Here is a 72,089-nt window from a genome sequence, read left to right as displayed (position 1 = left end):
CTCTCTGGACTGCTTATGGCTCATTGGTCCCTTGCCCCATGCCCCGCAGATTCCCTGAAGGTGCTGGGTTTGATTAGAGCAGCAGTTTTTAATAACCTGGTTGGTGTTTATCTCCTTCACAACCCCTAACTCAATTTCAACATTGCAGAAAGGCTATGCATTGGGGGGGGAAAGGAAAAATATGGTTTTAAGATCTAAAATCTTTAGTTTAACAGAGTTTGTTTTTTTTTTTTTCAGTACTGGGGATGGAACCCAGGTGCATTGTATCTCCACGCTACACCCCCAGCCCTATTTTTTAGTCTTTTTAGGTTATTTATTTATTTATTTATTTTGGTGGTACTGGGGTTCCTGGAGGCCCTTTTACCTCTGGGCAACACTCCCAGGCCTATTTTATACTTTTTATGTGGAAACAGGGTCTCTTAAGCCAGCACGACTGGCTTCAAACCTGTGCTATCCTCCTATCTTCACCCCCCAAGCATAGGGATTACAAGCGTGTGCCACCACGCCCAGCATCTTTTTAGTTTTTGAAACAGGGTCTCACTAAGTTGGAAAGGGCCTTGAGATCCTCTGGTCTCTACTACCTGAATTATAAGCATGTGCCGCCACGCCTGGCCTCAAAGCTTGGTTATTCTTAAAAAACCAGACCCATACTTCTAAATAATAATGAACTGGCTCAGGCAATTCCTGAGGTGATTAAACCTGAGCTTCACCTTTTGTCAAAGTTCTACTTGTCTCCAGGAAGATCCTCAGAAGTGGAACCCAGTGGCATTCTATCTACAGCTATACCCCCAGCCTGATTTTTTATTATTTATTTTGAAACAGGGTCTCACTAAGTTGCAGAGGGCCTCACTAAGTAGCTGAGGCTGACCTTGAACATCATCCTTCTGTCAGCTTCCCAGATGCTGGGATTACAAGCATGTACTACCACACCCAGTGAATTCCCACCTTTTGTGAACCAGAAAGCTTCAAGGAAGAGGCTGCCATCCCCTGTGACCTGGCCACCCCCTCTCTAGTAAGCCCTATAAAAAACTATAGCTCTGAAGAGCTCTTTGCCATTTTGGAACCGTTCTGAGCTAGTTTGGGGCCATTTGGGGGCAGATTTTGCAGCTCTTGATCTCTCTCTCCCTGAGCTACTCTCATGATTTCAAGATGGCCAGTACTGCTAGGCGTGGTGGCGGATGCTTGTAATCCCAGCATTCGGGAGGCTGAGCCCGGATGATTGCAGCTTGCAGACAGCCTCAGGTACTTAGTGAGGACCTCTGTAACTTAGTGAGACTCTGTCTCAAAATAAAGAATTAAAAATAGGGCAAGGGGTATAGTATGGAGGTCGAATGCCACTGGGTTCCATCCCCAGACCCCCCCACACACACACACAAAAAGATGGCCAGTATTTCCCCTAAACATGTATCTTTATTTTTTTTTAATTTTTTATTGGTGCATTGTATTTATACATCATGATGAAGCAAAAAACTTGTGTAGACATAAATGCACACATCACCCTCAAGGTCTCTGGTCTAATTTCCAAGTCTTTGATCCTGAACATGTATATTTACTTTACTTAAATTAAACCTTCTGCCTTTATCTCTGACTGGTACATGTTGAAATTCTTTTTGCCATGGAAGCCAAGAACCCACAGAAGTTATCTTGTTTTCCCATGACAGTCCAAGGGACTGAATCCAGGGGCATTCTATTTCTGAGCTGTTCTTCCAGTTCTATTTTATTTTTTTTTTGGAAACAGGGTTTCCCTATATCGATGCAAGTCTAAGTTGATGTGGTTGGTTTTGAACCTGCAATCCTCTTATCTTAGCCTCCCAAGTACTGAGATTATAGGCATAAGCCACTATGCCCAGTTTATTTATTATTATTATTATTATTATTATTATTATTATTATTATTATTATTATTATTTTGGTGGTACTGGGGTTCCTGGAAGCCCTCTACCTCCGGGCTACACTCCCAGAACTATTTTTATATTTTTTTTAAAATTTGGAAACAGGGTCTCTTAAGCCAGCGCAGAACCTGCGCGGTCCTCCTGTCTCTGCCTCCCAAGCGCAGGGATTACAAGCGTGCACCACCACGCCTGGCTATTTTTTATTTTTGAAAACAGGGTTTCACTAAGTTGCTGAGGCAGGCCTCAAACCTGTAATCCTCCTATCTCAGCCTCCCTAGTATGAAGAGTAAAAGCATACACATCATGTCTGGCTCTCTTATCTTTTATCTTATATAGGTATATGTGTATACCTGAGCATGTACTCTTAATCCATATTAGGTGGTGCTAATGAATGTGCATGTGAATATGTACTGCTACATATTAAAACAATGAGTTATAATTTTTTTTTTGGTGGTACTGGGGTTCCTGGAAATCCTTCTACCTCCGGGCTACACTCCCAGACACCTATTTTTTTTATATTTTTATTTGGAAACAGGGTCTCTTAAGACCTCGAAGCTGGCTTCGAACCTGCGCGACCCTCCTGTCTCCGCCTCCCAAGCGCAGGGATTACAAGTTAGCACCAACACGCCTGGCATGAGTTATGATCTTAGGATTGATTTCTAAAATAATTCTGAGAACCTTTGACATTTTCAAGAAATGCTCTTTTTTTCTTTCTCCTGGCAACAAATGGAGTTAATAATTAAATGTGACCTTTGCTCTTTTTTTTTTTTATTTTGTACTAGGGATTGAACCCACTTCACTGTTTCTATTAAAGAATACAGGAATAAAACTGCCCTTTGATATCACTAATAAAGTAAGAAAAGAGCCTGGTGAAGTGGCCGCATACCTGTACTTCTAGCAATTTGGAGGCTGAGACAGGAAGATTGCAACTTCAAGGCCAGCCTGAGCAACTTAGCAAGACCCTCTCTCAAAATTTAAAAAAGGACTGGGGGCCAGGCGTGGTGGCACACACTTGTAATCCCAGCATTTGGGAGGCTGAGACAGGAGGATTGCGGTTTGCAGACAGCCTCAGCTACTTAGTGAGGTCCTTTGCAACTCACTGAGACCGTTTCAAAATAAAGAATAAAGTATAGGGCTGGGGGTGTAGCTCCAAGGTAGAATGCCCCTGGTTCCATCTCCAGTGCTGTATAAAGAAAGAAAGAAAGAAAGAAAGAAAGAAAGAAAGAAAGAAAGAAAGAAAGAAAGAAAGAAAGAAAGAAAGGCTGGAGATATAGCTCAGTGGTAAAGCACCTTTGGGTTCAATGCCCAGTAACCACACACACACACACAAACACACACACACACACAATTTTATTAAGAAAATAAACATTTATGCTTAGGAGAAGAAAAAGGAAAGATTAAAATGTTTTATGTATATATCTGTAGTGTTGAGGATTGAACCCAGGGGCATTCTTCCTCTGTGCTACACCCCTGACCCTAATTTTATTCTTTATTTGGAAATAGGGTCTCACTAAGTTGTGGAAGGCCTCATTATGTAGCTAAGGATGGCCACAAGTACTTGGATTACAAGCATGTGCCACCAATACCCAGAATATTTTATTTTTTATTTAGAAACGGGGTTTCATTGAGTTGATGAGAGCTTTGTTAAATTGCTGAGGCTGGCTTCCTGTCTCAGACTCCCAAGTACTGGGATTACAGGTGTGTGCCACCATGACCAACTTTCTTAATTTTTTTTTTTGTGTGTATGTGTTATTGACGATTGATTTTATCATCTTGAAGCAGGGTCTCACTAAGTTGTGGAGGGCCTCACTAAGTTTCTGGGGCTGGCTGCAAACCTGAGATCCTCCTATTTCAGGTTCCCAAGTACTGAGATAACAACAATGTGCCACCATGCCTGGCTTCATTCTCAATTTTGACAGGCTCAAAAGTCTATGTGTTTGAAAAGCTGAAATAGGAGTATTGCAGTTTGCGGAGGCCCTTTGCAACTCAGTGAGACCCTGTTTCAAAAAAAATATGGCTGGAGGTGTACTTTGGAAGTACAATGTCCCTGGGTTCCATCCCCAGTATGGAAAAAAACAAACAAGAAAACTATGCGTAGCCAGGTGTGGTAGTACATGCTTGTAATCCCAGCATTTGGGAGGCTGAGACAAGATTGCAGGTTCATGGCCAGCTTCAGCTACTTAGGTGCTTTGCAACTCAGATCCTGTTTCAAAATAAAGAATAAAAAATCAGGCTGGGATGTAGCTTCAGGGTAGAATGCCTCTGTGTTCCATCCCCAGTACCAAAAAAGTCATTATATAAAAGCAATATATACAGCAAACCATTCAAAATATTTACTATAGGGAGAAAATAGTTAAAGCTTTTCCTGGTGATGAAAAATTTAAACTACCCTAAAATATCACTTAGCCCTCACTAATCACACTCTCGTTCATGTTTGCAGAGCCTATGAAAAGTTTGTATGCCCAAGTGTCTCATGGTTCATAAGCAATCTAAACAATCACTGTCAATTTCACAGGACAGATCTTTCATGAGAACAAGTAGCTGCTCCAGATTTCAGTTTCAGTAGAGGAATGGATCCATTGTAATACAATCCTACTTTCCTACAAAAGATCTCAGCAATCAGAAACCAAGAGTATTAAAGATTGCCAAACAATCTTAATGCTTAAAGAGCATCCCCAGAAGTGACAAACTGAAAATCTAGGCCTCAGATCTACCTGATTGTTAAATAGGATTCATTTATTTTTGGTACTGAGGATTGAACCCAAGGAGCATTAAGTTGAGGCTGGCCATGAACCTGCAATCCTCCAGTCTCAGTCTCAGTCTCTGAAGTATTGGGATTACCACTATGCCCCCCCACACACACTTTTTGCAGTATTGGGGATGGAACCCAGGGGCATTCTACCTCCGAGCTACACCCTCAGTACTATTTTTATTCTTTATTTTGAAACAGGGTCTCACTGAGTTGCAAAGGGCCTAAGTAGCTGTGGCTGTCATGAACCGTGATCCTCCTGTCTCAGCTTCTCAAATGCTGGGATTAAAAGCATGCATCACCAGGCGACCCCCCCCCCCCCCCCGCCCCCAACCCAGAAGGGCCCGAGGTCTGGGCCGCATTGCCCTGAACGCGGGCGGGTGGGCGGGTGTGGGCGGGGCACTCTTAGGCAACCCCCCCACCCAGAAGGCCCCAGAGGTCCAGGCTACATGGCCCCGACCCGGGGTGGGTAGGCAGGCACAGGCGGAGCACCCTTAGGTGACCCCCCACAACCGGAAGGGCCAGGAGGTCCGGGCCACAAGGCTCCTGGTAGGCGGCACGGGTGGGGCACCCTTAGGCTACCCTCCCACCTGGAAAGAAAAAAAAATTTTCATCACTACTGAGTGCCTGATCCCACATCCTCCCCAAACCACAAAAAAAAAAAAAAAAAAGCCGGGCGTGGTGGCGCATGCTTGTAATCCCCTCGCTTGGGAGGCGGAGACAGGAGGATCCCGCAGGTTCGAAGCCAGCCGCTTGCGCTGGCTTAGAAGACCCTGTTTCTAAATTAAAAAAAAATATATAAAAATAGGTCTGGGAGTGTAGCCCAGAGGTAGAAGGGCTTCCAGGAACCCCAGTACCACCAAAAAAAAAAAAAAAAAAAAAAGGGAAACGAAAAAAGAAAAATATTCGAGAGGGGTTTTCGAGAGGGGTTAAGATGGCCGTGGTAGCAGCTAGAATATTGGAGATGCAGACAAAACATATCCATCTGAACTGGAACTTTTGGAAAAATTCCCTGTGAAGGAGGACTGCTGCTTCTCTACATCATTAAGAATCCTGGACATCACTTCTAAGGAGAGAGTCTAGCGGAGACCTAGGAAGAAGATGGTGGCGGCAGCAGTGGCTGAGATGGCGGTGGTGACTTGGATTTGGGAGAGGCAGACATCTGATCCAACCCACCCTGATCCTCTGAAGAAATTACCCCAAAGGTCGAATGCTACTGTTGCGCATGCTTAGGAACACTGGGCATTATGTGGTGTGGGAAAAGAGCTTGGGAAAGATTTGAAATGGTGGAGGCAGTCGCATTGGCAGTGGCAAGTACTCAGGGGAGGCAGAGATATGATGTAATACATCTGAAACTTTTGAAGAAATTACCTCAGAGGCAGAATACTACCACCACGCACCCTTGGGAACATGGGACAACCTGCTGGGTGAAGAGGGGGCTCAGATCGGAGCCTGCTGTGAGGCAAGGCTGCTACTGAGGCCTCCGAGGCCGGGATCAGAGCCTGCCGAGGTATTAGGACGGTCCCGGGGTCAGCGAGGCCGGGATCGGAGCCTGCCGTGAGGCAAGGCTGGTGCTGGGGCCTCCAAGGCCAGGATTGGAGCCTGCCGAGGGTTTAGGCTGGTGCCGGGGCCAGTGAGGCTGGGATCGGAGCCTGTCGTGAGACAAGGCTGGTGCTGGGGCCTCCAAGGCCAGGATCAGAGCCAACTGATGTGTTAGGCCAGTGCTGGAGCCAGTGAGGCCAGGATCGGAGCCTGCTGTGAGACAGGGCTGGTGCCGGGGCCAGCGAGGCTGGAATCGGAGCCTGCTTTGAGGTATGGCTGGTGCTGGGGCTTCTGAGGCTGGGATTGGAGCCTGCCGAGGGGTGAGGTCAGTGCTGGGGCCAACAAAGCTGGGCTTGGAGCCTGCCACGAGGCAAGGCCTCTACTGAGGCTTCCGAGGCAGGGATCGGCGCCAGCCAAAGGGTTAGGCCAGTGCCGGGGCCAGCAAGGTCGGGATCAGAGCTTGCCATGAGGCAAGACCTACGAGGCTGGGATCTGACTCTGCCGAGGGGTAAGGCTGGTGCTGGGGCCAGCAAGGCCGGGATCAGAAACTGCTGTGAGGCAAGGATGGAGCTGGGACTTGCGAGACCAGGATAGGAGTCTGCCAAGGGGTTAGGCCGGTGCTAGGGTCAGTGATGCCAGGATCGGAGCCTGTCGTGAGGCTAGGCTGGTGCTGGGCGTCTGAGACCGGGAGAGGAGCCAGTCGAGGGGTTAGTTTGGTGCGGGGGCCAGCGAGGCCAGGATCGGAGCCTGCCATGGGACAAGGCCGGTGCTGGGGCCTCTGAGGCTGGGATTGGAGCCTGCCAAGGGGTTAGGCTGGTGCCGGGGCCAGCGAGGCCGGGATCGGAGCCTGCCTTGAGGTATGGCTGGTGCTGGGGCCTCCGAGGCCGGGATTGGAGCCTGTCGTGAGGCTAGGCTGGTGTTGGGGCCTCTGAGGCTGGGAGAGGAACCAGCCGAGGGGTTAGTTCAGTGCGGGGGCCAGCGAGGCCAGGATCGGGGCCTCCCATGAGGCAAGGCCAGTGCTGGAGCCAGCGAGGTTGGGATCAGAGTCCTCCGGGTGGCCAGGCCACTACTGGGGCCGTCAAGAGTGGGATCACGCCGGGCGTGGTGGCGCACGCTTGTAATCCCCACGCTTGGGAGGCAGAGACAGGAAGATCGCGCAGGTTCGAAGCCAGCCGCACGCACTGGCTTAGGAGACCCTGTTTCCAAATAAAAATGTAAAAATAGGTCTGGGAGTGTAGTCTGGAGATAGAAGGGCTTCCAGGAACCCCAGTACCACCGAAAAAAAAAAAAAAAAAAGAGTGGAATCGGAACTTGCAATGCAGCATGCACAGAGAAATAGCACAGAAAATAAAATCCAGATGCTCCCCCTATTTAGCAAGCACTAGGAGGAAAGGGGTAACAGGAGGAGGTCAAGTAGTAGAAAGGGCCCTATTGAGAAGCAATTAAGGTGACCAATCAGAGGGGAGGGGATGATAGAATCTCTTTAAAACTCCTGAGGTGCATAAACAATTATATCAAAGATAATCACCAATTAAGCACGGGATCGAGGGAGGGGGAGGGAATGGGATGGGGATTGGATGAGGGCTTATTGGATGATATGTGCTTGTATATCCTCTCAAGTCTTATATTCCAAAGTGATGTATGATTCCAAAAATAAAAAATAAAATATAAAAAAGAAAAAGAGAAACATTACATTTGGTGAAAGATTAGGAGTTCAAAATTTTCTCTCTTCCTAGCTGTTTTATTTTGTACATTCAAAAATAGAACATATTGACTTATCTTGATGATAGTCACCAGGCTGCCTCATCTCCTTCAGCAGTAGATAATGCATAATAGCTATTTCAATTCTGAAAAAATAAGCTGTGAAATGTTGCTCTATGTGTGTGGTGTCCTGGAGAATTGCAACAGAAACTTCTTAACCAAAAGGATGGAAATGATATTTCTGATCTGAAGAAACATGAGTAATTTGGAGAAGGACTTAAACTTTGAAACCTAAGAAAGTAAATTTAATTTACTACTTAAAAAAAATGTATCACACTCGGCTTTTTTTTTTTTTTTTTTTTTGGTGGTGGTGGTGGTGGTGGGGATTGACCTCGGGTGTTCTATCTCTGAGGTACACTACACTCCCACTCCTATTTTTTATTTGGAAACAGGGTCTTACTAAGTTGTGGAGGGCTCACTAAATTGCTGAGGCTGGTCTCAAGCCTTCAATCCTGTCTCAGCTTTCTAAGTACTGGTATTACAAGTGCCACCACATCCCGCTAGAAATTTGCTGTTTAACAGATTTAAAAATATAAAGCCAGGTGTGGTGGCACACGCTTGTAATCCCAGCATTCAGGAGGCTGAGACCGGAGGATCGCAGTTTGCAGATAGCCTCAGCTACTTAGTGAGGCCCTCTGCAACTCAGTGAGACCCGGTTTCAAAATAACGAATAAAGCTGCCGGGCATGGTGGCACATGCTTGTAATCCCCGCACTTGGGAGGCGGAGACAGGACGATTGTGCAGGTTCGAAGCCAGCCGTGCTGGTTTATGAGACTCTGTTTCCAAAGAAAAACATAAAATAGGTCTGGGAGTGCAGCCCGGAGGTAGAAGGGCTTCCAGGAACTCCAGTACGTCCCAACCCCACCCCCAAAATAAAAAAATAAAATAAAATAAAAATAACGAATAAAAAATAGGGCAGGAGGTGTACCTCAGAGGTCAAATGCCCTGGGTTCCACTCCCAGACACACACACACACACACACACACACACACACACACACACACACACACACATATATATATATATATATATATATATATATATATATATATATATATATTTGCAGCTGGTATTTTATTTCTTTTTTCAGAACTGGGGATTGAATCAGGGGCATTCTGCCACATCCCCAGCCCTATTTTTTATTTTATTTTATATATATTTTTTGGTGGTACTGAGGGTGGAACCTAGGGGCCTTTTACCTCTTGGCTACACTCCCAGGCCTATTTTTTATACTTTATTTGGAAACAGGGACTCACTAAGTTGCTGAGAGCCTCACTCAAGTAGCTGAGGCTGGCTTTGAACCTGTGCGATCCTCCTGTCTCAGCCTCCCAAGTGCTGGGATTACAAGCGTGTGCCACCACGCCTGGCTGCTAATTTTTATTTTGAAACAGGGTCTCAGTAAATTGTGGAGGGCTGCGAACCTGTGATCCTCCTGTCACAGCCTCCAAAGTACTGGGGTTACAAGAGTGTGCCACCATCCCTGGCACATGTTTTCAATAAGCTAACTTTCCCAATTTGAAAATTAAGATTTTTTTGGTACTGGGAATTAAAGGCATTCCATCTTTGAACCACATCCTCACTCCGTATTTTATAATGTTGAAACAATATCTTGCTAAATTGCTGAAAATCTAGCTATTGTGCTGAGGCTATCCTTGAACCTGTGATCCTCCTATCTTAGCCTTCCAAGTACAGGTGTGCACCACCATGTCTGGGCATTTTCAATTATTAATCACCTTAAATATGTGCTCACCAGCCAACACAAATACCAACGCAGGAAACAACTACTTTGGACAATCTCATCGGTGCCAGCAAATTAAATAAATTTTAGTTTGTTATTAAAGCCAGCAATTTCGCCGGGCGTGGTGGCGCACGCTTGTAATCCCCGCGCTTGGGAGGCAGAGACAGGAGGATCGCGCAGCTTCGAAGCTAGCTGCGCGCGCTGGCTTAGGAGACCATGTTTCCAAATAAAAATGTAAAAATAGGTCTGGGAGTGTAGCCCGGAGATAGAAGGGCTTCCAGGAACCCCAGTACCACCAAAAAAAAAAAAAAAAAAAAAAAAAAAAAAGCCAGCAATTTCAAGAGCTTTTTTAAAATTTTTATTATTTTGTAGTATTGGGGATGGAACCCAGGGGCATTCTACCTCCAAGTGACACCCCCAGCCCTATTTTTTATTCTTTATTTTTTGAAACAGGGTCTCATTGAGTTGCAAAGGGCCTAAGTAGCTGAGGCTGTCTACAAACCACGATCTTCCTGCCTCAGCCTCCCAAATGCTGGGATTACAAGCATGAACCCCCATGCCCCATGCCCGGCTAAAGAGCCTTTAAAAAAATTTTTTTTAAAGAATTTTGTGGTACTAGGGATTGAACCTAGATGTGTTCAACCTCTGAGCTATATCCCAAATCCTTTTTTTTTTTTTTTTTTTTGCGAGTCTGCGGATGGAACCCAGGGGATTTCGACTTCCGAACTACACCCCCTGCCCTATTTTTTTTTTTTAATTCTTTGTTTTGAGACAGGGTCTCACTAAGTTGCAGAGGGCCTAAGTAGCTGAGGCTGTCCATGAACCATGATCCTCCTGTCTCAGCCTCCCAAATGCTGGGGTTACAAGTGTGCGCCACCATGCCCGGCTCAAGTCCTATTTTTTTTTTTTTTTTTTTGGTGATACTGGGGTGGAACCCAGAGGCTTTCTACCTCCGGGCTATACTCCCAGACCCATTTTATACTTTATTTGGAAACAGGGTCTTACTAAGTTGCTGAGAGCCTCACTAAGTAGCTGAGGCTGGCTTCGAACCTGCGTGATCCTCCTGTCTCAGCCTCCCAAGCACGGGGATTACAAGCGTGCGCCACCACGCCCGGCAAGTCCTATTTAAAAAAAAAAAAAAAAACATTAAAATAAATGTTTGACTCTCACCAAGTTGTTGAGGTTGGCCTTGAATCAGTGACCTTGCTGTATCAGCCTTGCAAGCACTGGAAATTATAGCCATATACTGTCACACAAGTTTTGAGCATTTTAAATAAAATGGCTTTTAGAAAAATCTGTTTTCCTCAAAATGAAATTTCCATATAGAGACTTCTTTTTGGGTGGTATTAGGGATTGAACCCAGAGTATTCTACCTCTGAGTTATATCCTCTGCCCTAGTTCTTATTTTGAAAGTCTCACTAGGTTGATGAGAGTCTTAATTACTGAGGCTGTCCTTGGGTCCATGGTTCCTGTCTCAGTCTCCCAAGTACTGGGATTACAAGCACATCATACTACCATGCCCACCTTTTTAAGATAGGTTTTAAAGGAGATAACCATTGAGTGGTGTAAGAACTTGTCTGCAGTAGTTTCCCACATTTAAAACTTGTTCTGGTGTGTGTGTGTGTGTGTGTGTGTGTGTGTGTGTGTGTGTGTGTGTGTGTGTATGTGTGTACTAGGAATTGAATGGTAGGGGCATTCTATCAGAGCCACACCCCCATCTGTTTTCCTTTCTTGTTACTGGATATTGAACCTAGGGGCACTACCTCTGAGCTACACTCCTGGCCCTATTTTATTTTTTGTGGTACTGGGGCCAGGATGCTCTACTTCTGAGCTACACCCTTAGCCCTACTTTTCATTTTTTTCTTTTGATGTACTGGGCTTAAACCCAGGGGCATTCTACTTCCAAGTTACCCAGCCCTATTTTTCCTTATTTCAAAACAGGGTCTCACTAAGCCATGGAAGGCCTAAGTATCTGAGGCTGGCTGCAAACCTGGGATTACAAGTGTGCACCACCACTCCTGGCTTCTCAGCTATTATATAATACATTTTGAAAACAAGGTCTTATTACTACATACTCAAAATATTCTTTCTCAGCCTTCTAAACACTGGGATCACATATGACACCATACATAGAACTTACACTGGTCTTTGAGAAACCAACATGTCGGTGACCTTCTGATTATATTGAATATATTTTTTGAATGACAACCTCCTAGTCACCTCCCCATATTGATATGCTCCCCAGATAGGTGCATCTTGTTGAATGGGTGGTGATAAGAGGATAAAACCAGAGATTAAATCAATGAGTAGCATGTCCTCAGAATGCTAATATTTTCTGAATTCCACTATAGTGTTTCCTATTTATAACAAAGTTTGAGATGAGCCTGGGCGTGGTGGCGCATGCTTGTAATCCCCGCGCTTGGGAGATAGAGACAGGAGGATCACACAGGTTCGAAGCCAGCCGTGTTGGCTTAAGAGACCCTGTTTCAAAAATATAAAATAGGCCGGGCGTGGTGGCGCACGCTTGTAATCCCCGTGCTTGGGAGGCAGAGACAGGAGGATCATGCAGGTTCGAAGCCAGCCGCGCTCGCTGGCTTAGGAGACTCTGTTTCCAAATAAAAATGTAAAAATAGGTCTGGGAGTGAAGCCCGGAGGTAGAAGGGCTTCCAGGAACCCCAGTACCACCAAAAAAAAAAAAAAAAAAGTTTGAAATGTACTTTTACGTTTTACTATTAAACAATCCAAACCAATTCTAATAGAACCATCCATGTTTTCACGGCTATACATTTTGGAATGATTAAAAAGTAACAAAAATCCTGGCGTGTGGTGGACTGCAGTGCTTGGGAGGCTGAGACAGAAGGATCGCAGAGGTTCAAAGCCAGCCTCAGCTACAGTGAGGCTCTCAGCAACTTAGTGAGATCCTGTTTCTAAAGTATAAAATAGGTCTGAGTATGCCCTGGAAGTATTAAAGCCCCTGGGTTCCACCCCTAGTACCACACACACCAAAGTAACACAAGTTGTACTGCTTTTGCTAAAAAGGTAGAGGACTTTTCACGGAACTACATTTCCTAATTTTCAGCAGGATCCAATTCAAGTCATAAATATACATGTACACCAACTAAGTTGCTTTTGAGATTGAACCCAGGGACATTCTATCTCTGAGCTACACTCCTATTCCTTTTAAAATTTTGAAACAGGATTGAAGTTGCTGAGGCTGGTCTTAAGTAAAACTTGGCATGACTTTGTTGACATCCCATCAAATCTTGGTAAGAAGTTACAACTTAATGCCTTTGTTCTATTAAGACTCCTGTCAGCACTATGAAAATATCCAATGCGTAGTCATGGAATAAGAGGCTCTGCTTATCAATATTGGTAATGAAGAATTTTAATGAAAATGCTAACATGTTTTCTGCTAGGTTGAGTAATGCTACACAGAACTTGTCCAAAGTAATTCTGGAAGTCTATTTGATTTCATGGGTTAACCATACCAGAGGTTACTCCCGAATTCCATTTCTATTAGCACCCACTTCAAGACTGAAACTACTCCGCTTAGGTCCTTGACACTAACTTTACAGCTCACTCACCAGAAGTGCTCAGAGAGCAGTTAGCCTTGGCAACTTATTTCAAATCTGAATCAGATGAACTATTAGATCCTACAGACTGAGTCCAAAGCCTCTGAAATTATACTCAATTCCCCTCCAACTCTTGGTACATCTCAAGTAATTTTTAATGTAGTGTATTTCTTAAAGTCATACATATCAAGACTTAAGTGAAGTTTTTATTTTAAAAAGCTTTTATTCATTTTGATCAGGGAAAAGGACAATCTCAATGTCAACTTGTCACCTAATCATAAAACTTGAATTTACAGGATTCACTACTCTACTGAACCTATTGACAACACAACTTGAAATGATTTCCCTTCAATTCCCTAAGGTTGCAATTTTGAAAGAATAAACAAGTCTCTTGCAATAGGAAAGGTTGGTACTTTGCCATAGCAAAACAGGGGCTAGGCTGTAGGACTTGGTATCCCATTAAATACAAATATCCTTGGAAAAAAAGTTGCAGGCATTAAATAAAGAAAATATATTTAAAAATCCCAAGGGGGCAGATATCAGCATAAAAAGCTTACACTGTGTGTGAGATCAACTACTCTGCATGTGAACACATATGCCAACCTTAGCAGCTAACAGAATTATGGAAAGTAACCAAAATCCAACTACACTGAATCTAAAATCCAAAGCTTACTTAAACCTAAGTCTTTTCAAATGTGCCAGGAAGATACACTGTAATGAATCACACTTTGACCAACATTAACCTAACTGTTCCTTCCTGTCTGAATATGGAAATGCTTTACTACTCTGCTCATGCACTTAACTGCCCTAAAAGTGAAATTCAATAGCATAACTTCCTAAGAACTCACATGTTAACTCTTAACATAGCTTCCTAAGAATGCCAATAGAAATACTTTGCTCAGTCTGACAGTGGCCATGACATGTTTACAGAATACAACTATCCTGCTTCTACTTCATGTCACCATTGACCAAATCTTTCCTTATAGCTACTTTCAATGGCAATGAAACCATAGATCCTACCAGTTTTTACAATGTTTTTCCTTGTGCGTATCTAAAAATTTTTTTAAAAAAATTAAAGTCACTGGCATTATGACTAGCCAATCTTTCCAATAGACCATTGATAAAAAAACATTTAAAGTCAAATTAATTGTGAAACTCCACATGGCTTGCTAGAGGCAGGAACAAAGAACTATTAAATAAGCCTCAGGGCTTATAATGCTAAGCAAGCACTCTACCACCGAGTTAACATACCCAGCTCGAGCACTTTTGTTAGAAAGACAATCTATAAACATGGTCTACTAGAAAGCTTCCACTGATCATACTACTATGACTTAGTTTTTGAGACAACTCCAGATATCCAGAGGGAAAAGAAAATCATTCAAAGGTGTGACAGAAGCCTGAGTTAACAGAGAAATGAATCCTTAAGAGCATAGAGCACAGAGCACACCAGAAAATGGGGATCAGGGTAATACTGTGGCTGGCTATTTATAAAGGACCACAGTTTTTCCCTATAGACAAATATTCCCTACAAAAAACCTTAATTATTGCTTATTTAAAATTACATTTTTTTTTACATAGCTATGTAGTACCTGACGCAGAAAAACAATCACATAAGGAAGCATTTATTTGAGGTTTAACATGAAATCATACAAATAAAATTTGTATAAACACAAATCCACATTGAGTCATAACACAGACAGCAAAGGACAAAGTAAAAACAGAAAACTAAATGGCAGCTATATACAGTTGGACAGTTGTGTCTTGTACAGTAGAAAGTCTTTTACAAAATAATCATCTTAGATCAACAGAAGACCAATCTTCAATGTCATCCTGCAAGATGGTTTTCTTTAGCATCTCCTAAAAACAAAAACAAAACAACAATTAGATCTATGCAACTCTGACAACCTTTCAAAGGTCCATTTTCATGAATTGTTTTAAGTCCTCACTTTATTCTTCAATAATTAAAGATCACATGCATATTTACTGGCAAAATGCAATTTGGGTAATTGATAAACTCACCTTGGAGTTCCCAAAATGATATTAAATTCAAAGCTACTCAGAAAAGAATCTGGGAATATAATCTTCCCATATTCACAAGTTAGATTTAAGGCCTACTAGAAGCATCTCTAGTAAGCCAAATAAAATGCTATCACAAATGTGAACCTCCAATGGGTTTATTACAAGAAAAATTGCTTTGTGCATGTGATCTTTAACTTATATCCCAGATTTAAAAGTTCTTGTTTTGGTTTGTAGATTTCACTATTAGCTATAAAAAGAAAAAGCAAGCATTAAATCTTAAAGAATGAACACTTAAAATGAGGCTCCACAATTGAAATACAACACTAAACAGAAGACCAAAATGATTAAGCTGTAAAAAGGCATTTATGTACTTTAACTCCTGTAAAAAACCATTTAAGTTAAGTTTAGACACTTAATCTCCAAAAGATTAAAAAAGAAGCCAAAGTCTGAAGTTTTCCACTTTAATCTTTACGCTGGTACATGAAGTTGGAAGAGACCATACCACAGGACAGCGTTTTCTGGTGTATGCCTTGCGCTCTGCCCGCAACGTGCGACCCCCAGAGATAGACGTGGTCAGGGTGACACACGGCCTGCAATGAAGTTCCCGCTGGCGGGTACAAACAAGGTATAATGTCAGAGTTAGAAGACAACATTCTTGTTTTCCTTAAGTTGTACCCATTTCAGTACTTTACCTGTTAATAGTTCTAAAAATGTTTAATTATTCCTCTAGACCTCCTGGTACACAAAGCAAACAGAAAAACTCTTAAGTTTTTCTGTAGTACTAAAAAAGGTGAGGTAAGACTTTAAAGTTAAAGATCTATAGACACTTTAGGCAAAACAGGCTTATAAAGCAATAAAAAATTAACAATTTAGTAAAAACAGGCTACATATTTTGTTTTTACTTTATTATTTGTCTATTGATCTTTAAATTATATTAGACATTTCTACTGTTTCTTGCATTCTTATACACACCTGTTTTCTCCAATGTCCTCCTTTAGTATGGCTGGTAATTATTTTGGTGATTGCCACCCCCTCGAGATGCTTTGCCGTAAGTGCTTTGTTGACCTATTTTGAAAGAATACAAATTTACTAAAATTTCTATGAAATTTGATTCACAAAAAAATTATCAAATGTGTAAAACTTTGCATGCGAAATATCAGAATTAGTCACTATAAACTAGTCATAAATCATACATCCTAATATTTTATAATATTGCCATACTGTTACTTTAAGTACCTTATGAATAGAATATACTTCAAAAACTTAAAATGATAAATAGAAAACCCATACACAACTTCAGAATAAGAATGTACCCAACATTGAATTTTAATACCATTGTTTATGAAATTAAGTTAAATATTCTTACCACTGTAGTCTGCATATCCCTGTCCATATCCATAGTTCCCATAGTTATACCCAGTATAATCATATCCGCCATAGCCACTATAGTTTTGATCACCACCATAGGCACTATTGTAATTTCCATATCCTTGATCATAATAGTTATTAAATCCTTGGTTCCAGTTTTGGCCCTGACCTGTAACAATGCACAATGATTGTTAGGAAACAACTTCTGACCCCCAATCATGACACAAAATGTTCTTGTCCCTCACTCTGCAAATTTAAAAAGGCAGAATGGACGTAGGTACTGCTTATCTATTCTAGAAAGTAATTTTTCTTGTTATAAGGGGGCAGAAAGTCCAATTGTGCTGGAATCAAGTTTCCTAAGTTTAATGGAAAGCCATTACACCTTCCATTAAAACTGATAATGGATAAGTTGTTCTTAAAACAAGGATGTCTGCCTAAAAAACCTATCACGCCATGGTGTGTCAAGCAGTGCTATTCCCCTACCAGTGATGACACTGTTAAAGTGGCCATTAGTTCAGGTGAAACTAAGATTATAGAAAAAAAAAAAAAAAAAAAGCACCTCCCTTCTCTCCCATCATTTCCCCACATTGGTATAGTTTTAAAATTAAATTAGCTTTGCTTCCTTATGGGCTTTGTCTTCTTTGCAGTATACAGTTTAGGCCATTCAAGCCATTTCCCGAGAATTCTCACCTCGGCCTCGACCCCTAGTACCACCTCTTCCACCAGCTGCAGCACCTCTTCCTCCTTTTTGTTGTTGCTGTTGTTGCCTATATACCTCTTTGGGTTGTGCAACTTTGATTTCACACTAAACAAATTTAAAAAACACAAATAGTTTTCACTAAAGTTCTAACACCAAACCTTCTATTCTCAAGATTATCTTACCAAGAAACAAAAACTCTCTGCTTTTTATAAAATATAATCAAATGGCTTTACCTTCCCAGAACCAATTTGATGGTATCTGCTTTCTAACAATTTCTTTACTGGCTCTTCATCTGTATATGTGATAAAGCAAAATCCTCTTCTTTCATTTGTTTTTGTATCCATGGGAAGTTCAATATTTTCAATCTGTAATCAAGATGGCACTCAAGATCAGCCAATAAATAGTAAAAAAACAAAACAAAACAAAACCTATCTAAGGGTTTTAGAATAGCAAACTCTAATCTGATTAACCTAAAAGAAAAACATCATTCAACAGCATTTTGAACCCAGTCAAAACACTGATTACATCAAAGTATCTGGGTTTTGGCCAAAATAAACTTGACGTTTACTTTTGTTATAACCTAGAACGCAACAATTAGATGAATATTTTTAAGAACATGCCCAATATAAGATACTTGTAAACATTCACAGCGCACCTCTCCAAAGGCTCCAAAATATTCTTTAATTTGCTCTTCAGATGTATCCGGGCTTAATCCACCCACAAAAACCTTTTTAGGGGGCTCTTTCCCTTTTAAAGCTTTGGCCCTTTTGGGGTCTATCAATTTGCCATCCAGTTTATGTTCTTTCAGTTCCAAAACCTAGAAGATAAATTTATTTAATTGACAGCAATATACAAACCCAGATCGATTGTAAAAGTCACAAGAGACTCAATGCAAAACATTTTCCTACCTTATCAACACTAGCAGCATCTTTGAAAAGCACAAAACCAAATCCTCTTGATCTTCCAGTGACTGGATCTGTTTTAATTGTGCAGTCTACAACTTCCCCAAATCGAGACAAATATTCAGTCAGATCTTTCTTGCTTGTATCCCAGCTCAAGCCTCCAATAAACATTTTACTAGAAATAAAAGTGTTTTTTTAAGTTTAGCAGTAACTTATACGCCTACTTCACTCCTGGAATTACACTGTGAAATAAGCAGAGAAACTTACTCAGTGCAAGAAACTTAATATACCTCTACAGACTGTCAACAACAGACCACAAAAACATCTCAAGATTCCATCCAGGGTCACTTACTCTAAACAAGAGGTAAGAGTGCTTTCCACGCAACGTCATGCAAGCAAAACTTAAGACAGGCCCGTAAGATCTGGCCAAGGTTCTATCCAGATTGGGGGAGGGGGTGTCAGCGCGCCAACTTCCTAAACATCCCTCGCGCAACTTTCGTCTACTCTAGTCCTGAGCTGTCAAGCCAAACTCCCAACTAAAGAACTCATCACAATGCTTTGGTCGCTCAACAGTGCTCCAACCAAGAGTTTCCCAAACTCTCCCCAGCAAAGCCGCGTGGAACAGTAACAGACACAATGAAGAGGCGGCGGCAGCTGCAGCATGTGGCGCAGCGAGGCCGGCCCCTCCCCCTCCAGCCCCACGCGGCGCCTGCGCACTCGGGACACCGAAGCCGCCGCCGCCCTCCTCCTCCAACCCCTCTGCCCTTCCCCCACCCTCCGCGGGCCTCTCGAGTCGCCGCCTCCGTCTCACTTTCCCCGTCCTCCCGGGCTGGAGGGGCCCCGTGAGCACGCGGAGAAGTTACTCGGGACCAGGACGGGGCCAGCGCGCGGCTCCCGAGGGGCGCGTGCGGCGCGCCGGGGGAGGGGGCAAGCGTGCGGTACCCGTCATCCTGCTGGTTCTTGCTCGCGTTGATCTTGGATCCCTCTGCGAACTCTTCTATGTTGCTGTACTCGTTCATGTCCTCCATGGCGGCGGAGCTGTCGGCAGGGGTGTGCTGGCGCGCAGTCCGGGTCCCGGCAGCAGCGGCGGCGGAGCGTTGTATGGAGCTGGATTTAAAATGGCGGCGGAAGAGATCCGGGCGCCGCCTGCGCCCTCCCTTTATAGCTGCCCCGCCCGCCAATCGGGAGGGCTGCTGGGCGGTGACGTGGCGCGGGGTCCGGCGCGCCCCCTGCCGGGCGGAGCCGGCCGCGAGCGAAGGGAGGAGCGGGGCGAGCTGCCGCGGGGCCCGCGGCCGCCAATGGGAGATGCTGCGGGAGGCTAGAGTAGCGGGAGCGGAGGGGAACAATGGCGGCGGCACATGGGAGAGCCGGGGCGGGACCTCCATCGCGGCCCTCCCGGGGACGCGGGCCTGGGATGAGAAGAGTCAGATGAGAAAAACGCCGGGGCGGAAAGTCCTGGGGTCGGAAGTCCCGAGCAGCGCCGTCGCTGGCCACAGTCCTTCTTGCCTTGAGAGCCTTTGTCTCTGGCGTCCGGTCCGGCCCACTCCTAGCAAAGCGCCATCAGCCCGCCCTTTGGCGCCCTCGATCCCCAGTGCGGCGCGGCGGAGGCGGCGGCTGCTATCGATTAGCGCCGAGGCCGGGCTGCTCCCGAAAGAGGCGGACTGCGCCCCGCGCTGGCGGCTGGGGCCGGGCGCGCGCTCGCTCGCCGCGCGCACGCGTGTTCTGCCCTCGCGCGGGCTGGGACCCGCCGAGCAGGAGGCGGGAGCGCGCAGGCCGGGGGCGCCCCGGCTCCCCGCCGGCCGGCCCGCCTCGCCTCCCCTACGGCGGCGGGGCCTGGCGGGTCGCTGTGGCTGTGCGGGAGCCGCGGCCGGGGGCGGGGAGGGCGAGGGGCACTCACGTCCCCGGCGCGCCCCTCGCGGGGCTCCTCTGCACGTGCCCCGGGCCGCTCCCGCCCGCTTGGCCAGCCTGCGGGCGGGCGCGCGCGCCGGCTCCCGCGTTCGCGCCTTTGTTCCCGCCCACGCGAGGCCCGTTTTGACGGGCCGCGTTCGAGGCGCCGGCGGCCAATGGGAGCGCGCGCCCCGCCCCCCGCCCGCGGAGCCTGCGCGGTCGGGGCCCCACGTGGTGCGCCGCAGCCCTCGGCCCCCGCGCCGCCGCCCGCAGCCCCTTCCCTCGCGTCGCAGCGTCCGGCCGGGCCATGGTGGTGCTCTCGGTGCCCGCCGAGGTCAGCGTGATCCTGTTAGATATCGAAGGTACCACTACCCCGATTGGTTTCGTGAAGGTGAGGGCGGCCGGGAGCGGGGAAGTGGCCTGCGCCCACCGAAGGCGCGTTTAGGCGGCGCCGTCCGCGCGGGGGTGGCAGCCGCGCGGCCCCGGGGCTGCGGCGCTCCTCCCGGCGCGTCCTCTCGGGGTGCGGACGGCCGATGGAGGCGGTCGCCGGGCGGGCGGGGGCCGGGGCTCTGCCGGCCTCCTGGACACACGGAAGGCGGGAGGCTTGTGCACCCGGAGCTGTGCGGCCGGAGCTGCCCGTCGCCCTTCCCACCGGCGGACGGCACTTGGTAATTTTAAACTCGACGGGGCCTGTGGGCCTCAGCACTGACGATTGAGCTATAGGGCGCGTGTGGATTCCGCTCGTGATTCTCAGATACCCGTGGAAACGGGAAGCTTTTATTGGAAGCGTGCGTCCTGTTAACCAGTTCTCGTGTACGTGCAATTCACGGACTGACGACTTTGCATTGTCAGCCTTCTTTCTTATATGTATTTTAGTCATCTGTTAGAAAAAAATACCAAATGTTAGTATAATTTTTGAAAGAGTTCCTCGGGTCTTCTCTATATTTGGCTCCCAGAGATTGAAAATTTTTCATTTCAGATACTAGTGTTAAGCTAGAGGAAGCTAACCAAGATATACTGTCGGAAAACTCCCATCGTCCAAGAAACTGAGCAGCCTAATCTTTTAATTTTTAACTTTTATTTTTTCGGGTGGGGGTGTGGTATTGGGGATTGAACCCAGGGTTTTCTAATTCTGAGCCCCCCCACCCCCAGCCCCGTTATTTTTTGGTTTTGAAACAGTATCTCACTAGGTTGTTGAATCTTACTGAATTGCTGAGGCTACTCTACTCTGGAACCTATGTCCTGTTTCAGCCTTTTAAGTACTGAGGTTACAGGTGTGACACTAGGCCCAGCTGAAATCTGAGCTTTAAATTTTATTTTTTAAAAAGTACCAGTGAAGAGTGATTTTTCTAGATGTAGGTTATCATAAAATCCATATATACGTAGGACTCCAAATTTAACAACGACTTCAAGTTTTTCAGAAGAACCACAGTACTTTTGACATCTTAGCAAAGGTTCTGAAGAAATCTAGTTGGGCATTTTCTTCAATTTTTAAATCATACCAGAGGCCTCTGCGGAAATTTACAGGATTTCCTAAATGTTGATAATTGTGTCAACCTCCTTTTTTCTTGTGACAGAATATCTGCTTTATTGATTTTCATAGAAAAAAGGGTTCCTAGCCTGGGGTGGTGGCCCACGCTTGTAATCCCAGTATGTGGGAGGCTGAGACAGGAGGATCAAGGTTTGAAGATAGCTTCAGCTACTTAGTGAAGTCCTTTGCAACTCAGTGATACCTTGTTTCAAAATAAAGAATTAAAAAATAGGGCTGGGGTTGTAGTTCTGAGGTAGGATGTTTCTGGGTTCCATCCCCAGTATGACAAAAAAAAGAAATAAAAAAGGGTTCCAAATTTTTATCGTGTATAGTTCAAGGCTCACTAGCTGCATTCTGACCCTCAGAAGACTGGGGGTAATGACAGAAGAGGATCCATATGGCATTAGATATGTGCCATTTTCAGAAACTTGATTTGGGGGATAAGACACCTTTTGCGGATGTGTGGGGAGGTACTGGGGATTGAACCCAGATGTATTCTACCTCCTAGCTACACTCTCAGGCCTTTTTAATTTTTCTCTCTTATTTATTTACTTATTTTTGGAGTATTGGGGATGGAATACAGGGACATTCTATCTCTGAGCTACACCTCAGCCCAATTTTTTATTCTTTATTTTAAAACAGGGTCTCACAGAGTTGCAAGTAGCTGAGCCTGTCCTCAAACTTCTATCCTTCAGCCTCAGCCTCCCAAATGCTGGGATTACAAGCACACCCCGGCGGAATAACCTTACACTGTGTCTTCTGCTAGATGAATTTACGTATTTGTTTGTTTATATATTTTTGTGCTACTGGGGGTGGAACCAGAGGCATTCTACCTGCAGGCTATATTCAGTCGTATTTTATTTTTTATTTGGAAACAAGGTCTTGCTAAATTGCTGAGGCTGTCCTGGAACCTGCAATCCTCCTGTCTCAGCCTCTCAAGTACTGGGATGATTGGCATTCACCACCAAGCCCAGGTTGCTAGATGAATTTATGAACTGCTGCTTAGAATTCTTGTACAGGTGTATTCTGAAATCTGAAAAGGGGGAGGGTGAGCCTGGTGACCTAAGTAAATCATTTTAAGTTTGACATCAGACTCTTTACAAGTTTCAGGCAGGGTACAAAAGAATAATTTAGGAATCTTTAAAGGATAGTTTTTATGTGTATGTGGTATTGGGGATTGAACCCAGGGCCATTCTACCTTTGAGCTACACACCCAGCCCTATTTTTTATTCCTTGTTTTGAAACGGTCTCACAAAGTTGCAAAGGGCCTCACTTAAGTAGCTGAGGCTGGCTGCAAACCTGTGATCCTCCTGTCTCAGTTTCCCAAGTACTGGGATTATAAGCATGTACCACCATGTCTAGCTAAAAGATAGTTTTTTAGAGAGGTGTGGGGGAGAGAAGAGAACACTAACTGAAGGTATATACCTTATGTTCCACACACCATCTTTTTTTTTTTTTTTTTTTTTTTTTTTGGTGGTGGTACTGGGGATGGAACCCAGGGGCCTTCTACCTCCGGACTACACTCCCAGACTTATTTAATTAATTAATTAATTAATTTATTTATTTATTTACTTTTTGGTGGCACTGGGGGTGGAACCCAGAGGCTTTCTACCTCCAGGCTATACTCCCAGACCTTTTTTTTTGAAACAGGGTCTCACTGAGTTGCTGAAAGCCTCACTAAGTAGCTGAGGCTGGCTTCGAACCCATGCGATCCGTCTGTCTCAGCCTCCCAAGCGCAGGAATTACAAGCGTGCACCACCACGCCCGGCTTATTTTATATTTTATTTGAAAACAGGGTCTATTAAGTCAGCAAGGCTGGCTTCGAACCTGCGCGATCCTCCTGTCTGTGCCTTCCAAGTGCAGGGATTACAAGCGTGTGCCACCACACCTGGCTTCCATACACCATCTTAAATACTCCCAGGGAATATCTGAAATGGGCAGATATTTTACTATGAAATCATATAAGTTAATATAATTCTAAAATAATTTGTAATTAGTTTGAAAAGATGGTAAGTTGACTTTCTTCTCCATGCTTCTATATTTTTGAGCTTGTAAATATTTAAGAGCTCATTTGAAGAGTGCTGTGTGATTGTTTCTAGTTGGCCTTCCTCAGCCACACAATATATCTTCTTATTCTGTGGAAAACAGATTAGGTCTTTTAGAATGCCCAGTCAACTGCATTTGAAATTCTTACACAGCTTCTGTGAGAGTGATTTGACAAGTTAATTGATGCTCTCCACACTGAATTACTGGCTAGTTCCACTAGTAGCTCAGCCTCTGCAGCAAGATACTTCTGTATTGTACAGTTGCATGCTTCTCCCCCAGTTGAATTATATACTTAGGGAGAGCCCGTTGTGTCTGTTCCCACACCTTTTTATATTAACTGTACTTATAGCAGTTATGTATTCCAGTTAAATATAATAATGAAGACTGGCAATAGCACTTTTTGGTGAGGTACAGAGCCACAGAAACTCCCCTGAATTGCTATGGATAAAGCAAAATGGTAGAACCACTTTGAAAATCCAGTTTGGTGGATTCTTAGAAAGTTAAACGTATATTTATCATAGGGTGCAGAAGTTCCATTCCTAGGTTTTACCAAGAGAAATAAAAGTACATGTCCACACAAGACCTGAACATGAATCTTCATGGGAGCTTTATACCTAATAAAACCTAGAAACAAACCAAATGCACATCATTTTTAGATGGGTGGAGAGACTAACTGTAGTACATCCCTACAGTGGACTGCTGCCTAGCAAAAAGAACCAAATAACTGGTGCCTGCTTATAATTCCAGCATTTGGGAGGCTGAGACAGGAGGATTGCAGTTCGTGGACAGCCCCAGCAACTTAGTGAGGTCCTTTGCAACCCAGTGAGACCTTGTTTCAAAATAAAGAATTAAAACAATAGGGCTGAGGGTGTCACTCAGGTAGAATGCCCCTGGGTTCCATCTCTAGTACTGCCAAAAAAAAAAAAGTTTTTGTTTAGAAACAGGGTCTTGCTAAATTGCCTGTTTTGTTTTTTATTTTGAAATAGGATCTTGCAAAGAGTTGCTGAGGGCCTCACTAAGTTGCTGGTGCTGACCTTGAACCTGAGATTGTCCTGCCTCAGCCTCCCAAGTACTGAGATGACGCGTGTGCCATTGTGTCTGGATGAACACTTTTAAAAGAGATGCTCAGCCAGGCGTAGTAGTGCACACCTGTAATTCTAGTACTTGGGAGGCTGAGACAGGAGACTCAGGTTGGAGGACAGCCTCAGTAAATAATGAAACTCATCAGCCTAGTGAGACCCTGTTTCAAAATAAAAAAGAAAAAAATAGGGCTGGGGATATAGCTTAGAGGTAGAATACCCCTGGGCTCAATCCCTACCACCTCCTGGCGGGGGGGGCATGCTGAATTACATCCTTGGAACTTCTAAGCAAAGAGCTGGGAGTTGAGCACCGTTTGAGTATGCCAGCGTATAGCCCTGCTTCCTGTGGAATGATATAAGAAACGTTGAGCATGTGAGATACTTAACTCATCCTTGTTGTTGTGTGCACTGTCTTTGTTTCACTAAGGCTCTGAAAAGCTGAATAGTACACCTGGGATTTGAATCAAAATTGTCTTACTCAAAAACTCTTGAGACCACAGTGTTTGGTCTTCCTTAGTTGGATGCTTTATATGTTAAGAAATACAGTTGATATGAGAGCACTTAAGTCAACATAAAGTACCATAAAAGTATTTGGAGCTGGTATGATGGCACATGCTTGTAACCCCAGTACTTGGGAGGCTGAGACAGGGTGATAGTAGGTTTAAAGAAAACACAACCTCAGCAACTTGCTAGACTCTAGCAACTTAGAAAGATTCTGTTTCAAACCAAAATAAATAAAATAGGCTGAGGCCAACTAAAGCTTAGAGGTAGAATGCTCTTGGGTTTAATCCCCAGTAAATCCCGCCCCAGACATATACACAAAAGTATTTGGTAACAAATTTTTGTATACATCACTTGATGATATGTTAAGCTGTGAGCCCTTGGACCAAAATTGTCTTAACTTATTTGAGTGTTTAGTTTTGTAGGTAGTATGTACTGTGAAATTCAAGTATACTCAGAAATTGCTCTTAAAGTACCCTTAGGAAGTGGAGGCTAACTTTCCATTTTTAAGTAAATCAAGTATAGTCATCCTTGTTGTGTGTGTTTCTGCTTCTTCCCTTGAGCATCAGATGAAGTAGTTGTTTGGGGATTAGGTGATGATATAAATGAATAACGTCAAATAGTGTCAAACACTGAGCCACTCAGACTGTAGGAAGCACTAGAGAAGTGAGATTTCCCTGGGAACTGTGACTGCCCCTGTGAGGTGGATACTCTTATTGGATGGAGTGGCAGACAGATTGCTAACATTGTTATTTTTTCCCTTTTTTCTCTCTCTCTTTTTATTGCTGAGCACTTAAAGTTGAAAGTGTATATGATACCATGGAAGTATATAACATAATTCCAACAGTCCAGGATATCATGAGATTATATAGAACCTTCCTAGGTTGTGGTGTTCTCTGTTTAGTCTGTAGCTCTGTCAGTTCATATCTTTCATCCCCAGCTTCTAAGCAACATCAAACAATGGTTTTACTTATCAGCTATTACATCTTCTTTTCTTCTTTCTCTCCCTTCCTTTCTCCTTTCTATCTTTTGTGGTACTAGAGATTGAACCCCCCGCCTCAATGTATGCTAGGCAAGCCCTCTACCACTGAGCCACATCCCAGCCCCCCCTTTTGTGGTATTGGGGATTGAACCCAGAAGCATTCTACCTTTGAGCTGCACCCCCAGCCCAATTTTATTTGGAAACAAGGTTTTGCCAGGTTGATGAAAATCTTACTACTTGTGGAGGTTGTCCTCGAACCTGCAATACTCTTGTCTCAGCCTCCCAAGTCTTGGGATTACTGGCAAATGGCATCATGCCTGGTTCATCCCAGCCCTTTTTAAATAAAAGATTTTATTTTGAGACACAGTCTTGCTAAGTCACTGAGGCTGGCCTCAAATTTGCAATCCTCCTGTCTCAGCCTCCCAAGTATGTAGTATGTATCTTATTTTTGGAGTCATAGAATTTAAAAATTTCTAGAGCAGGAAGGCCTGACTGGGATCATCTAGTTACCATTACAGCTGGCTAATTTTTTTTTTTTTTCCAGTACTGGGGATGGAACCCAGGGGGCATTCTACCTCCAAGCTACACCCCCAGCCCAATTTTTTATTCTTTGTTTGGAAACAGTCTCATTAAGTTGCTGAGAGCCTCACTAAGTTGCTGAGGCTGGCTTCTAACCTGTGTGATCCTCCTGTCTCAGCCTCCCAAGTGCTAGGATTTCAAGCGTTCACCACCACCACTGACACTAATGCCTTCTACATAAAGCTTATCTAGCACATGTATTTTCTTCACAAGGAACACCTCAGCCTTCCTGAGTTGAGGGACACTAGAGAGCACCTCAACATTTTTTTTTTCAGTGCCATTTGTAACAGCAAAATCACCAAAAAATGTTTAACCTCAAGATGTACACATCTTTGGATTAAAAATTTTCATCACTAAACACATGTCCAAAGATGACTTTGCAAGTATCAGGAGTATTGGTTTTGAAGACACATTTTAGTAAGACAGTGTACTAGTATGGAATTTGTAGAAGGTAGTATTTCCAAAGATAGGCTTAGAGACTGCACAGTTCAGGGTTATCATTTTGGTTCTTGGCTCCATCAGAATTAGACTTTATGGCAGCTCTACTTTTTTAAGAATTGACAGGTTCATTGTGATGTGCAGGTTGATAAAGACAATGTGTAAGGGCTGGAGGTTTAGCTCAGAGAATGAGATATTTGGGAAAATTTTGAACAAGACAGAGAAAATAGAAAATACTGCTTCTCATTACTATTGCTTTATTGGAAATGTTAAAGAACTGCCAGGTGAACCAAAAATTTCTCTCCTTTCCCCCTTTTCTGTGGTGCCAAGGATTGAACCCAGGGCATTCTACCTCTGAGCTACCCCCCAGACTGATTTTATTTTTTATTTTTTTAATTTGAAACAGGGTCTCCCTAGTTGCTGAAAGCCTCACTAAGTTGCTGAGGCTGGCTTGGAACCTGTGAACCTCCTGTTGAGATTGCAGGTCTGTGCCACCATGCCTGGCTTCTCATTTTTTAAAGTATAAAATAAATAAATGTATGGGGGGATTGGGGAGGGAGAGACGGGGCCTAGAACTTTTGGGCCCAAGCAGTACTCCTGCCTTAGCATGCACAATTCTTCCCAGCTAAGTACAAAATTCTTTGGGCAAAACCAAAGCAATGTTAGAAATTTTACAAAGGAAATAAGGTATCAGAATCCAGGGAGTTGGTGCTGAGTTGTACTACCTATAAAGGTCTGGATGGTCTTATCTTGGTAGTGAGATTTGATAGACTTGGGTTTGACTTCATACCAATCCTAAATCCTCTTTGAAGCCTTTGTCTATTAAAAATCATTAACTTACAGATAGGTCAGATGGATTTAAGGAAGAGAAATGTGAATTTCTTTCCTTTCTTGCTATTAATAGCGACTAAGACCCTGGGGCAGTCAGGTTCCTTTTCTGGAATTCATTGGAGATACTGATATTCTGTCATTTTGAGCTTCCTTTTAAAATTTTATTCAAGTTACCCCTTGAAAGGATAACCTTTCCTTGTTCACTTGTGATTCATTGTACTTAAATAGATTATAGTTTATCTTTCTTTAATTACAGTTTAACCTCCTTAATGGGATTTAGACTATAGTTCCTTCCTATTAGCAACACACTTACTAATTCATTTGAATGTAGATGATAAAATCTAGAGTGTTCATTCCTAAAGGCTTCAATTTTCTTTCTTTTTTTCAGAGACAGATTTATTAGAAAAGTAAAAAGTACACATTCAAGAGAGAATGTGGAGCTGGTTGTGGTGGCACATGCTTGTAATCCCAGTGCTTGGGAGGCTGAAACAGGAAGATCCCAGGTTCACAGTTGGCCACAGCTACTTAGCAAGGCCCTCTGCAACTTATTGAGACCCTGTTTCAAAATATACGGATGGGAGTGTATGTACCTCAGAGGTCGAATGCCCCTGTATTCAATCCCCAGTACCACAAAATCCCCAGTACTGATGAGAGAGAAAGAGAGAAAGAGAGGGAGAAGGAGAGGGAGAGGGAGGGAGGGAGAGGACACACATATGAATATGAATGTGGGTCACTCTAAAAATCAGAGAGGCCAACAGACTTCAATTTTTTTTTTTTTTTTGGTGGTACTGGGGTTCCTGGAAACCCTTCTACCTCTGGGCTACACTCCCAGACCTATTTTATACTTTTTATTTGAAAACAGAGGAGTCTCTTAAGCCAGCGCAGCTGACTTCGAACCTGCATGATCCTCCTGTCTCCACCTCCCAATCGGGGTGGGGGGGGGAATTACAAGTGTGCACCACCACGCCCGGCTCTTATAACTTTTCTTCAAGGTAAATATTAGGGAAAAGTAAACTGAGATTCAGACACCAGTCTGAATTTCTATCTTTTTTTATTCTCTTCTTTCTTCTTTTCCTCCCTCCCTCCCTTCCTCTGATTGAACCCAGGGGCATTTTCCACCCCTTTTTATTTTTTGTTTTTAAGGTCTTGCTAGGTTGCTGAGAGTCTCACTAAGTTTCAGAGGCTGGCCTTGAACCTTGTGATCCTCCTGTCTCAGTCTCCCAAATACTGGGATTGCAGGTATGTCTATCCATTCTTCCTTAATTCCCTTCCTTCCATGCTGGGAATTGCAATCAGGATCTCACCATGCTAAACATATGTTCTACCACTGTGGTATACCCTAAGCTCCAAATTACTATTTGTGAAAGGGGGTAGAGCAAAAAATTACAACTCACATATGAAACACCCCCACCCTTTTTTTTTTTTTTTTTTTGGTTGTGGTTTTGTGCAGAGGGTAGCTTTCTTTAAAACTTGTAGGGAATTCTTACAATTTTTTGTTTTAGGGGTTTTTTATTTTGGTGGTACTGGGGTTTCTGGAAGCCCTTCTACCTCTGGGCTACCCTCTCAGACCTATTTCATATTTTTATTTGGAAAGAGGGTCTCTTAAGCCAGCCAGGCTGGCTTTGAACCTTCACAATATTCCTGTTTCAGCCTCCCAAGCATGGGGATTACAAACGTGCGCCACCACTCTTGGCTAAATTCTTACAGTTTTATGTATGTAATTGTGATGTATTCTTACTATGCTTTATTAAGATATAAGATCTTATCGTTCAAACATTTTGTTTTATCTCAGATATGTAGTTCTTATATTTAATATACTTATCTTTTTTTGGGGGGGTGGTACTGGGGGTGGAACCCAGAGGCTTTCTACCTCTGGGCTATACTCCCAGACCCATTTTATATTTTATCTGGAAACAGGCTCTCACTAAGTTGCTGAGAGCCTCACTAAGTAGCTGAGGCTGGCTTGAAACCTGTGTGATCCTCCTGTCTCGGCCTCCCAAGCGCGGGGATTACAAGCGTGCACCACCATGCCCGGCTTAATATACTTATCTTTAAACAGAGTGAATAGTGTTTTTCTTATTCAAACTATAATATTATAAAAATGTTTGAGAAAGATGAAACATACTACTTTAGCAAGATTTAAAAAAAAAAAACACTAGGTTTTACTGTTAGCAATCATTCCTTTTCTTTCTGGTGATCAACAGATTAGAAATAAGGCAGATAAGCTTTCCTGTTCTTTTTTGCAACTTCTCAGCCTTTGATTTACCATGAGCTGCCCCCAAAGAACAAAGTTTAGTATTTTTTATTAACTCTTGCCAAGGAAGCTTCTGTTCTCACTTAAAAGGAATTTACCTCTTCATAATTTTCAGTGAATCCAAGTATGTGAGACTTTGCACATCACAGGTGTGATCTGGTGCATCCAGAGCACAGTAGAGGTAGAAGTGATATCTCCAGAGGGCCCTGCTCATTTGCTCTGTGCACCCTCCTAGGGTCAGAGCTTCAGAGAACAAAAGTTTGGGTTAGCTTCACAAGATGTTTTAACATTAACCAACTCATGAAAGAGCAATGTATGTATATTTAAAAACATGATTTGCCAGGTGTGGTGGTGCACTCTTGTAATCCCAGCATTCAGGAGGCTGAGACAGGAGGATGGTTCGCTGCCAGCCTCAGCTACTTAGTGAGGCCCTTTGTGAACTCAGACCCTGTTTCAAAATAAAGAATGAAAAAGAGGGCTGGGGGTGTAGCTCAAAGGTAGAATGCCCCTGGGTTCCATCCCCAGTACCACAAAATAAATTTAAAAAGACAGGATTTATTAAGTTCCCTAATATTGACACAGAGAGCTGATACTTAGTTTCTATATTAAAAAATACATGGGATGGGGCATAGTGGCACATGCCTGTCATTCCTGCTACTCTAGAGTCTGAGGCAGGAGGATTGCAAGTTTGAGGACAGTCTGGGCATCTTAGCAAGACCCTGTCTCAAAAATAAAAAGGACTGTGGGGATGTATTTTAGTGGTAGAGTGCCCCTGGGTTCAATACCCAATACCACAGGAAGGCACATCTTAATCACAGAAAGATATTTAGTGGGAAGGTCACCTGAGAAAGTAACTTTGACCCATTGGAAAAACTTTGCTCTGCACAAGTATAGTCTTTCTTCAGATTTATTGTAGCACAGTTGGTTCACTACCTGGGTGGAAATGGCTCTATTTCCTTGAGGTTACAGTTCAGCCCTTCTGATCAAAATTTGGGCTTTACTGAACTCTGGAGCCATACCCACAGATAACTTGAACTACTCTTAGTCTATTGCATTTAGTTTCTCCTAGTTTTATTCTCAGGATAAACAGCCTCTTAATGTCTTTTTGTAGGGAGTAGCTTTTCATTGTAGAAAAGATACAGGAACATATTGTCATATTGTTTTCTCTTTGTGTGTGTGTGGGTACTGGGGGTTGAACGCAGAGCATTCTACCTCCAAGTTATACCCACAGCTCTATTTTTTTAAAATTTGAAATAGGGTTTCACTAAGTTAAGGACAGCCTCATTAAGTTGCTGAGGCTGTCCTCCAATCTGTGATTCTCCAGTTTCACCCTCCCAAGTATTGCGATTACATCATACTTAACTTACCATATATTGGTTTCTTATAGTGTTATGATCCAAAGAAAACCTTTGTAAACATTTAGATCTATGTTTTCCCAGATTTTGTTATATGCATTGTATGTTTCCTAGAATGATTTTGTTCTATATTCTGTTTGGAACCCATTTTATTTCTTAATTACAGAATGGAGTCAAACCACTTATTTTCCTGTGCCTTTTATTCTCTGGGATTAATGAAATAGTAGCCCACCTATTTTGCTTTTGTGCTTTCTTATTTTCTGGATGAAAAAAAATTTCTCATACTAAAAAAATTTGTACTGTGTGGTTATTTTTGGAAGGGAGGCCTTTTAAATATCTATATTCTTAGGAGAAATCTTTATTACCCATTTTATTCAAAGGAAATGAGTAAATATTATAGCAACAATTTTATTTTTATTTATTCTGTGACTTTTGCATTAAACCAATCACCTGACTATAAAACACATCCATATTTCGAATTCTAAAACATTGTGAGGCAACTTCTTTAATTAGATTTCAGAAATTTTGTGAACCTTAATGGAGCTCTTTCAGTGACTCCTGTTGAGCTGTACAGCATAATACAAATTGCTGCTTGCATAATATCCCCTTCAGCATTTAGTAGTATTTAATCATACTTCCCTGAAAGACAAACGCTCATTTGGTTCTCTAACCTTTTATTATATACTGTTAAGCTATAACAGCAATTAGGCGACTGATGCATTAAAAATATTTACAGAACCAGACATTGTGGTGCACGCTTGTATTAGGAGGCTGAGGCAGGAGGATCATAGGTTTGTAGCCAGCCTCAGCAACTTAGTGAAATGCTCCACAACTTAGTGAGACCTTGTTTCAGAATAAAAAATACAATAGGGCTGGGGGTATAGCTTGATAGTAGAACACCTCTGAGTTCATTCCCCAGTATCTCTGTCTGTCTGTCTGTCTGTCTGTCTGTCTGTCTGTCTCTCTCTCTCTCTCTCTCTCTCTCTCTCTTTCACACATACACATACACACAAATAAACACACAAGTTCACAGACATATTTGTAAAATTCTGGGTAAAGTGCAACATCTTTCATACAATGGCATTTTGAAATGATCTATAAGTGAATTAAACTGAAGATAAGGCAATCATCACAATTATTTCTGGAATTTTTCTTTTCATTACTGGAGATTGAACTCAGGGCTTTTTATGTGCTAGGCAAGTTTTCTATCTCTGAATTAACACCCCCAGACCTTTTTATAAATTTTTTATTTTGAGACAGGATGCTCACCAGTTTCTGAATCTGGCTTAAAACGTGCAATCTTCCTGTCTCAGCCTCTGAAGTAGCTCAGATTACGGAATCTACATTTGGAGTGAGCATCCCTAGATGGTCTGGAGAACAAAGTTTGAAAGACACTAACCTAGCTGGGTGTGGTAGCACGTGCTTGTAATCTCAATACTTGGGAGGCTGAGACAGGTGTATTAGTTTTCCATTTTTCTCATTTAAGATCAAGAATGAGTTTTATTGAGCTTAACTAAGGCTTCTTTGCACGTATGCCGAAAAATTTGCCGTAGCACACTGTTTGTATGTTTTTGGATCTTACTGGGGTGCCACATGGGAAAAAGCAAATGAATGACTATTTTTATTGGGGTAGATGAAATTTGAGTAGTGAATTATGAAGGGAAGCAAACACTTTAGTTTTTCCATTTAAAAAGTCATAATAACGCTGGGTGTGGTGACGCACGCTTGTAATCCCCTTGGTTGGGAGGCGGAGACAGAAGGATCGCGCAGGTTCGAAGCCAGCAGTGCTGGCTTAAGAGACCCTGTTTCCAAAAATAAAAAAATAGGTCTTGGAGTGTAGCCCGGATATAGAAGGGCTTCCAGGAACCCCAGTACCACAAAAAAAAAAAAAAAAAAGTCATAAGAGCCAGGTATAGTGGTGCACACCTGTAATCCCAGTGCTTGGGAACTGTTTCCAAAAAACAAAAAGGTAGTTGAGTGTGGTAGTACATGCTTATAATTCCAGTACTTGGGAGACTGAGATAGGAAGATCACAGGTTCAAAGCTAGCCTCCGCAACTTAGCAAGGCTAATGAGACCGTTTCCGAAAAAGAAATAAAATTGGGCTGGGGGTTGTAGCTTGGAGGTAGAATGGCTCTGGATTCCATCCCTAGTGCCCAAAAGCTAAAATATAAAAAATTAAAAGGCTGGTGGTGTAGCTCAAATGTAGAATGCCCCAGGGTTTACCCCCTAGTATCAAATAAATAAATAAATGTCATAGTAACTTTCTTGGGTTGTATATTTTCATTTGGGAGTTGAACTTAGACTTGTTGGGCTTTCTGAAATATTAGAGAAATTGTAGGGCCTGGGGATGTAGTTTAATGGGAGCGCTTTCTTAGCATATGCAAGGCCCTGGGTTTGCTCCTCAATATGGCCAAAACAAAAAACCTAATTATATTTGCCAAACCTTTGTTTTGATCATGGGAGACACGGTGCACAGTGAAGAAAACCTAGTATTTTTTTCCTACCAGTCCTCTAACTACATCCAAACTTCTTCAGGGCTGTTAGGAAATATAAGTTTTCTGCTAGCTTTTTCTTTCTCCTCTTTTTTTGGGCCTTTATTCACTGTCTTGTAATAGTACTTAAGACAAAAAAAAAAAAAATGGTCTAGAAACTTGTAAGAGGGAGTCAAAAGGAGAAGTGAGATAGTGTTGTCTGCTCTCCACAAAGCTGGGCTAAGGACTGGTATGCTATGGTACTGACCCAAAGAAATGTGTTTCATTTGACATATGACTGATAGCATGGCAGTGTCTTAAGAATAAGAGTCATTATTCCAATTACAGTGCATCATGGATTCCTGCTTTGTAGGGAGTAGGATTGCTTATTTGGGGGATCTTTTGCCCAGTCTGAGATGCATGGACACACTTGAGAACCTCTGGTCTATACATGCAGTGGGTACCTGAGAGTTTTCCTACTCTTGTTATTATCTTGTCTACTCTTCTCTGGGTTAATCCTGTTTACCTTTGGTGATTCTCAGGCATTGTGTTGTCAGGTTTCCTTTATACTCCTAAAAATTATTGTAGAGCCAAAGGACTTTATGTTCTATCAATATTTATCATATTAGAGATTAAAACATAGAAAAATGTTTACCACTCTACTTTTATTTTTATATTAATTTATTTTTTGGGGGGAGGGTCTGGGGATGGAACCCAGGGGCATTTGACCTCCAAGCTACACTCCCTGCCCTATTTTTTATTTTTAATTTTGAAACAGGGTCTCACTAAGCTGTGGAGGGCCTCACTAAGTAGTTGAGGCTGTCCACGCACTGCGATCCTGGTCTCAGCCTCCCAAATGCTGGGATTACAAGCGTGCACCATCACACCCAGCTTATTAGTCCTGTTTGTTTGTTTGTTTGTTTGTTTGTTTGTTTGGTGGGTCTGGGGATGGAACCCAGGGGCATTCAACCTCTGAGTTACAACCCCTGCCCTATTTTTTTATTTATTTTGAAACCTGGTCTCACTGAGTTGCAAAGGGCCTCACTAAGTAGCTGAGGCTGTCTGAGGACCGCGATCCTCCAGTCTCAGCCTCCCAAATGCTGGGATTACAAGCGTGCGCCACCACACCCAGCTTTTATTAGTCCACTTTTAAGCAGCAACAGTTCCATTACATTTTGAACATAACTATATTTTATGAAAAATAAAAATATATTTTATATTATTTTATTTTTATTTATTTTTTTGTGGTACTGAGGATGGAACCCAGGGCATTCTACCTTCGAGCTATAACCCCAGTCTTATTTCTATTTTTCTTTTTTTTTTTAAACAGGGTCTCATTGAGTTGCAGAGGGCCTTATCAAGTAGCTGAGGCTGTCTACAAACTGATCCTCCTGTCTCAGCCTCCCAAATGCTGGGATTATAAGCATGCACCACCAAGCCTGCAAAAAATATTTTTAGAAAACATGGTTAGGATAGTAGTATTGTATATCTTTGTACATCATTTGAATGTCTGCTATTAAAGACATCTGCATTTGATCTTTTATAATGCTACTTATCCTGTAACCTCTGGAAAACTATGTGCACTCCTAACAAAAGCAAAAAAGATGGTTGATCATTTTAGTATTCTTATGAAAGCAGTTATACTTTGAGAAATTAATTGATTTTTGTGGCTCTTGAGAGTAAACCCAGGAGCATTCTACCTTAGAACTATACCCTCATCCTTGTTTTATTTTTATATTGAAACAGGATTTCACTAAATTGTGGAGGGCCTCACCAAGTTGCTGAGGCTGGCCGCAAACCTGCCTGTGATCCTTCTGTCTCAGCCTCCCAAGTACTGAAATTACAGGTGTGCGTCACCATGCCTGGCTCGAGAAATTAAAGCATAAGTTTTGTTGTTATTTCTCTAGTAAAGTCTTTCCTGACCTCTCTCACTAAGTCAAATTCTCCTATGCCTAAAGTATTAGGTACCTTTTACTTGTAGCATTTATTAAAATTTTTAATGTTTATTATCTATTTCTATTGGGCTCCTTGAGATTAGGGATCACGTATAGTTTTTGTTCATGATTATATTTCTAGTTCTTGTCATAGTGCCTGACTGCCTACATAGGTCATTTAGTAAATATTAGGAGAAAAGAAGAGTAAATGAATTTAAATAAACAGACTTTTAAATTCAACTCAATTAGCTGGGCATGGTAATGCACGTGTGTAATACCAGTGCTTGGGAGGCTGAGACAGGAGGATTGCACAGGTTCAAAACCAGCCTCAGCTACTTAGTGAGGCTCTCAGCAACTTAGTGAGACTGTTTCCAAATAAAGTATAAAATAGGTCTAGGAGTATAGCTGGGAGGTAGAAAAGCCTCTGGGTTCCACCCTCAGTACCACATACAAAACAAATAAGTAGATACATTCAACTCAATTATAATGTTTCTTTTAAAAAATGTAAAGTCTTTTCTGCAATGTATACTTGGACTCTGCAAGTATATATTCATTTTCTGTCTTTATTTAGAGTAATTATACCTAAGACTATTGCCAAACACTGTACCCTAGATGTCCACAACATTCTGCTAAACTGCACTCACCTCTTGCACCACAGTATATGTTTTCCTCCCCTTCTTACTGACTTGCTTCTTAAACTTATTGACAGTAAGGGATTGTTACTTATTTATCTTCTCTGTCCACTTCTCCACGCCCTACCAAAGGATTAACATATCTTGACACATAGTAGATATGAAACAAAATTGTTGACCATATTACAATTTGATTTGAAAAGATGTACATCCTATAATTGCAAGTAAATGTGAAGATTTTGACCAAAGTGGAGCTGAGGGATGGTTCTTTGGTAGAGCAGGTACTTAGCATGTACATGGTCCTGGGTTCAATCCCCAGCACCAAATAAAGAGTTAAACAAAATGCTGACTAAAGAGAAATCATGTTCCTGACTACGCATTACTGGCAGGTTATTAGTGATTTGTTTTGAATATCACTTTTGTATACATTACTTTATAGATAGTCTGATTTTAAAAAATTTGTCATGTGCAAAAATCTTTTCAGCAGGTATTTGAGTTATATACTGTGGAGTTCATTGGCGATACTATTGGGAGCAAGACACACAATCTGTGCCCTCAAGGATATGTGCTCTAGCAATATAATTCAGGAGTTGGCAGACTTTTTCTCTGAAGGCCAGATAGTAAATCTTTTAGACTTCATAGGCCATAAGGTCTCAGTCTAAATCTTCAACTCTGCCACTATGGCCCCGGAGTAGACAGAAATACATGTAAATAGGTGTGTGGCTATGTTCTAGGAAATCTTGGTTAACAACAGTGTACAGTGGACCAGATCTGGCTAAGAGGTGGTGGGAGTTTGCCAACTCCTGGTCTAGTTTACATATTTCTTGGTCCCTCATAATTTAATTGAAAAATATGTATATTCTACAGTTGCAAGTAGATGTAAAGATTTTGACCAAAACGGAGCTGAGGGATGGTTCTTTGGTAGAGCTGGTGCTTAAGTTTGTACAGGGCCCTCTGACCACAGTAACCACAGTAATTTTCATTGATTTACTTGTTACAGTTAATGAAAGTGAGATTATAGAAGAACTTGATCTTGTGCAATTGACAAAAGCTAACCTTTTTCTTTTTTAATACTTTTGTCCAGGATATTTTATTTCCTTACATCAAAGAAAATGTCAAAGAGTATCTGCAGAAACATTGGGAAGAAGAGGAGTGCCAACAGGATGTCAGTCTATTGAGGAAACAGGTTGGGACATTTCTCTCCCATGTTCCCCTGAGTCTAAGATTTGGGGATGCCTAGGGACTAAGAACATGCTCTGAGCATATTGTGTACTCAGTGCCCTGGATTCAGAGGGGATGGAAGTTGTACTGACTTGCCAGCTTAGGAATTCACAGTAGGTAATTAGACAGCTGGATCATGGCAGTTTGTTTATAGAATTGCCTCTCTCAGGAGTTGCTTAAATTGCACATAAATATCATGTATTAATTTCTGAGTGGAATGCAAAAGATTTTGTGCAGTCTCATTACATATTTCATTAATGTTGCCAAGTGACTGTACCTCATCATTTTCTGCTCTCTCCCTTGGGCATGAACCCTCACAGCCCCCTTTTGAGTGCCCTTGGTTCTTCACCTTGACTGCCCTCCAGACTTCTTGCCCAGCTCACCCTGGGCCCAGCCTTCAGCCCTACCTGGGTGTCATGTGCTTCATTCTGCTCTCTTCTCCTCCAACCCCAGTCCTCATTCTGTCTTTTCCTTCTACATTGTATGTTATGGAGCTCCTAGTCTCCTGAGTTTCTTATTAAATTGCTTCAGGGGGAAAAATCTTCCATGATGTGCAATGCTAACTCACTGGAAGTTAGTTTTACTACACTAATTATTGTCTAATGTTCCCTTTCCATTTAATATTAGGAGTCAGGATTGGAAATATTGTCACATCCTTTGAGTCATGGGGTATTTAGGTTTGCTGAGTTTTCAGGACAACGCAGTATTGATCTGAAATACTCCTCTTTCCTTTTTTATTGTCTCAAACATAACATACATGTTGACACATATAGACATTTTTCACCTTTTATGTTATATAAAGATATACAATACTTTAGAGATTGAATTGCATTGTCACAAGGTCATTTATTCTAAGTAGCTTTTAAGGTTTTTGCAAGATAAGGGAGATTGGAGGATGCTGGGTATGAACCAGTCCCATTACTTCACTATCGTCATTGAATTCCAGCATATACTAATTTATGAGGGGTTTTTAGTTTCTTTTTTATTTAGTTAATATTATAGATAAAATGGTCAGATATAATTGAAATCCTGGTTTGTTCATCCTATTGAGTAAATCAAACCAGGTGTTATATCATTATATGCTCTCTTCTCACATACAGCATATTTCTTGGTTTAAATTTCAAGTAATAAACTTATAAACTTATTAAATATAATCCTGTTTCTTTTAGGGATTATTCTTTTAAAAATAATTTGCTAGTGATATTTGAAATAAATTGGTTTACCTGGTTTTGGGGTCTCGTGTTTAGTTGTTTTTTTTAAAATATGCAAGAAACAAAATTCTTGTCTCTGATTTAAAGGCTGAAGAAGATGCTCATCTGGATGGGGTCGTTCCAATCCCTGCAGCTTCTAGGAGTGGGCTAGATGACCTGCAACAGATGATCCAGGCTGTGGTAGATAATGTATGCTGGCAGATGTCTCTGGACCGAAAGACCACGGCGCTCAAACAACTGCAGGGCCACATGTGGAGGGCGGCATTCACAGCAGGGCACATGAAAGCAGAGTAGGTGTTCACAGGACTAAATGGTTTACCAGCCCCAAATCCAGATATGCCCCGCACTAGTTTTTACTCCGTTGTAAGTTGCACAGTTAGTAAAATAGGCAAATCAACATTGTTTATATTCTAACAAGGAGTCCTTTTGTTTTTTCAAAGCTGGATTTCATCCAACTAACTCCACAAACCTGCATGTTTGGCTTTGTGAATGGTGAAGGACTTTTAGTCCTTGTTTAGAATAGCTTCTTAGAAAATGGTGACTTTCTTGAACTCAATCTTATTTGACCTCCTTATAAGTATTATATTGCTGAGAATTATTTCTTTATTTCTTTATTTATTTATAGTGCTGGGAATTGAACCCAGGGCATTCTACCTCTGAGCTACAACTCAACCCTATTTTATTTTTCATTGTTAAATAGAGCTTCATTAAATTGCTGATGCTGGCTGCAAACTTGAGATTCTCCTGTCTCAAGTATTGGGATTACAGGCGTGTGCTGCCATGCCCAGTTTACTGAGAGATTTTGTGTGTGTGTGTGCGTGTGCGTGTGTGTGTGTGTGTGTGTGTGTGTGTGTGTGTGTGTGTTTACTAGGTGTGAAATCCAGGGGCTTTCTACCTCCGGGATATACTCCCAGACCTGTTTTTTATGTTTTATTTGGAAACAGGGTCTCACTAAGTGGCTGAGGCTGGCTTTGAACCTGCATGATCCTCCTGTCTCAGCCTCCCAAGTACTGGGATTACAAGCATGTGCCATCACACCCAGCTCCCTGAGAGATTCTTAATAAAATACTTAGGATTTTAGGCTGTTACGTGCTATAAACCTTCAGATCCCAAGCTCTACAAGCTGCCTATATTTATTTTGTTTCTGTCAAATGAAATGTCATTCCTTTCTGTATATCATAATGATTTACATTTTAAGGGATATACTGGGATTTTAGGACATGCCAATGATTTGGAAATATCAGCTAGCTTACTCTATATAAAACTAAAAAATGTAGAGCCAAGAGATTGTTTAACCAGTAGTTAGTCCTCTTTTGGTTTATTATAAAACTAGAGACTTAGAATGAATTACTGTTAACAGGTCTCAAGCCCTGCTTTGGAGCAGTAACAGTGGTGCAGCTGGAACACAGAAAAGTTCAGTTACCACTCTTAAAATTGTATGGACTGATTTGGAACTTGTCAAATTTTCTTTCAACTAATGCAGCATATTAAGCTATTTAACTCATTAGAATATTTCTTTGACATTTTCCAGTTATCTTTTAAATAAGATGGCTGGTTCCATGTCCCAAGTTCCTTGTGCTTTTCAGAAAGAATTGTAGCATTGATAAAAGACACTTCAATGTCAGGAGTTAGAGCTAAGTAATTTCATATTTGCTGATTGGCAAATATGAAATTAATTTTTTTTGGGGGGGGTGGTACTAGGGTGGAACCAGGGACTTTCTACCTCCAGGCTATACTCCCATACCTATTTTATATTTTACTTGGAAACAGGGTCACTAGTTGCTGAGAGCCTCACTAAGTAGCTGAGGCTGGCTTCGAACCTGTGCGATCCTCTTGTCTCAGCCTCTCAAACACAGATTACAAGCGTGTGCCACCACGCCTGGCGAAATTAATTTTTTGTGTGTCCTGGTGATTGAACTCAAGGGCATTCTACCTCTGAGCTACCCTCAGCCCGATTTTTTATTCTTTATTATGAAATGGTCTTACTAAGTTGTGGAGGGCCTCACTAAGTAGCTGAGGCTAGCCACAAACCTGTATCCTTCTGTCTCAGCCTCCCAGGTACTGGGATTACAAGTGTGTGCCACCTTAACTAGCTTAAATTTTTTAAGATATATTTATTTTCAATGTTTTTTTGGGGGGCGGGTCTGGGGATGGAACCCAGGGGTACTTGACCAACAAACTACACCCCCTACCCTATTTTTTATTCTTTATTTTGAAACAGGGTCTCACTAAGTTACAGAGGGCCTCACTAAGTAGCTGAGGCTGTCCGCAAACCACAATCCTCCGGTTTTAGCCTCCCTAATGCTGAGATTACAAGGGTGCCCCACCACACCCGGCTTCAAGGGTTTTTTTGTATAATAAAAACTATTGATTTTATTAATTTCCAAGAAAATGTAATTTGTTTACTAGCTACTCAAAGATTTAAAGCATTGAGCATTTAATTTTTTTATATACTTTATTGGTGTATTATAGTCTCGCCTCATAATGTAAATCCTGGTGACAATAACATGCATGCACATAGTATTTGGTGGCTTCCTTCCCCTGGACCTCTTCCTGTCCTTCCTCTTTCCCATATTGGAGTACTCAGATTGGCATTGTTTTTTTCTTTTCTTTTACTTATTTATTTTGCAAAACTGGTAATTGAACCTGGGGACAGTCTACCTCTGGGCTACACCCCCAGCCCAAGTTTTTATTATTTATTTTGAAACAAGGTCTCCCTAAGTTGCAGAGGACCTCATTAAGAAGCTGAGGCTGCACTCGAACCTGCGACCCTCCGGTCTCAGCCTCCCAAGTACTGGCATTACAAGCATGTACCACCATGCCAGGCTTCTTTTTTTCTCCCTCCCTCCCTCCCTCCCTCCCTCCCTCTTTCTTTCTTTCTTGCTTTCTTTTTACTGGGGATTGAACTCGGAGGCATTCGACCTCCAAGCTATATCCCAGCCCTATTTTTTATTATTTATTTTGAAACAGGGTCTCACTAAGTTGCAGAGGGCCTCACTAAGTAGCTGAGATTGGCTGTGAACCTGCAATCCTTCTGTCTCAGCCTCCCAAGTATTGGAATTACAGTTACGAGCCACCACTTGCGGCTGACATTGGCATTTTCACATATGTTAACTTAGCCATAGCCGACGGTAGTAATTCCTTCAATGATCCTCACTCTTCTCCCTTTTCTTCCCGTAGATCACCTCTCTGGCTCTACTGAGGTTTTCCCTACATTATCTAGAGTCCTTCTGGTATCCGAGTTATTCCCTAGCTTCAATATACTAGAAAACTCATGATCCTTCACTTTCTGTGATTGGCTAATCTCACATACATTGTTTCTCTAGGTCCTTCCATTTTTCTGAAAATGACATAATTTTGTTGCTGAGAATTCCATTGTGCAGATATCTCATAATTTTTAATCCATTCATCACTTGATGGACGCCTAGGTTGGTCTATAATTTGGCTATTGTGAATTGTGCTTCTGTGAATATTGATATGCATATATTACTGTAGTTCTTGGTTTCAGTCCCTTTGGAAAGATACTCAGGAGTGTTATAGCAGATCATATGGTGGATCTATTCCCAGTTTCTGAGGAATTTTCACACTGAACTTCTTAGCGCCTGAACTAATTCGCAATCCCACCAAGAGTGTTAGAAGAGTTCCAGTTTCCCTACATCCTCACCAACATTTGTTGTTGTTTGAATTTTTGATGATTGCCATTCTGATTAGGGTTAGATGGAATCTCTGTAGTTTTAACTTGCATCTCTCTAATTGCTCATGATGTTGAACATTTTTTCATGCATTTATTGGCCATTTGTACCTCTTTTGTGAAGTGTGTCTATTTAGTTTTTTTTTTTTTTTTGTGGGTCTGGGGATGGAACCCAGGGGCATTCAACCTCTGAGTTACAACCCCTGCCCTATTTTTTTATTATTTATTTTGAAACCGGGTCTCACTGAGTTGCAGAGGGCCTCACTAAGTGGCTGAGGCTGTCTGTGAATCATGATCCTCAGGTCTCAGCTTCCCGAATGCTGGGATTACAAGTGTGCGCCACTACGCCTGGCTTGAAGTGTCTATTTAGTTCAATTGATCACTTCTTGATTGGGAAGTAACAGATCTTTCTTAAAGCATTTACATGCTTTCTTAAAGTACAATGGACATAAATTAGCCTTTTGTTTTTATGAATTACAACAAAGTTATATTGTTGCTGTTTTCTGTTTTTGAATTCCTTGAGAATTAAAAAAAAATCTTATTTCATTCCTTTATCTATAATCCCTTTTTTCCCCCATGGTTCTAAGATTTGAATCCAGGGTTATTCTAACTCCAAGCAGCATTCCTAGCCCTATTTTATTTTTTATTTTGAAACAAGGTCTTGCTAAGTTGCTGAGGGTGGATTCAACCCTGCAGTTCTCCTATCTCTGACTCCCAAGTACTGGGATCACAGTATTTTACCACTATGCCTGGCTATAACTATGCCTGGCTATAATCCTTTTTTATTGTCAAAAACCATTCTGTTAGCTGAGCATGGTGGTGTATGCTGCTAATCCCAGTACTTCATAGCTCCATGGCTAGCCTCAGCAATTTAGGCCCATCACAATCTAGTGAAATCCTGTTTCAAAATTTAAAAATAAATAGCTGGCTTTGGTGGTACACACTTGTAATCATAGTACTTGGAAGACTGAGACAGGAGGATCACAGGTTTGTGGCCAGCCTCAGCTACTTAGTGAGGCTCTTGGCAATTTTGCGAGACCTTGTTCCCCCAAAAATAATTAAAAATAAGGCTAGACATATAGCTCAAAGATAGAATGCCCCTGAGTTCAATCCCCAGTTCCACCAACTTATTTTTTTTTTAAATAAATAAAACAGGCTTGGGAATGTAGCAGTATTTTAACCAGGGTAGAATACCCCTGGGTTCATTATCCAGTACCTCACACAAGCACACACACAAGCACACACACACACACACACACACACACACACACACACAAGCAGCTGTCTACTCAGTAGTTGTTTCTAATCTGCTGTGATCTTGGAACTCCAGTAATAGGTGTATTAGTAATATATTTCACCATTTGGACACAAATAGGTCTGTGGCATCTATTTTGCCTGATTTTCTTTTGGCTCATGAAGTGTTTATGTATTTTAACTTGGTGGCTTTTTTTCTAGGTTCTTTGAAGATGTAGTTCCAGCAGTCAGAAAGTGGAAAGAAGCTGGAATGAAGGTGTATATCTATTCTTCAGGGAGTGTAGAGGCACAGAAACTCTTATTTGGGTATTCTACAGAGGGAGATATTCTTGAGGTAGGTTACTTGGCTTCCTTTGTTTTGATACTATCAACGCATAAAATATTAAATGATAAAATATACTGATAGTTATCAAATGAACCAGCACCCAGATAATTGCATATGTATATATATATATATATATATATAGAGAGAGAGAGAGAGAGAGAGAGAGAGAGAGAGAGAGAGACAGACACAAAGGGAGGGAGGGCGCATGCAGTCATGAGCAGATTATAAAAGAAGTAGAAAAATTGGGGAATATATTATATAGGAAAAGGAAAAATGTTTTGTGTGGTAGTTTATTTTTTTATTTTTTACTTTTTAAAATTTTTTTGCAACGCCGGGCGTGGTGGCGCACGCTTGTAATCCCCGCGCTTGGGAAGCGGAGACAGGAGGATCGCGCAGGTTCGAAGCCAGCCGCGCTGGCGTAAGAGACCCTGTTTCAAAAATATAAAATAGGTCTGGGAGCGTAGCCCGGAGGTAGAAGGGCTTCCAGGAACCCCAGTACCACCAAAAAAAAAAAATTTTTTTTTTGCAGGTCTGGGGATGGAACCCAGGGGCATTCGACCTCCAAGCTACACCCCCTGCCCCTGTTTTATATTCTTTATTTTGAAACAGGGTCTTACTAAGTCGTGGAGGGCCTCAATAGCTGAGGCTGTCCGTGAACCACAATCCTCTGGTCTCAGCCTCCTGAATGCTGGGATTATAAGCTTCCGCCACCACGCCCTGGTACCAGTTTTTTTTTGTTGTGGTGGTGGTGGGTGTTTTTGTGTGTGTGTGTGTGGGGGGGGGTACTGGGGTTCCTGGAAACCCTTCTACCTCTGGGCTATGCTCCCAGACACCTATTTTTTATATTTTTATTTGGAAACTGGGTCTCTTAAGCCAGAGAGTCTGGCTTCGAACCTGTGCGATCTTCCTGTCTCCACCTCCCAACTGCAGCGATTACAAGTGTGCACCAACACTCACGGCTCAGTTTTTAGATCAAACTCTCTTAAACTTTTTTGCCTTTAAAGATCAGCTGGAGAGTTTGTTAAAAATATAGATCCTTAAGTTGAGTGTGGTGACATAATGCCTGTAATCCCAGTACTTGGGAGGCTGAGACAGGAGGGTTATAGATTGGAGGACAGCCTCAGCAATTTAGCCGAACTCTTGGTAACTTGATGAGACCCTGTTTTAAAATAATTTCTTTTTTAAACAAAAGGGCTTAGGGGTATAGCTTGGAGGTAAAATGCTCCTGAGTTCAATTCCCTTGTACAAGGGGGGGGGGGATACATATATACATATATATCTCCCTACTTAGCTACTAGCAAATTAGACTCCTCAGGTCTGGAATAGAGATCAGGAATCTGCACTTTAATATCCATGTGAAGTGATTCTGAGGGTGGTACTAGAACCTATTTAAAAAGCATGTATGTACGTACATATATCCTAACTTATGAGCTAGCATGTAAATTAGCTATCCTATCAGTTTTGGAAAGTCAGCAACTCAGAAGAAACTAATTGAATGCTTCTTTTGGTTTGAAATCAGGTAAGAAGAACACATTATTTTTATTTATATTTCTGATTTCTTCTGTATAAAGTGGCTAATAAAATTTGCTCTTCATATTTAAAAAAATTAGGTGGTATTCAAAATAGGATCATGCACAGTGCTAAAAAATGCATCAAGACTTTATTAATTTTCTTCCCTGTGGTTGTGGTAGGGGTTGAACCCAGAGCCCTCCAAGTGCTAGGCAAGCGCTCTACCACTGAGCTATGTCACTCAGCTCTAAATTGATTCTCTGTGTACAGAGAATACTTTGGCTTTGGAAGTTGTCATATTTTTATTTTGGTACATTCTTTTCATCTTATTTTTAAATCAAAATATTAAACCAATAATGAGAGCCTTTGATAATTGTGCTCTGAATACATATATAAATTTTTCTGTTCTCTAATGAAACAAGCAATAAGGTAGAAGTAGATAGGACATGATAATTATCTACTGAGTTCAATAATAAAAATTTTCTCCAGTTATCAAATAAGGCAGAGAGAAAGGAAATAATCAAATTCAATCTTTAAAGAAAACCTTAGCAGGGCGTGGTGGCACATGCTTGTAATCCCCGCGCTCAGGAGGCGGAGACAGGAGGATCGCACAGGTTCGAAGCCAGCCTTTCTGGCTTAAGAGACCCTGTTTCCAAATAAAAAAGTATAAAATAGCTGTCTGGGAGTGTAGCCCGGAGGTGGAAGGGCTTCCAGGAACCCCAGTACCACAGACACACAAAAAAGAAAACCTTAATATTGCCTTAATTTGTCTTTGATCATTAGGCTTGTTTTTTATTTATTTTTATATGCTTTTATTGGCACATTAGTCTTACACTGTTGCCGACTAATCTCAGTCGGGTCGTTATTGTCCGTTCCCGGTCAAATCCTCAGAAAGATGGGGCAAAAGGCAGGTGGAGTTCTGCAGCCTCTTGTCTGCAGCGATTCTTTCTCCTTTAGGGACTGAATTTTCTTTAGGTCCCTAAATGACGACGCTTTGGAAAGAATCTGAGGTGGACAAAGGCTTTTTGAGCCAATGACACTTTATTACGAAAACCCCAAGAAATTTATACCCTTCCCCAGTAAAGTTAAGAGAAAAGGGGGGATGGGTGTCTTTCAGCTGGCTGTTGGCCTTTAAAGAATTAACTCCTGTTTCTCTCCAAGGTCTTGCAGATAAGCAGTTCCAGGTGGCAGCCTCCCAGAACAAACAGGAATAGTCAAGGCTTGGGAGCTTCTCGGGGAATCTTAACTTTTCCTGGAACTTTTCATCTTTTGGGCTCAGTTCATATAGCAAGTGTGGGGAAATGTGATTCAGGTGGATGTGATGGAGTTTCTTCAGGTGTTGGCATCTTATCTTCTAAATCTGAAAGCTTAAGCATACTCACAACACAGTTTGGCAGACAAAATACCACAAACAACACCACAAGGTTCTTAGTTCTAATTGTCAGATGTATTTCCTTAACTGCTGAGCACTCTTCTTTAGACAACAAGCCTATTAAAAGCCTACTCATCTTTAATAATCCACTTCCCTGTCACAAACCCTCTGCAACCTGCTTTTAACTTTCTAATTCCTTCCTTTCCCAGTTGGGATTTTCTTATGATAAGCTCCTCTTCATGCAAAAATGCTTTTCTTACTCTTACGGTATTTCCTTTCCTTCATACATATATTTTTAGAACGTCTGTCCTTTATTTAGTCATATTCATTTCTAACTATGCGGTCAGTCAACAGTCTTTTTCTTTGGGTCTATTGTATTTGGGCAGCTAAGTTGTTTCTTTAAGGTCACACACACAAGGTTTTTTCTCTGTCTCTAGGCAGGATTTCAAGGGTAAACGATTACTTTGAACTGAGCTACTTTGCCGGAGTTGATGGATAGGGATGAAGGTCGGAGGCCATTTGTGATTGCTGCAGCTGGGGTGCTTATCACAGTACCTGAATTCTGGCCAGTTTCTCATTATTATTGAGCAGAGCCAAGGACGTTTAGACAAATTATTAGAAAGTTTTATTTCCACGGACTCGATTTCATAGTCCTGATCTCACATCACTGGAGCAATTCGTGTAGAAAGTTAAAAGGAATAATAGTGAAGGGTATCTAAAAGTGGGGGGTACTTTGGCCAGAGACGATACCTCCTTCTCGGGGCTTTTTTTGCCGATTAACTATGTGGAGTGGGGTCTCAACACATAGATGCCGAGGCAGCAGGATGTCTTGGCATTACACCATAATGTAAATCATGTTGATAGTGATATACATGTATATAGTACGTGGTGCCCCCTGTCTTCTCCCTTCCCCATACTGAGATTGACATATTTTCACATATGTACACTTAGCCATAGCCAGTGGTAGTAATTCCTTCAGTGATTTGTATGGTACCAGTTTTTAGATCAAACTCCATTGGCTGGCTCCACTGAGGTTTCTCCTCCATTTTTTGGAGTCCTTCTGGTATCCTAGTTACTCCTTAGCTTCCACATATTAGCAGAAACACATGACCCTTCACTTTTTGTGATTGGGTTATCTCACTTTAACATGATGTTCTCCAGGTCCTTTCACTTTCTTGCAGATGACATAATTTTGTTCTTTATGTTGAATTAGAATTCCATTGTGTGGATAGCCTGTAATTTTGTAATCCATTTATCTGTTGATGAACACCTAGTTTGGTTATTGTGAATTGTGCTGCTACGAGCATGAGTATTAGGCTTGTTTTTAGTTTGTAAAAAGTTTTGGAAACATTGAGAATATCACATCACTAATAACTGATCCTAAGTATGGGTTTATTTTATTTTATTTTGAGTACTGGGGATTGAACTCAGGGGCATTCTACTTCTGAGCTATACCCCCAGACCTTTTTGTATTTTATTTAGAAATAGAGTGTGGCTAAGTTGCTTGAGGCCAGCCTTGAATCTGCAGTCTTCCTGTCTCAGCCTTCTAATACCCGTATTATAAGCATGTGCAGCCACACCCAGCTCAATACAGACATATTAATTACTGTTGATTAAATAAGAAAGGTACACATTTGACTCTTAATTTTTTCCAAGATAGTAAAGATATATACCAGCAATAGGGTAAATTAAAAATATTTTAATTAGAAAATAAAAGAAAGTTTCTTGAAAGTATAAAGCAGCAAAAGGGTATTTATTGTTCAGAATCTTTAATTAGGAGTGACACTTGGTCCAGCATGTAGTTTAAGTGCAGCCAGTGTTTTAAGAACAGAATGTAGGGTATGTTTGTTATATTTATTTATTTATTTTGTGATGCCAGCAATTGAACCAAGGGATGCTCTACCATTGAACTAAACCCCAGCCCTTTTTATTTTTTATTTTGAAACAGGATCTTGCTAAGTTAATGCATACTGGCCTCAAACCTGTGATCCTCCTATCTCAGCCTTCCAAGTACTGGGATTGGCTGGGTATTTTAAATGATTTTGGATATAAAATGAATGCTAAAGGAAACCAAGTGGATAATAATTTTATATATGTTGAGATTGTAGTTTTCTTCCAGATGTTTATTACTATGAAATCTTTGTTTACTTTTCTGGAGCCTCCATAAAGTTTTGTTAGAGTTACTTAGTTCTCTACTAAGTAAATATTTACTTACTAAATAAATGAAATCACTATTGTCATGTATCTGAGAGAAGTAGTATACAAGACAAAGAGTTTTGGTGTATTGTAAGCATATTGGCAGTGTTAATCTTTTTCCTTCTCTTTGTTCAGCTTGTTGATGGTCACTTTGATACCAAGATTGGACACAAAGTGGAGAGTGAGAGTTATCGAAAGATTGCAAACAGCATTGGATGCTCAACCAACAACATCTTGTTTTTGACAGATGTTACTTTAGGTGAGTAATCAGCCAGCCTGCCCATCTTCTTTCTTTCTCTTACTTCTTATGCAGGGTCTTGCTGTGTTGTCCAGGCTGGCCTAGAATTCAGAGGCTCAGATGATCCTCCTAAGTGGCTATGACTAGAGTGTATACCACTGTGCCCAGCTCAGACATTTCATGTTACATATTCCACAGGAGGAGCTGGCCTGGCATTACAGACACATAACTTTTTTTTTTTTTTTTTTTTTTTTGGTGGTACTGGGGGTAGAACGCAGGGGCTTTTCTACCTCCAGGCTATACTCCCAGACCAATTTTATACTTTATTTGGAAACAGGGTCTCACTAAGTTGCTGAGAGCCTCATTAAGTAGCTGAGGCTGGCTTTAAACCTGTGCAATCCTCCTGTCTCAGCCTCCCAAGCACTAGGATTACAAGTGTGTGCCACTATGCCCGGCTCAGACATATAACTTTAAAAAAAAAAAAAGTTTATGTGAGAATCCTTGAGAAATAAAATCAAAATTTTTTTTCTTTTGGTCCTGGGGATTGAACTCTGGGATATCCTACTATTGAGCTACGCCCCCAGTTCTTTTTAATTTTTATTTTGAAACAATCTCACTAAGTTAGCATGTGCTAGCCCATGATCCTTCTGTCTCAGCTTCCCAAGTACTGGGATTACAGGCATGCACCACTGTGCTTGTCTGATTTTTATAAAAAGAAACATTGAAGCCAGGGATGGTGCCACATGCCTATACTCCCAGTACTTAGGAGGCTGAGACAGGAGGGTTGAGGGTTTAAGACCAGCCTCAGCAGCTAAGGCCCCTCAGCAATTTAGTGAGACCCTGTTTAATTTAATTAATTAATTTATTTATTTTTGTGGTACTTGGGATGGAACCCTTCTATCTTCGAGCTATACTCCCAGACCTATTTTATATTTTATTTGGAAACAGGGTCTCTTAAGCCAGGGAGGCTGGCTTCAAACCTGCATGATCCTCCTGTCTCTGCCTCACAAGTGCAAGGATTACAAGCGTGTGCCACCATGCCCAGCAAAACCCTGTTTTAAAATACAAAAAATAAAATGGGGCTGGGGGTATAGCTCAGAGGTAGAATGTCCCTGGGTTCAACCTCCAGTACCATAAGAAAGAAGGAAAGGAAAGGAAGAAGGAAGGAAAGAAGGAAAGAAGGAAGGAGAAGGGTGAGAGTAGAGGGGAGGGGGGTGAGAAAGGAAGGAAAGAAAAAGAAAACAGTGAGCTTTGAGTGTGTAGCACACAACTGTAATTCCAGTACATAGGAGACTGAGACAGGAGAAACATAGGTTTGAGGACAAGGCAGTAATGTAGCAAGACTTTCAGCAACCTAGGGAGACCCTGTTTTGAAACAAAAGACAAAAAAAGTGCTTGGAGTGTATCTTGGAGTTAGAATGCCTCTGGGTTCAATCCCTTTTTCCTCCAAAAAGAGAAAAGAAACAGTGAGGCACCTGACCTGCTTCCCTCTTCACTTACCAGTCCTTGTGTGTTGTGTGTAGGGAAGTAACACTGGAAAATTTTGTTTCTTTTATTCCTTATTTATAGTCTCCTCCCCACTATACATGTATGTACACACACACACATACACATGTACACTAATGATGTGAGAGTATGACAGAGGAAGACTGAAGATACCATTGTGGGAGTGAGCATCAACTATAAGCAAGGTGATGATTAGTTAAGTACCATAGTCACAGTGATAGCCAGGTATGGTGGCACACACCTTTAATCCTAATCCTTGGAAGGCTGAGACCAGGAGTATTACAGGTTGTGGCCAGCCTCAAAAGCCTAGTGAGGGGCTCTCTGCAACTTAGTGAGACCTGGTTTCAAAATAAACAGGGATGGGTGTGTATCAGGCAGAATGCCACTGGGTTCAGTCCCCAGTAACTCACCCCTACCCCTTAAAACACACACATATTAAAGTCACAGTGAACCTGTGACTATACAGCGATATACTTAGGGAGAAAACAAAACAAGAGAACTGGACATAGTTTAAGCAGTTTTGCCTGTCATTCCAATGGATGCACTGCCCTGTGGTGGGTAGGATAGGAGCCTCATCTCTGTCTTCCCTCAGCTGGTCTCCCAAGACACTTATCAGGTTGTAAATCTCTGGCTTCACTGTATATGAATCACCTATTTAAAGATTTATTTTTACCCAGCATGGCTCTCTTTACTATATATAGTACTTAGCATTATGCATTATTACTTTAAGAGATGATTACACAAAAGAGTGTATATTGTACTTTATTGGAAATATAAATTATTTTAATTGTAGGTATTTTTGTTTTTTTTGGTACTGGGCATTCTACCTTTGAGCTACATTCCCAGTCCTATTGTTTATTTTATTTATTTATTTATTTTTTGGTGTTACTGGGGTTCCTGGAAGCTCTTCTGCCTCTCTGGGCTACACTCCCAGACCTATTTTATACTTTTTTTTAAAATTTGGAAACAAGGTCACTTAAGCCAGTGCTGCTGGCTTTGAACCTGCGCAATCCTCCTGTCTCCGCCTCCCAAGTGTGGGGATTACAAGCGTGCACCACCATGCCCGGCTTTTTTTATTCTTTATTTTGAAACAAGGTCTCACTAAGTTGTGGAGGGCCTCACTAGGTATCTGAGGCTGGCTGTGGACCTGTGATTCTCCTGTCTTAGATGCCCAAGTACTGTGATTGCAAGTGTTCGTCACCATACCTGGCTTCAATTGAAGTTTTGACTAAATTAAAACCCCACACTTCAGCATCTGTATATGAATGTGAGTTCCAGAGAAATATGGAAGGAAACCATAGTAAATGAGGAAACAAGTGTGGATGAAGAGGCAGGTGGAGGGTGCTTGGGGAAGGTGGTCTCTGTGGTTTTTACTTGCAGACCCCTGTTGGGGAAGCTCTCCTACACTCCCCACTGGACTCCAACTTTCATGATCATTCTCTTTAGAGACCAGTCATCCCCCATTAGACTTAGTTTTGGTATTTGTAACTGAACTTGTATTTGAGGGCACATGTTTTGTTTTTGTGGTACTGGATGTGAAATCCAGGGGCATTCTCCCTCCGAGCTACACCCCCAGCCCTGTTTTTTATTCTTTATTTTGAAACAGTCTCATTCAGTTGCAGAGAGCCTCACTAAGTAGTAGCTGAGGCTGTCTACCAACTGCAATCCTCCCATCTCAGCCTTCTGATGTTGGTATTACAAGTATGTGCACCATACCTGGCTGTGAGGGAAGTTTTTTTGTTTTGTTTTGTTTTTGCGTACTGGAGATGGAAACCAGGGGCATTCTATTTCCAAACTGTACCCCCAACCCTAATTTTTGTTCTTCATTTTGAAACAGGGTCTCACTGAGTTGCAAAGGGCCTCACTAAGCAGCTGAGGCTGTCCACAAATCGTGATTCTCTGGTCTCAGCCTCCCAAATGCTGGGATTACAAGCGTGCGCCACCATGCCTGGCTGAGGGCACTTTTTGTACTGACCTTTTTTCTTTTTTACCTTGGATTGTGAATTTCTCTGAATTTCTGACTGAAATCATACTTTTCATTTATCCCCTGAATAGGGATTTGTGTACTATGCAGCTATCTGTTTTTGATGAACTGTCTCTGATAGCAGGCTGGAGAAGGACATTAAGGAAGGGAAATAAGGTGGAGGGGAGGAGGTTGTTCTCTTGCCTAGTTGTCTCTATGTGACTTTTGGGCCTCTTAGAGTCAGTTCAGTGGTTTGTGGGCAAAATTACTTTCTCTAGTCCTTCCTGTTTGTTACAGAACTAGTCACTCCTTCTGTTCTGGATTTTCTTAGATGAGGCCCAAAGGAAAATCTAGGCTGCTGGTCAAGATTCTTTACTGAGACAGTATATATGAGCCTATATGCTTTCCTTTCTAATTCTTGAACCTTTGTTTTTTTTGTGTGTGTGTGTGGGGGGGGGTACTGGGGTTTCTGTAAGCCCTTCTACCTCCGGGCTACACTCCCAGACCTATTTTTACATTTTTATTTGGAAACAGGGTCTCCTAAGCCAGCGCGGTAGCTGGCTTCGAACCTGCGCGATCCTCCTGTCTCTCTATCTCTGCCTCCCAAGCGCGGGGATTACAAGCGTGCGCCACCACGCCCGGCTTGAACCTTTGTTCTAATGTGATAGGTGAGAGTTGTAAGTATATAAGAAAGTGCTAATTTGTTAAGCTGTGTGTGTGTGTGCGCGTTCGTGCGTGCGTGCGTGCGTGTGTGTGTGTGTGTGTGTGTGTGTGTGTGTGTCTGGTGCTGAGGATTGAATTCAGGGACATTCTACCTCCGAGTTACACCCCTAAACCTGTTTTATTTTTATTTAGAAACAGGGTCTCACAAGGTTGCTGAGACAGTCACTACTTGCTGAGGCTGACCTCAAACCTGAGATCCTCCTGTCTCAGTCTCTCAAGTACTGGGATTACAAGCATGCACCACCACGCCTAACTTCTATATATATATATTTTTAATCTTAAACAGTATGGATTATCTAATGTCTTCAGAAGTTATAATACATTTCTTCAAGTAAATGTAAATAGAAAAGGTATCATTTCTACCAGTCACTGACATAGTAGGCATTCAGTAATTCTTAGTATCTGTTAAACTTCAGTTCTTGGTAAATCATCTGGAATTTTTTTAATCTAGGTAGTCAGTACCAATTCACAGTGAATAGTTAACCTTGAGATTTGAAAACTCAGCACATTTAGTGGGGATTAGCCTCTTTCCTGCATGCCCTGGTTTGGATTAACTTAAAAGTCCAAGGGTTTCTACAAAGTGTCTGATCATTTGTTTTGTTTCCTGGAAAGCTTTACTTTCATATATCTGATTTCACCAGAGGAGAGACAGACAGATGCATCAATGAGCATTAACTTTAACAACCACTTCATCTAGCTCCAAGCTACACCCCCAGCCTACTCTGAACTATAAATGTTTGCCTATCTTACTTCTACCTAGTCTTTTATTGATTTGAAGCAACAGTAGTCTTTTATTGACCTTTTGGGGGCTTAAGTGATAGGGTGAGGAGGTTGCTTTACTATCAGTGTGAGGTAGAAGTTTATCAGCAGCGTTTTTGAAAAATGATAATATGAAGATCTTTACTATGTTTTGCTCCTTTGGAAAGGAAATAAAAGAAATAGGCCTTGTTCTGAATTTAGCTGATTTAATCTGTGAATTGCTTTCTTTAATCATGTACATAAAGGAAACCATTAGAGATGAAAATCTCTAGTCTATATTTAATTTTCCTAGCAGTTTGGAAGGTGAATATCTGTAGGGTTTGAATTAATGATCTGCTTTGTGGCTAGAACTCCCCACCCAGTGTGTCAATTTTTAAATGAAATATTCAACTCATCTTAAGATCCCTAGGACCTTGTTTTGTCCAGCATTTTGTTTATAGTAATGATTGTCATCCTTCTGCTAAGACTGCTTATGATTCCTTTATATTCTTGTCTTTAGCTTTTTTTTTTTTTTGGTAGCCATACATGGTGGAATGCAGGGGTTTTTTCTACCTCCGGGCTATACTCCCAGACCTATTTTATATTTTATTTGGAAACAGGGTCTCACTATGTTGCTAAGAGCCTCACTAAGTAGCTGAGGCTGGCTTTGAACCTGTGCGATCCTCCTGTCTCAGCCTCCCAAGTGCTGGGGTTACAAGCGTGTGCCGCCACGCTTGGCTTATCTTTTATCTTTTAATTTAAGCCATTTCCCTAGGTTGCAATTCCAGAAATTATCCTAACTTTAAAGAATAGAGATAACTGTTAAATCAGCCTCAAAATGAAATAGGCTAGCCAGGCATGGTGGTGCATGCTTGTAATCCCAGCATTTGGGAGACTGAGACAGGAGGATCGCAGTTCGCAGCCAGCCTCAGCTACTTAGTTAAATCCTTTGCAACTCAGTGAGACCTGTTTCAAAATAAAAAATAGAGCTGGGGGTGTAGCTTGGAGGTAGATCCTGCCTGGATCCAGCTCTAGTACTGCAAAAAAAAAAAAAGAAGAAGAAGAAGAAGGAGGAGGAGGAGGAGGAGGAAGGAGGAGGAGGAGGAGGAGGAGGAGGAGGAGGAAATTGGCTTTCTAAATCTCTATAAGAAGATTTTATTCCTCCCCCTCATCTTTTGCCAGCCCCATACCTCAATTTGCAGAAGGATTAGAACTTGGATCATATAGAGCTAGAAGGAAGCCAGGTACTGGCCACCTGCCATGTTCCTTTTCTGCTGTTTTCTGGCTGTATGTTTTGGTTACCACTTGCCAAGGCAGAGCAGAAGACTAAGTTAAGAGCTGGGCACAGTGGCACATGCCTGTAATCCCAGTACTTGGGAGACAGACAGGAGGAATACAGGTTTGAGACAAGTGTGAGGGAATTTAGTGAGACCCTGTTTCAGAATAAAAAGTAAAATAGGGCTGGGAATGGAATTCGGGAAAAATGCCCTGGAGGTTCAATCCCCAGTTTAAAAAAAATCTCCCCCCACATGAATAAGTTGAGTTGATAATGATGTCTCAGTATGAAAGAGAAACGAAGAAACTTCTTTTGGAGAACAGAAAAGGGATCAGAGGGTTTTTTATGGTGTTTTTTTTTTTTTTTTTTTTTTTTTTTGGTGCTGGGGGTGGAACTCAGAGGCTTTCTACCTCCGGGCTATACTCCCAGACCTACTTTATACTTTATTTGGAAACAGGGTCTCACTAAGTTGCTGAGAGCCTCACTAAGTAGCTGAGGCTGGCTTTGAACCTGCGCGATCCTCCTGTCTCAGCCTCCCAAGCGCTGGGATTACAAGCATGCACCACCACGCCCGGCTATAGATCAGAGTTTTAAGTAAACAAATATTACTTAAATTTCTCAATATTTTACCAACAAAATTTGCCCTTTGGTTATCTTGTGATGAAGCCTGACCATGGAAGAGCCACTAGCTAGCATCAGGTCCCAGGTGGATTGTGGTGGCCCAGTTTGGTCAAGGTTACAGTTGCCAGTTGAGAGGAAAGCTTTGCTGGAAGCAATCAGGCTGGGAGGTAGGGGAAGGTAGAAGACAGCCACCTCTTCTGTGGAAGCATGAGGCTTCTACACAGTGTGCCAAAAGAACTGTTCTCACATGAAGAGGGAGTAGCACTTGTGTGCTTCTGGGTCTCTGAGAGGGTGACAGGGTCTGACTTGTTGGTTCTTCAGGAACCGCTTTAAGCACTGCTGCCCTTTCTTTAGTCCACTCAGAGAGAGGCTGCAGCTCTTCTCCAAAGCTTGACAGACTTCTGAGACTTCCTGTTGCACCCAATCTATAGTCCACAGAATGTTCCGTACTTTTCACCGATTTACCCCGTCCATCTAGGAAGCCTCATCTCTGACCACAGACATGTGTCCTGTTTGCCACTCCAACTTGCTCCATTCTTTCAGTATTTTTACATGTGTTTTATTTCTGCCTAGAATTCTTTCTTTCTGCTATTTCTTTCCTTGAAAGTTTTGATCCAAACCCACCCACTTCAGAAGAATCACACGGGTCCTGACTCAGTAGTTCTATACTGGGGGCCCCGAGGTGTATCTCTAACAAGTTTTTAGGTGATTCCTACACTACTGTTCTTTGGATCAAACTCAGAGTAGGAGTGTCCTGGAGTTGTAGTGTCCTGGAGTAGCAGCCACACAAATAAAGGGTGTGGCTGTGTTCAGTACATAACTTTATTTACAAAAGGAGGTGCCAGGCTATAATTTGCCAACCTTTGCTAAAGAGATTGTAGAGTCAGACTGGCAGTTTCAAATTGTAGCCCAACTACTTGCTAACTTTCAGTTATCCAGCTATAGGGATAAGTCAGCTTCTTTGAGGTTGCTGAGATTTTTTGTTTTGGGTACTGGAGTTGAACCCAAGGGCATTCTACTTCCGAGGTATACCCCCAGACCTATTTTTTATTTTATTTTATTTTTTTTTTGAACTGGGATTTCTGGAAACCCTTCTACCTCCGGACTACACACTCCCAGACACTTATTTTATATTTTTTTTATTTGGAAACAGGGTCTCTTAAGCCAGCAAGGCTGGCTTCGAACCTGTGCGATCCTCCTGTCTCCGCCTCCCAAGCACGGGGATTACAAGCATGCACCACCACGCCCAGCATTCTTTATTTTTTGAAAGAAGAGTCTTACCAGTTTGCAGAGGGCCTCACTAAGAACCTGCCATCCTCCTGTCTCAGCCTCCTAAGTACTGGGATTACAAGCATGTGCCACCACGCCCAGCTTGCTGAGAAGATTTAGATGAAATGAGAGCTCCAGGAAGCCAGGAACTCTGTTTTGTTCACTATCTTTGGTGCTAGAGTAATACGTGACACTAGTAGGTGTAAATTAATAGAAGGTAATAGCTATCATTTTTCAATTGGAAATAAATAGAGAGGAATGTATCCCAAGGTGTATTAGAGGTGTTAAAAGTGTCTCCTACAACACCTAGCTTAATTTGATTAGTTGTATTTTTATTGCTCCATTGTCCCCCAGCTCCCACGCTCACACACAGGTACTCAGTTTGATAAAGAGAAAAACAACAAGTAATAATGTGCCAATTTCTGTTGTTGTGACAGGGTGTTAAAGAAAAACATGAGATGCTCTAAAACAGATGATGGTGGGGTTTTTTTTGGTGGTACTGGGGTTCCTGGAAGCCCTTCTACCTCCAGGCTACACCCCCAGACCTACTTTTTGTATTTTTATTTGGAAAACAGGGTCTTAAGCCAGCACAGCTGGCTTCGAACCTGCACGATCCTCCAGTCTCTGCCTCTCAAGTGTGGGAATTACAAGCATGCACCACCATGCCCGACTCCTAAGATGATGGTGGTTTTGGAAGATATGTTTTAAGTTGAATTTTGAAGAATAGGAATTTGCTTGCCAGGCAAAAAGGTGGGCCATGTAGGCAGGAGCAGGACATGTTGGGGCCTGGAGGCGAGAGCAGGCACTTGGCCTGATTAGATCATAGGATGCCTTTTGGCTCATATCTACTTAACTGCTGTTATTTCCTACAGCTTGCCCTTGGGAAACAGCTTAGTCAGTTCTGGGTAGGACTGACAGGAGGGAATGGAGGACAGTAATGGGACAGAACATGGCTCTGTCCTGCATTCATAAGTAGTGTACTTAAGAAGCTCAGAAGTATAGGATATGCTGCCATTGTATTCTGGCAAGTACAATTAGTTTTATTTTTTAAGTAAAATATACAAAAGAGTATAATGCAATCAACCCCGATATGCCCATCTTCTAGCTTCAGTAAAAATCAGGGGAAACTCACTTGTATCTTCAAACCCCCCCTGATGGCTTTGCACATCTCAGACATTGTAATTTGGGTTGGCCGGCCTGCCTGCCTGCCTGCCTGCTTGCCTGCCTTCCTTCCTCTTTCTTTCTCTCTTTCTTTTTCTTTCTTTCTTTCTTTCTCTCTTTCTCTTTCTCTCTTTTTATGGTACTGGGGGTGAAACCCAGGGGCTTTTCTACCTCCAGACTATACTCCCAGACTTATTTTATATTTTATCTGAAAATAGGGTGTTACTAAGTTGCTGAGAGCCTCACTAAGTAGCTGAGGTTAGGTTCAAACCTGTACAATCCTCCTGTCTCAGCCTCCCAAGCACTGGGATTACAAGCGTGCTCCACCATGCCTGGCTAATTTGGTGTTTCTGACACATTGATTTTCAGAGGCCTGTGCTGCTGAGGAAGCAGATGTGCATGTAGCTGTGGTGGTAAGACCCGGCAATGCAGGATTAACAGATGATGAGAAAACTTACTACAGCCTCATTTCGTCCTTCAGCGAGCTCTACCTGCCTTCCTCAACATAGAGGAGGATTTCTAAGAAGACCAAAACTACTACTCAGAGTTGTTCCCCTAATGTCTAGTTTTATTCTAATGGTAAAGTAACTTACTTACATATGTACACATATGTATGTAAATGTATGTATGTGTATGCCCAAATTAATTTTCACAGGATATAACTGAAAAAAGTCTTCATTTCTGTAAAGATGCTTTATATATAGAAATTGAGACCATAACTCTAACCCTTATTGAGGGTAAAGTGTAGTCGATAGAAGAAATTGCTAAAATACAGATCAAATGTGTTTTAAGTCATATACAGAAGTAGAAAGCTAGTTTTGAGAAATTATTCAGAAGCCTTGTGTTTTTAAGTACTGGAAATGCATCAGAGACACTCCTAATAACTCATTGCTCTTGGTTAAATATCAGAAGGCTTACAGCAGCAGCATTTCAGGTTTGCCTCCCTTTTGTACAAAAGACAAAGGTATTTGTTTCTACTCCCAAAGAGTAAAATTGGGAAGCAAAACTCACTTGAGTCTTGGATCATTCAAGTATCTGTTATTTAAGAAGAAACTTAAATCGCTAACTTGCTAATCATGTAACCCCACAGCAAGTACTTGCCTTATCAGTGAAAAAGGTGCACTGATTTAGTACTAAAATATGGAACATGGTTCTTGATGTTTCACCAAACAGTCCTAATCATGCAGGTTCTTACCATCATGGATTTTATAGTTGTCTAACTATGTCTTAGCACAGTTTAAGAATATATATTCATTGACACTATTTTTTAAGGTAAAACTTATAAGTTTTACTGAAATTAGTTCATAACACCAAGAAAAGCCCTGATATAACATTTCCTTCTCAGTGGATGTAAGGAATGTAAATTTTGTTAACAGTGCTATTTATCCGGGTTCAATACTAATAGAATTTTGTGTCAGTTTTATGTTGTGATGAATAAAAGCATTTTCTTCTCTTGGGTTTTGTTTTGGGTACTAGAGATTAAACTTCCCAGGAGCATTCTACTTCTGAGCTACGTCCCCTGCCCTTTTCATTTTTAATTTTGAAACAGGGTCTTATTAAATTAATCCATTAGTGTCCTCCTGTCTCAGCCTCCCAAGTACTGAGATTACAGGTGTGTGCCATTGCACCTGCTTCAACTCAGCTGTATTTAGGTTCCTGAACTATACCACATAGCTGCCATAAGCAAAAGAGATAAGGACATTGAAGATGGGAAAAAAAATAAATTTTTTTATATTTGTCTTGTAAGGTGTGTGTATGTTTTGAGTCAGGGGCATTCGACCTCCAAACTCTACCCTTGCCCTTTTTATTTATTCTTTATTTTTTATTTTTTATTTTATTTTTTGTGGTACCCAGGGGCATTCTACCTCCAAGCTATACCCCCAGCCCTATTTTTTATTCTTTATTTTGAAACAGGGTCTCACTGAGTTGCAAAGGGCCCTTACTCACAATAGTAGCTGAGGCTGCCCTCAGACTGCAATCTGTTTGTTTCAGCCTCCCAAATGCTGGTATTACAAGCATGTACCACCATGCCTGGCTATTTTTTGTTTTATTTATTTATTTATTTATTTATTTTTATTTTTTTCGGTGGTACTGGGGTTCCTGGAAGCCCTTCTACCTCGGGGCTACACTCCCAGACCTATTTTTACATTTTTCATTTTGGAAACAGGGTCTCCTAAGCCAGCGCGCGGCTGGCTTCGAACCTGCGCGATCCTCCTGTCTCCGCCTCCCAAGCACGGGGATTACAAGCGTGCGCCACCACGCCCGGCTATTTTTTGTTTTAAAACAGTGTCTTGCTACAGTTGCTGAGGCTGTCCTCAAACATGTGATCCTCCTTTCTCAGCCACCCAAGTCCTGGGATTATAGGCATGTACCACCATGCCTGGCTGTGTATGTGTTTTTTAATGGAGTGTCAGTGGAAAGTTGTTGACTAGCATTCTAATTAGGTATACACACATGGTTACTATTTTATTTGGATAGGCATTCAGTACACAAGTGGGGCTTCTTGGATTTGGGGGAATCTTAATGTTTGAAGATGTAAGATAATTTTTGAATGAGGCAAGTATTTTCGTAGTGAATGAAGAAAAAAATCCTGGAGGAATAATTTCAGAATGTTTTGGATGAGGAAAAGGAAGTCGTTTTACAAATATGAGAGGATGGGAGATGGTTATAAAATTTTATGTCGATAATTTTGATCTAGTAGCTAATTGAGAAATGTAAAGACTATAAAAATATGAGTACAAAAATAAAAATGAATTTAAATATTAGAAATGGTAGTAATTTGTCAGTAATTCTAAAATCACGAATGGTAACCAAAGTATGAACCTCATACATTTTCTTGATAAGTTCAAGGGCAGGTAGCAGAATAGGGTGTCTCTTAATTATAAAGGAGTAATTGGAAAAGTAAGGAAGAAATGGGGAAAAAAAAAAAAAACCTATGCATCAGGATCTAAATTAGGATGAGGGGGGTGCTGGGGATGGAACCCAGGGGCATTCTACCTCCAAGCTACATCCCTACACCTATTTAACTTTTATTTGGAAATGGGGCCTCTATGTTGCTGAGAGCCTTGCTAAGTGGCTGATGCTGGCTGTGAACCTGTGATCCTCTTCTCTCAGCCTCCTAAGTACTAGGATTACAGGTGTGTGTCACCATGCCTGGCTTCCTAAATTAGGAATTTAAGGGGCTCATTCATTATCTAGCCAGCTGAGAGGCATTTACTGTCCATGCTGAAAAAAGCTCCTGAAAAACTGGTTTACATGGAATAATGGCGTGAAAATAACTGAAATTAGGAGGAAGTTGGGAAATTCAGTTTGTTATGGTGGGGTGTGTAAGGATAGGAAAAAAGATAAGTGGGATACTTCTTAGATTGTAAGAAACCCATTCACAGTGTGATGGAGAAGAATATTCGGAAGAACTTTAGAAAGTAAAATTGGGTAATGAGCTAGGAAAATCCAGATAATTCATTTAAAAAAGAAGGAAAAAACCTGGAACTTCCAAAAATGAGAACAAATATTAAATTTTCTCATCTTGTTTGCAGAGAATAAAAGAGACTTAAGGGCTCTGAAAATTGTGTGTGTGTGTGTGTGTGTGTGTGTGTGTGTGTGTGTGTGAATCCAGATCAACTCAGCTGTTCTCTTTCCCATACTGGTATTGATTTTCAAGTTGGAAGTTTAGGAAGAAAAATCTCAAAATTCTCTTAATTTCTTTAATATAATTACTAACATTTATTATTTGTACAGATTGATGGATTTCACTGTGGCATTGGAGATTCTTTAATCTCTTAGCAGTTTTGGAATAGACAGCTTTCCTGTTTGCCCTTATGGGAGGCTGGCCTTAGTTGCTAAGACTAACATGTCTAGTTGAGCATTGCGCCTGGAGAGGGTGACTTGCCACTGGCTTCTTACCAAGACAGACCCACAGCAGGTTTTGTCCAGCAGATGGTGCTGTTCCTCCAGTGACCTTATCAAATGTGAGGCAGTAAAAGACCTTGGATGGAGGTAAGAGGGAACATTAAGAAAGAAATGAGTGTAGTTAATTTATTCTTTCAAAGCCACTAGCATGAGATTGCAAGAGTCAGAAACGTTGGGGGTGGTGACAATAATCCCAGATGAAATCCACCTATTGATCCTATTCTGCTTCCTCTCTGTAACCACAACAAATAAAATAATAGTGATTTGGGGTAGACAGTTTCCCCAGCAACTGTGTTTCTTTTTTTTTTTTTTTTTAAAGCTGTTCAAGCCGGGCATAGAGGCACACGCTTGTAATCCCAGCATTTGGAGGACTGAGGCAGGAGGGTCGCAGTTTATGGACAGCCTCAGCTACTTAGTGAGGCCCTTTGCAACTCAGTGAGACCCTGTTTCAAAACAAAAAATAGGGCTGGGGGTGTAGCTAAGGTAGAATGTTCCTGCATCCCTAGTACTGTGAAAAAGACTATTCAGATTTTTTTAATCCTTTCCCATCAGAGTTTAAAATTTGAATGTAATATATACCAAAACAGTTTGCTATCTGTGTATGTCTGGGTGGGGGAAGGACTGGAGGTTGAACCCCGGGGCCTCCAGCCCTTTTTATAATTTTATTTTGAAACAGGGTCTTATTAAATTAATGTGCAGTGGCCTTGAGCCTGCCATCTTTCTGTCTCAGCCTTCCAAGTACTGGGATTATAGGCATACTCCACAGTACCTAGTTAACAGCACATATATTTGAGAATAGAGACAATAGTGAACAATGACAAAAAAAAAAATAGATACTGGCAAGCACTTTGCTTCTTACCAGGGAATGCTGGGGGTTGGGAGACTGCCTTGAACCTAAGTCTAGTTACTTAAAAAAGCAGGAGAAAGAGCATTCCATACAGATGGAATGAAGTGTACCAGATGTAGGGCAAACCTTGGCCTGTTCCAGGAATTGAGAGGCCAGTGGCTGGATGCTGTCTGAAAGTACACTGAAACCTAATCACTAGGTCTTGGTGCAGAGGATCATATGAATGATTTACATTTTTAAAGTAATTCTCTGTTGGGTAGAAAATGGATTATAGGTGAGCAAGAGTGGATGCAGGAAGACCAGTTAAGTATGTCAGGGTTGAGTGCCAAAGTACTTTCGGTATTTTAATTAGAAAGGAATTTGTGGCCAGGTGTGGTGGCACACCCTTGTAATCCCAGCATTTGGGCACTACCACTGGGCACCCTATGGGCATGAATTCAGGAAGAATGCTGTTCACATGCAGCTGGCCAGGCCCTGGAATGCTGGGTCTGTTTATTGTAGTTTTCCCAAACACTTGCATCTCTGTGACATTGCACACCAATAACAATAGCAACTCTGTCTTGCTTCCCACTACAAACTGTGCTATTGCATTTCATTGGCAATGGCTAAATTCAACCCAGTATTTTCTATTTAAGTGTCTAGGAACTGTTTTTAGTGTTCCAGCTGCTCCAGTTAGCAGGTAAAATGGCACTTACTGATGCCAGGCATCGTGGCACATGCTTGTAATCCTAGCATTCAGGAGGCTGAAATTGGAGGATCACGGTTCATGAACAGCCTCAGCTACTTAGGCCCTTTGCAACTCAGTGAGGCCCGGTTTCAAGATAAAGAATAAAAAATAGGGCTGGATGTGCAGCTCAGAGGTAGAATGCCAGTGCCTCTGGGTTCCATCTCCAGTACCAAAAAAAAAAAAAAAAAAATCACTGCATCTAAGAGAGGAAGCAATTGCAGCCCTAAAGGTAAGGGTGGTGGTGGCTTGCTGTAGGGTGGCTGTAGTGAAAACCAGTGACTCATTCAGAATGTGTTTTAGAGATGTCAGTGACTACACTTGGGATTAATTGGATTGAAAGGGTAACTCCTAGATTATGTGCATGTGTGTGTGAGAGAGAGCGTGGGGATTGACCCCAGGGGCATTCTACCTTTGAGCTATACCCCCAGCCCTATTTTAAAATTTTTATTTTGAAACAGAGTCACTAGGTTAATGAGAGTCTCATTACTTGCTGAGGTTGTCCTTGAATCAGTGGTCTTATTGTCTCAGCCTCCCAAGAACTGAGATTACAGGTGTTCACCACCACGTCAGGCGAATGCTTAGATTTTTAAACTTGAGCAGCTGGGTAGATGGTGCTATTTGAAAAGAACAGCATATACCTGTAATCCCAGCTACTCAGGAGGCTAAGACAGGAGGACCACAGATTCATGCCCAGCCTTGACAGTTTAGCAAGGCCCTGTCTCAAATTCAAAAAAGGGCTGGGCACTCAGTGATACTGAGTGCCACTGGATTTAATCCCTAGTACACAAAAAGAAAACCTGATGCAGGTACTGATGTAAAAAATGACCCAAAAGCTGCTAGATACTAATCCCAGAGTCCAGGGCCCTGGGCTGCCTGGAGATCTGATTTGAGAGTTCATGAGTATTAGAGATGCTGTTAAAAGCCATGGAATGTGGCTTTCATCACCTCCTAGGAAGGACACCTAGAAAGAATGCTGACGGAGAAGAGAGCCCAGCCAGAGTCCATCAGAGTTCAAGCAAGGAAGGATGCTAGTAAAGGAAATGGAAAAGAATTGGTATCAAGGAGGGAAAACCAGGAGAATGGCAGGGGAGCCAAAGGAGGAGACAGGCACTCTTCATCAAGTGCTGTTAAGAACTCAAGGAAGTTGAGATTAGCAGTGGCTCTTGGGCTGGACAAGTACTGTCTCAGTGGAGAGGTGGGAATGGAGATAAGGGTTCAAGTTATGAGAATATGAGGTCCAGATAAACATGTGTCAATTTTGTTGAATATTTTTGTGGTTCTGGGGAATGGAAGCTAGGGGCGCTCTACCACTGAGTAGAGCCCTTTTTTTTAAAATTTGTGGTGCTGGGAAATGAACTCAAGTGCGTTCTACCTCCAAGCTACACCCCAAACCAGATTTTTATTTTTTATTTTGAAATAGGGTCTCACTAAGTTTTAGAGGACCTCACTAAGTAGCTGAGGCTGGCTGTGAACCTGCAATCCTTCTTTCTCAGCCTCCTTAGTACTAGAATTCCAAGTGTGTGCCACCAAGCCCAGATGTATATTTTGAGACAAGGTCTCACTATGTTGCCCAGACAGGTCTCATGATTCTCCCTCCTTATTCTACCAAGTCACTGGTATTACAGGCATTGGTACCACTAAGCTCAATTTGCTGATCTTTAAAAAAAAAAATTTTGATTTTGTTAGTTTTCTATTTTGTTTACCTCCAGTTTCTATTATTCTCTTCCTTTTAAAATTTTTTTATTTAAAAAAATTTTTTATTGTTGCATTGTAGTCATACACCTTAATGATATACAAGATGGTGGAGACATACATGAACATATCACCTAATTAGCCCTTACCCAATTTCTGTCCCATTCCCTCCCCTTCCCTCCTCATGCTTGGCTTAGTGATTGACTTTGTTTTTTTGTTTGTTTGTTTTGTTTTTGGTGGTACTGGGGTTCCTGGAAACCCTTCTACCTCCGGGCTACACTCCCAGACCCTATATATATACACATATATATATGTTTATTTATTTATTTGGAAACAGGGTCTCTTAAGCCAGTGTGGCTGGCTTCAAACCAGTGCAATCCTCCTGTCTCTGCCTCCCAAGCGCAGAGATTACAAGTGTACGCCACCACGCCTGGCCAATTTTGATAATTTTTAAATGTATGGCCTAACGTAAGATCTATTCTGGAGAATGTGTGCTTTGCTGTTGTGGTCAGGGTGTTGTGTATGTGTCTGTTAGGTTTAGTTTATAGTGTTTTGAGTCTCTTGTTACCCTTTTGATGTTATAATTGCTTTATTATTGAATGTTGAATAATGAATTCTCCATACATTATTGTTAAAAATATTTCACCCTTCGATTCTGTTTTCATATATTTTGATGCTCTGTTTAAAATTTTTTTCAGATGGAGCTTATTCTTGTTTTTTTGTCTGATTTCTCTCTCTCTCTCTCTCTCTATATATATATATATATATATATATATATATATATATATGTATATATATATTTAAGATGTATCAATTTTATTGGTGCATTATAGTCTCACATCATAATGTAAATCACATTAACAGTGACATACATGTACACAACACTTGGTGGCCCCCTCCCCTTTTCCCTCCCTCCCAAAACAGAGTACCAAGATTGGTGTTGGTATATTCACATGTATATACAAAGTTGATGGTAATATTTTTATTAATGAACCTCAGTCTTCTTCCTCCCCTACCCTTAGATCTCCTTGGCTCCACTGAGGTTCCTCCTCCATTATCTGGAGTCCCTCCTGTATCCCAGTTACTCCCTATCCTGCACATATTAGAGAAAACATAGGATCCTTCACTTTCTGTGATTGGCTAATCTCACTTAACATACTGTTCTTCAGGTCATCCATTATACTAAGTGAGATTATGTGGAAAATCTTTTTCTATTCTTTTACTTTCAACCTATTTATATTTATGTCTTTGACTTGGAAATATGTCTCTTGTAGAGAATTTATAGTGGACTATGTTTTTTAATCCATTCTGCTGGTCTTTGCTTTTAAATTGTATTAATTTCTCAAGAAGGGCAAATTAACCACAAACTAAGTGACTTAAAGCAGCAGAAATGGTTCCAGCAAGGTTGTCTTCTTCCGGGAGCGCTGAGGGAGAATGGCCATGCCTCCTGGCTTCTGCATGGTCACAAGCCATGGCATCAAGTATTAAATGTGTTCTTCCTGTCTCCCCTTCCAAGTCACATGACATTCTCCCTGTGTGACTGTCTTCCTACCAGCACACCAGTCAGTCATACTGGATTAGGGGTCTACCCTATCATGTGACTGTGTGTGTGTGTGTGTGTGTGTGTGTGTGTGTGTGTGTAGTATATTTAATACATACATACATATATATTTATATTTCATTTCCAAATAAGATCACATTTGAAGTTTCTAGAGATTCAAATTTCAACATATTTTGGAAGGGAAGGAAGAGGGACACACAATTTAACCCATAACACCAAGAACATGTCAGTGCTCTTACTTACCAAAGCACCTTATTCTTCAGCCTTTTTACCTGTTTTTGTTTAGTTTATTATTTCCCCTAGCTGTTGCCCATTATTCTAGGTAGCTGTAATTAATACATTTGTTCGGGAACTGGGAGAAATCCAAGTTAGGTGAGCCAATCCTCTAGGGAGTTACCAGGTGGCTTTCTATGTATATAAATTGTTCCCCCACATTATCATGTTCAAGCTGTAGCCCCAAATGTGATTGTATTTGAGGCTGGAGGTTTAGGAGGTAAGTAAGATTACATGGAGTCATAAAGATAGGGCCCAAATCCAGTGGGATTCCTAGAGGAAGGGGAAACCAGAGAGCTCATTCTTTCTCTACCACATGAAGACACAGTGAGAAGGCAGCACCAAGCCTGAAAGAGCCCTTACCAAAAACCTAATCACTAGGACCTTGACCTCAAACTACCTAAGAATCCAGAACTGTGAGAAAAATGTTTTTGTTTAAGCCACCTCATCTGCATTGTTTTGTTATAGCAGTGCAAGCAGACTAGCACCATTGAAAACAACCAACCACAGTTCTTTGCAGATGAAGTGCATTATTCTGTTCTCTCTGACACTCTTACCTGCACCAGAAACGGGGGATGTTATCTTCAAGGCTACCACTAAGCAGGGTAGTGGGGGGGGGGGTTAAATACCATAAAACTCCTGGGGTTTACTGTAATTTAGCTAGGATTCCTTGATTAAGTGTCCACCCTGTGTGCTGCAAGATTTTGCTTAGTTTCCAGAATTCTTGTAGTTAATTCACAAGTTATTTCTGACACTTTTTTCCATTTATTTGATTATGGAGGAAAGGACTTTGGTATTTGTATGCCTCTGAGTTCATTGATGTCACCCCATAAAGTTTTGTTTGTTTTGTGGTGCTAAGCATTAACCTTAGGGCCTCGTGCACGTAAGGCAGGCACTCTACCATTTGGCTAGACCTCAGACCCCATATGTCTTTTCACAATATGACATCGACGCTACTGTCTAGAAACATGGGGCCTTTGTACCCTGTTTGTAAACCAGGGTGGATGCTTAGAACTGCTGCCACCCAAAGAAGACAAGATGATGCCCTGTGTCTTTCTAGATGTGGTTATGACCCAAGAACTAATTATTAAGAGGTCATTTTCAGAGCTGGGGTTTGCATGTGGGCTCAGGGGCGACCAGCTACCATGTTGTGAGGGGTTCACCGGTGTGGAGCAACTCAGGCCCCAGGCTGACAGCGAGCCTTGAAAGACATAAGCATAAACTAGTCTTCAGCTGCTCTAGCGTTTAAGTTCTCCAGGTGAGACTCACAGAGCAGACACAAAGACATGGCTGTGCTGGAAACCCGCCTACCTGTGAGTACATTAAAGCCTCTTACACTTGGGGTGATTTGTTCAGGAGCTACAGTAACTAGAATAGCCATGGAGCAAATCAAATGTTACCAAGTAGTGGACCAGGTTTTTCATCCCTGTTAGCACTGGTAGGCTTTTTTGGGGTGGGGGGAATTAGGGATTGAACCTAGGGGCATTCAATGTCTGAGCTACACCACAGTCCTTTAAAAAAATTTTTTTTTTTTTTTTAAGTTTTGAAACAAGGCCTCACTAAGATGCTGAGGCTGGTCTCAAACCTGTGATCCTCCTCCCATCTCAGCCTCCCAAGTACTGGGATTACAGGCATCTGCCACCACACCCAGCTCCTGTTGTATTTTTCATGGTATTTATCATTCCTTTCTCTCTCCTAACAACATGGGTTTGAAGCTGCAGTCGTTCATGGTCATCCACCTACAGAAAAACGTGCAATAAAATAGTGAAGGACTGCCAGTAACAGGCCTGGCGCTTCAGGTTTTATACTCGTCAGAAGGTAGCCTTTCAAGCCTTCCAAGGGCAAGCCTTGGTAACGCATGTAGATGTGATGCGGAAGTGCAGTGTACTTTGGAAAAGCTATCTCCTGGGGCAACACAGAGGCACCTGGCTGATCAGAGCGCTGGTAGTTATTTCATCTGCTTCTATCCTGTGTTTAGCAGGAGCCCTTTCCTCCAGCTCTTCTAAACTCTTTCTGGCTACAGACCTAAATTCAGTTTACAAAAGTCTCAAGGTGTCAGACATTATTCTAATATTTATGGCCCTTAGTTCTGTTTTCTCCCACAGTAGTCATCATATACCTTACATCTTTTTATTTTTACCCAACCAACATTTGGTCTGGAAGAAGAGTTTTTAAAAAAAATTGAGTGTGACCTACAAGGTGAGCTCAGTTTCCTGTCTTTAAAACCTAAAATATATTATTCACTTGCCCTTAGGTAAGGATCCAGGTCTCAGTATTTCCTTTTGAAACAATAAGAGGAGCCGGGCGTGGTAGCGCACGTTTGTAATCCCCGCACTTGGGAGGCTGAGACAAGAGGATTGCATAGGTTCGAAGCCAGCCTCAGCTACTGAGTGAGGCTCTCAGCAACTTAGTGAGACCCTGTTTCCAAATAAAGTATAAAAAAAGTCTGGGGGTATAGCCCAGAGGTAGAAAGTCCCTGGATTCCACCCTCAGTACCACCACCAAAAAAAAAGAAAAAAAGAAAAAAAGAAAAAGAAAGAAAAAGAAACTATAAGAGGAAATCAGGTGTGAGAGAGTTTGCATATTTCAGCTCCTATTTACTTTATTATTTTTATTATTATTATTATTGTTTTTGCAGTACTGGACATACTCAGAGGCATTCTAACTCCCAGCTCTACCCTCCAGCCCTATTTTTTATTCTTTATTTTGAAGCAGGGTCTCACTAAATTGCAGAGGGCCTCACTAAGTAGCTGAGGCTGGCCACGAACCTTTGATCCTCCACTCTCAGCCTCCCAAGTACTGGGATTACGAGAACATGCAACCACGCCTGGCTCTCAGGTCCTATTTAGAACTGGGGTATTTGACATATATTAGGTGCTACAGACATCATGAGAAATAACCCTGCTTATAGTCTAGAGCTTCCTCCAGGGAGACACAGAAAAGGCTGTTTGCTAGGACAAGCAGGAACATAATTGTATTATCTGACATCTGACCATAGTGGCATTGTTTCTTAAATACCTTAAACACTGAACTGCACATGCCAAACTAAAACTTAGAAGGGGGAGGAGGAAATAGAGTATGCTATCAGTCATTTATTTTGTTTTGTTTTATTGATACTGGGGATGGAACCCCAGGGACATTCTACCACCAAGCTATACCCCAGCCCTATTTTATTTTATTTTTAGAGTCTTGCTAAATTGCTGAGGGTCTCATCATTTATTTTAAAATTACTTACTGAGTGCTGGGTGTGGTGGCGCACGCTTGTAATCCCCGGGCTTGGGAGGTGGAGACAGGAGGATCGCGCAGGTTCAAAGCCAGCCGCGCTGGCTTAAGAGACCCTGTTTCCAAATAAAAAAATATAAAATATAGGTCTGGGAGTGTAGCCCGGAGTTAGAAGGACTTCCAGGAACCCCAGTACCACCATAAATAAATAAATAAATAAATAAATAAATAAATAAATAAATAAATACTTATTGAGCTGGGCGTGGTGGCGCACACTTGTAATCCCCGCTCTTGGGAGGCTGGGACAGGAGGATCACACAGGTTCAAAGCCAGCCTCAGCAACTTAGTGAGACCCTGTTTCCAAATAAGATATAAAACAGGTCTGGGAGTATAGCCCGGAGGTAGGAAGCCTCTGGGTTCCCACCCAGTACCACCAAAAAAAGAAAAAAAGAAAAAATACTTACTGAGCTATGTGCCAGGCACTGTTCTAGGTGCCAGGTAAATAAATGGTAGGTAAATATCCTTACCTTCCTGAAATTTGAGTTTTAGGCATGGAGACAAATAGCAAAAAGAGCAAAGTGAAATGTGTCAATGTTACGCACATTAGAATTTTAACCAAGCATAGGACCATGCTTTAAAAATGCTTTGAGCCGGGCGTGGTGACGCACGCTTGTAATCCCAGCATTTGGGAGGCTGAGACAGGAGGATCGTGGTTCATGGACAGCCTCAGCTACTTAGTGAGGCCCTCTGCAACTCAGTGAGACCTTGTTTCAAAATAAAAAATAGGGTTGGGGGTGTAGCTTGGAAGTAGAATGCCCCT

The 72,089-nt window shown here is 41.8% G+C and overlaps 2 protein-coding genes across 3 annotated transcripts; one reads left to right on the top strand and one right to left on the bottom strand.

Moving 5' to 3' along the window:
• Positions 1–16,266: 16,266 nt before the first annotated feature.
• Positions 16,267–19,627, bottom strand: HNRNPDL (heterogeneous nuclear ribonucleoprotein D like; the record flags this gene model as incomplete). Of its 2 annotated transcripts, XM_080697450.1 has the most annotated exons (7): positions 16,267–16,337; positions 16,639–16,809; positions 17,331–17,445; positions 17,574–17,705; positions 17,996–18,157; positions 18,249–18,417; positions 19,185–19,627. In XM_080697450.1, 7 exons carry the CDS (start codon positions 19,625–19,627, stop codon positions 16,267–16,269), a joined length of 1,263 nt encoding a protein of 420 aa, XP_080553576.1. The 2 variants fall into 2 exon arrangements, with proteins under 2 accessions (XP_080553576.1, XP_080553577.1); XM_080697451.1 differs by lacking the exon at positions 16,639–16,809.
• An 809-nt stretch (positions 19,628–20,436) lies between these two features.
• On the top strand, positions 20,437–59,547 carry ENOPH1 (enolase-phosphatase 1; the record flags this gene model as incomplete). Its single annotated transcript, XM_080697338.1, has 6 exons — positions 20,437–20,520; positions 37,849–37,950; positions 39,284–39,486; positions 44,343–44,475; positions 49,679–49,802; positions 59,408–59,547. The coding sequence occupies 6 exons, from the start codon at positions 20,437–20,439 to the stop codon at positions 59,545–59,547; spliced, it is 786 nt and encodes a 261-aa protein (XP_080553464.1).
• Between the last annotated feature and the right edge of the window lie 12,542 nt (positions 59,548–72,089).

Source organism: Muscardinus avellanarius (genome assembly GCF_963383645.1).
Source record: "Muscardinus avellanarius genome assembly, chromosome: 6".
NCBI classification, from domain to species: domain Eukaryota; kingdom Metazoa; phylum Chordata; class Mammalia; order Rodentia; family Gliridae; genus Muscardinus; species Muscardinus avellanarius.
This window is presented reverse-complemented; position numbering and strand designations above follow the sequence as displayed.